General features: G+C 42.0%; 1 long non-coding RNA gene, 2 other non-coding genes and 1 pseudogene across 3 annotated transcripts; 1 reads left to right on the forward strand and 3 right to left on the reverse strand.

Moving 5' to 3' along the window:
• Nucleotides 1-1,157: 1,157 nt before the first annotated feature.
• Nucleotides 1,158-5,939, forward strand: LOC121262260. Its single transcript, XR_005940075.1, has 3 exons — nucleotides 1,158-1,171; nucleotides 2,922-2,923; nucleotides 5,872-5,939. It is a non-coding gene; the product is annotated as an uncharacterized LOC121262260 (long non-coding RNA).
• An 11,358-nt stretch (nucleotides 5,940-17,297) lies between these two features.
• LOC121263898 lies at nucleotides 17,298-21,449 on the reverse strand (annotated as a pseudogene).
• Nucleotides 21,450-21,672: 223 nt separating this feature from the next.
• Nucleotides 21,673-21,828, reverse strand: LOC121263918. The gene has a single exon (XR_005940400.1). It is a non-coding gene; the product is annotated as a 5.8S ribosomal RNA (ribosomal RNA).
• Nucleotides 21,829-41,639: 19,811 nt separating this feature from the next.
• On the reverse strand, nucleotides 41,640-41,795 carry LOC121263907. The gene has a single exon (XR_005940390.1). It is a non-coding gene; the product is annotated as a 5.8S ribosomal RNA (ribosomal RNA).
• Between the last annotated feature and the right edge of the window lie 30,294 nt (nucleotides 41,796-72,089).

Below are 72,089 nucleotides of genomic sequence, written 5' to 3' on the forward strand. Positions count from 1 at the left end.
TTCCATCTTCCACTGGAGTGTATCTGGCCTTGCCTTCTCTCTTCTTTCTCAACTTTGCCAACCTTCTGTGGCCTTTTCCTTCCCTCTTGTAGCTTATGAGAGGTGGACACCATCTTGCCTCCTTGCTTACGATGCCTCACTTGTTCTTGCCCCTTGCTTACGGGGGTCGACCTCCATGAGCATGTGAACAAGAGCTTGCATCCCACAGGTTCTGGATGGTGCTCGATCAAGATAGTGGCGCGACACCTGCGGCTGAGGAGGGCAGGAACAGACAATCGAGGGGGGTAATTACATCATAGTTGTTGCTTACCCATCGATCTTCTGTTACCCGAGATGCTGTCGCCTCCTGGCTCAACCTTGAATCCCAGTTCGCCACTTGGAGACTCTTTGTATGCCTTGATAGGCTCTGTGCTTGTGCATCAAACTAGTAGGCATGCTCCTCCTCATTTTTGCTCCTCGTGTGAATAGCTTGTTGGGCTACTGAGGGGTTCCTGTGTTGCATTCCTACAAAGATGGAATTTGTTCCTCTCGTTGCCCCTTGTCCTTACCAGTGCTCATCTTTGGGCGCTAGTTGGACTCTAAAGTTGTCCACGTGTTACCATGCAAGCCTTCGAGTTTACATTGGTTGTCATGGACCATGTGGGAATTCTCGTGCTCTTGGATAAAGAACATGTGTTGGTGTGGGGGGTCTTCGGCCTCTTAATCCCAAACGAAGTGTTCTTGTTTGACACGAACTATTGTCGTCCCTTCTACCGGTGATGCTCTCCTGGCCTTAACTGGCTGGTTCATGCTTTCGGTGCTGTTACTTTGAAGAGATTAGAGTGCTCAAAGTAAGCCTATGCTCTGTATACATTAGCATGGGAAAACATCATAGGATTTTGGTCATATTGTGTTGGCCTTCGGGATCAGAGTAATGATTAACAGGAACAGTCGGGGGCATTTGTATTTCATAGTCAGAGGTGAAATTCTTGGATTTATAAAAGATGAACAACTGCGAAAGCATTTGCCAAGTATGTTTTCATTAATCAAGAACGAAAGTTGGGAGCTCGAAAATGATCAGATACAGTCCTAGTCTCAACCATAAACGATGTCGACTAGGGATCAACAAATGTTGCTTTAAGGACTCCATTGGCACTTTATGAGAAATCAAAGTCTTTGGGTTCCAGGGGGAGTATGGTCGCAAGGCTGAAACTTAAAGGAATTGATGGAAGGGCACCACCAGGAGTGGAGCCTGCGGCTTAATTTGACATAACACGAGGAAACTTACCAGGTCCAAACGTAGTAAGGATTGACAGACTGAGAGCTCTTTCTTTCTATGGGTGGTGGTGCACGACCGTTCTTAGTTGGTGGAGCGATTTGTCTGGTTAATTCCGTTAACGAACGAGACCTCATCCTGCTAACTAGCTATGCAGAGGTGACCTTCTACGGCCAGCTTCGTAGAGGGACTACCGCCGCTTAGGCCAAGGAAGTTTAAGGTAATTACAGGTCTGTGATGCCCTTAGATGTTCTGGGCCGCACGCGTGCTACACTAATGTATTCAATGAGTTTATAAGCTTGGCCGATAGGCCCATAATCTTTAAAATTTCAACGTGATGGGGATAAATCATTGCAATTGTTGGTCTTCAACGAGGAATTCCTAGTAAGCGTGAGTCATCTGCTCACATTAACTACGTCTCTGCCTTTTGTATACACCGCCCATTGCTCCTAACGATTGAATGGTCCGATTGCTCCTACCGATTGTGGACAGTTCGCTATCGACAACGTCGCGAGAAGTCCATTGAACCATTTCATTTAGAGGAAGGAGAAGTAGTAACAAGGTTTCCGCAGGTGAACCTGTGGAAGGATCATTGTCGATACCTGCCTAGCAGAACGACTTGTGAACATGTAATAACCTTCTGGGTGGCGGTGTAATGCCCCCTCCCAAAAACGGTTGGGAGGGCACATTGAAATTTGCCCACTGCTCCTCGTGTGTGGTTGGTCAATCTTCTCATTCCCTTCCTAATAGAACAATCAACCTAGGCACGATCTGTGCCAAGGAACTTAAACAAGGAGTAACCACAGGCGCCCCATAAACGTTGTGCTTGTTGTTGGTGACATATTTACCATGATACATAACAACTCTTAGAAATGAATATCTCGGCTCTGGCATCGATGAAGAATGTAGCAAAATACGTTACTTGGTGTGAATGCAAGTTGCGCCCGAAGCTATTCGGCAGAGGGCACGTCTGCCTGGGTGTCACACATCTTTGGGTGCCACGACATTGGCCTCCCGTATGCTTTTGCTCGCAGTTAGCCTAAAAGTGAGTCCTACGCGACAAGTGCCACAATAATCGGTGGTTGAGAAACCCTCATGACCCATCGTGTGTTGCTCGTTGCTGTGAAGGTGTGCTCCTCAACCCCAGGTTAGGCGGGATTACGCGCTAAATTTAAGCATATCAATAAGCGAACGAAAAGAAACTTGCAAGGATTCCTCTAGTAATGACGAGTGAACCGGGACGAGCCCAGCTTGAGAATCTAGTGTCACTCAGCATTCGAATTGAAGTTTGAAGAAGCGTCCTCAGTGGCGGATCGGGCCCAAGTCCTATGGGCCTTGTTGTGCCCGAACCCTTTTGCACCACGAGGCGCTGTCGGCGAGTCGGGTTGTTTGGGAATGCATCCCCAATTGGGCGGTAAATTCTGTCAAAGGCTAAATATGGGCGAGAGACCGATAGCAAACAAGTACCGTGAGGCAAAGATGAAAGGGATTTTTAAAAGAGAGTCTAAGAGTGCTTGAAATTTTCGGGAGGGAAGCGGATGTGTGCCAGCAATGCTCCCCGGTCGGATGTGGAATGGTGTATGTCAGTCTGCCGATCGACTCAGGGTGTGGACTGATGCGAATTGCTACGACGGCCCAAGCCCGGGTTGTAGTCATGCCCGTGGAGACGTAGTTGCAGCAATCATAGCAGGCATGTTAGGGACACCGGTCTTGTCCCTAACACTAAGGACCACGAGCTTGCCTTGTTAAGGGTGATGACCAAGTGACCTTGCCAACTTGTTTGGCCTTCCAGAAAGGGTTGGGTGTTTGGGTGATGGAATGATGAAGATGATGATGAACTTGGATAGGCTAAGTGTTTTAGGAGGGCAAATCAATGTGGGTGGCTTGAGACTTGTCCTTGAGGGTGGCGCCAAGGTGATGGGCTAGAATTGGATGAGTGAGGTGAGGTTAAGGTTTTGGATGATCTAAGTGATGATTATGAGTGTTTGAGGCAATGTGGACAGCTTGAAGGGTGCCCTTGATGTTTGGGCCACTTGGATGGTAATTAGGGTTGGTATTGTGAAGTGTAGCTAGTGTTTTGTGGGGTGGCTAGGATTGATTTCGAGATTGGGAAGAGTTGGCTTAGGGTTGGAGTTTATGATGATGCTAGGGTTTGGGAATGAGGTGGAAGAGCGGAAAATTAGGGTTTTGGGTGTAAGGCAACTAGGGTTGCAAAAATGGGTATGGTAGGATTAGGGTTAACTTGGTCTTTGGAAGGTTAGCTGGATTTGGATGATTTGGAAATGGATATGGAAGGTTTACAAGATGGAGGGAATCTTTGAGGGAAGAAGGGAATTCAAATTTGGACTAGGATGGTAAGTCAAAAGTTGACCATAGAGATTTTAGGAAGAGTGATTTAAAGGACTGAATGTGATTGTCAATTCCTTAAATTAAGGAATTTGAAATGAGATTTGAATTTGAATGTTAGGAAGTCAAGACTCCTAAAATGAATGAGTTACCTTATAGGGCTTGAGGTGGGTGGCTAGGGTTTTATGGAGGGAAGGCTTATGATGTGGCCGAATATGGTAAGTGTTTGTATGGGAAGATGAAGGCAATTAGGGTGTAGGCTAGGTCAATGGATTTAATGGATGAAGGCTTTGTGGTAGCCGAATATGGAAGGTAAAGGTTATGGGCTATATGGATTGATATGGAGGTAATTAGGGTTCCTAAAGTTGAGGAACACTAATATGGTATGAGTGAGCGGCGGCTAGGGCAAGTTGTATGAAGGAATCAATTTATGGATGGTGGACAAACTTATGGAAAGAATGACAAACAATATGGTGGTCGAGTATATGGTATGGAATGGATCAAATGAGCAATGGAAGAATGAACACCAAGAATAAAATGATGAACACTCAAGAACAAAGTAAAATACTTAAGAACTTGAATGAACAAAAGGTAACAAATCAACTAATGATTCACGGATTGCACAATAGTTGAAATAAACCTCATGAATTGATAACTTGGTAAAAACAAGGATAACAACAACTTGGATTCACGAATCGCACCAAGTTGTAAGAATAAGATAAATGAATCATACCTATTCACGAATTGCAAGGTGTGATCCTCTCTTTGGGATGCACGAATTGCACCCGAAAAGCCCAAGTGCCTAGCATCGATTATTGATCTCCTAAACAAAATAATCCTATAGGGAATTTGCCAAAAGATGTAAATGCAAAGACTAAGGGCCTATTTATAAGGATTACAACTTGGAAACCCCCAAAAGGTCCATTAGAAAATAAATAATTAAATTAAAATAAACAATAGGCAATAACATAGTAGGCATGGGCCAAGTTAACCCATGGCATGCATGAGCCCATGGGTGGGCTAGGCTGGCCCATGGTATGGGCCATGGGCATGGCTGACATTGCTGGCATGGCTACTGGCATATGACTGACATGGCTAGTGGCTTGCCATGGGCCACAAAACATGGGGTCCTACCAAGGCAGTAGATGTTGCAAGGCGTGCTTCGGCATCTGCGTGCTTCTGGCATCGGCCTATGGGCACCCCATTCAGCTCATCTTGAAACACAGACCAAGGAGTTTGACATGTGTGCGAGTCAACGGGCTAGTAAACCCATAAGGCGCTAGGAAGCTGATTGGTGGGATCCCCTTGTGGGTTGCACCGCTGACCGACCTTGATCTTCTAAGAAGGGTTTGAGTGAGAGCATACCTTTTGGGACCCAAATGATGGTGAACTATGCCTGAGTGGGGCGAAGCCAAAGGAAACTCTGGTGGAGGCCTGCAACAATACTGACGTGCAAATCGCTTGTCTGACTTGGGTATAGGGGCGAAAGACTAATCAAATCGCCTACTATCTGGTTCCCTCCAAAGTTTCCCTCGACCTATTCTGAAACTTTAAGTAGGTAGGACGGCACAACTGCTTTGTTGAGACGTGCCAAGGAATCGAGACCTCCGAGTGGGCCATTTTTTGTAAGCAGAATTGGCAATTCGGGATGAACCGGAAGCTGGGTCACGGTACCCAACTGCGAGCTAACCTAGAACCCACAAAGGGTGTTGGTCGATTAAGAAGTAGGACGATGATCATGGAAGTCGAAATCCGCTAAGGAGTGCGTAACAACTCACTTGCCAAATCAACTAGCCCCTAAAATGGATGGCGCTGAAGCGCGCGACCTTTACCCAACCGTCGAAGCAAGTGCCAAGCCTCGATGAGTAGGAGGGTGCGAGCGGCCGTCGGTGCAGATCTTGGTGGTAGTAGCAAATATTTAAATAAGAACTTTGAAGGCCGAAGAGGGGAAAGGTTCCATGTTAATGGAACTTGCACATGGGTTAGTCGATCTTAAGAGATAGGGGAAGCCTGTCTGATTGCGTGCTGCACGCGTGCTTCGAAAGGGAATCGGGTTAAAATTTCTAAACCGGGACGTGGCGACTGGCGGCAACGTTAGGGAATCTGGAGACGTCAGCAGGGGCCTCTGGAAGAGTTATCTTTTCTTTTTAATAGCCTACCCAGCCTGGAAACAGCTCAGCCGGAGGTAGGGTCCAGCGGCTGGAAGAGCACCGCATTTCGTGTGGTGTTCGGTGCGCCTCCGACGGCCCTTGAAAATCTGGAGGACCGAGTGTCTCTAGTTGATGGAACAATATAGGCAAGGGAAGTCGGCAAAATGGATCTGTAACCTCGGGAAAAAGGATTGGCTTTGAGGGTTGGGCAAGGGGGTCCCAGTCCCGAACCCGTCGACTATCAGTGGACTGCTTGGGTTGCTCCCATGGTGAAAGTAGGTCACCGCGCACTACCCCGGGGACTAACTCGGAACGATCGCTTCGGCGGTCTTCCCCGAGCGTCAAACAATCGACTCAAATTCAGTACAGACAAGGGGAATCTAACTGTTTAATTAAAACAAAGCATTATTCTTCACCGTTACTTTGTTCAATTCCCTATAGTCAGTGCACATCCTCAATGATCCATCCTTCTTCTTAACAAATAGAACTGGCGCTCCCCAAGGTGATGAATTAGGTCAAATGAAGCCCTTCTCTAGTAGCTATTCTATTTGCTCTTTCAGCTCCTTCAGCTCTAGAAGAGTCATACGGTATGGGGTTTTATGGACAGGGTTTGTTGATGTAAGTTCTAGTTCTATGGTGAACTCGATTTCTCTATCGAGGGGTAGTCCGAGTAGATCGTCAGTGAAAACCTCAGGGTATTCCTCAACTACAGGTATCCCTCGTATCTCCTTATCATCACCATAACTCTCCGTTATGAGAGCTAAGTAAGCCGTGGCACCATTAACAATGCACTTCCTTGCTTGCAAAGCTGAAATTAGAGAGGGGATAGCCTTCACCATCCCTCATGCATGATGAATATGTCTACCCTCGGGCAAATCGAAGATTATCTCCTTATTTCGACAATCTCTCCTAGCGCAGTGTTTAGACAGCCAGTCCATCCCTAGTATAACATTGAACCCTAGTTGATCAAAGACGATCAGATCAGTTTCCATCAATCTTCCTTTTAGGGTCAGAGGACATTTCTTCAACACACGGGTGCAGGTGATCGTGCTTCCGTTTGGAATCGACACTACTATAGCTTGAGGTAGTGTCTGAGTCAGCTGGTTACATGTACACACAAACGTCGCGGATACAAACGATTTCTTGGCGCCAGAGTCAAATAAAGCGCAAGCCGTGTATTCGTATAACATGATTTTTCCTAAGGTGTAATCAACTACTGAGTTCTAAGCAACTATTTAAAAAGCTAATTTCTAAAGAGGGGGGTATTGAAGGAAAATACCAGTGATAACATTTGTTTCCTTGTCCAAGGGGATTTCCTTGTGAATATCACCAGGGGTGATGGCATAAACGCTGGCTTGAGCAGGTGGGCTCTGATTGGGCCGTTTGTTAGGAATATTCTTTCCTCCTTGAACATTCTATGGGCATTCCCGGATCATATGCCACGACTGTCCGCATCGGTAGCACACTCCTAGGCCCACACGGCATTCACCACTGTGGTTCTTTCCACATTTCTTGCAGGTGACTGGTGGAGCTATTATAACATATTTTCCCTTGTTAGATCCTTGAATAATCCTCTTGTTAGCATTATTCTAGCTAGAAGTGAAGGTAGAAGCTCTCTTTCTCTCGAGGTTGATCTGAGCTATCACACTTCGTTGTTCCGCCTCCGCTATTGCACATTAACCAACTCTTGGAAGTTGTGGATGCAGAAACCAGCCACATAACTACAAATTCTAGGATTCAACCCTACTTGAAATTTCTGGGCTTGCATTTTCTCAGTAGCAATCAAGTGTGGAGTAAACATTCCCAGCTCCATAAACTTCGCAGCATACTGCTCAACAGTGAGATTGCCTTGTACCAATGTGGCAAACTCCTGGGCCTTCTGGGTCTTCATTGATTTTGGGAAGAAACGATTGTCAAATTCTTCGTTAAAACCTCTCCCTTGGTAGGTTGCCACCAGGCCTCTGGCCCGTAGAAGGAGAGACATGTGTTGTTGAATCTATGGGGCATCCGTCTTTCCAGTGCCACCGTTTTACCTTTGTAGTAGCTTCGTAGTAGCCCCCCCCCCCCTTTTTTCCTTCTTCTTTTTTTTTTTTTTACCCCAATTGATGTAAAATTTTCCTTATTGCTCTGTTTGTAACCTTGTTCGAGATATAAAGGATTTTGTCTACCTTCTTTTCTATGGGATTTTTGTACTGCATTTCACTCTCATTTTTACTCTAAGGATAGCTGTTAGCATGTCAGAGCTTGTGGCTCGGCTCCTGTGCTTTATACTTTTCGAATTGGCACTTATAGGTTGGCAGAGCCAGAGGGCCCTGCTCCCTCACCAACGCGTTCCTTTCATTCTTTATGCACGAAGCTTGGCAACTCATTTACTCTGGGTTGAGAATAGCTGTTAGCATGTCAGAGCTTGTGGCTCGGCTCCTGTGCTTTATACTTTTCGAATTGGCACTTATAGGTTGGCAGAGCCAGAGGGCCCTGCTCCCTCACCAACGCGTTCCTTTCATTCTTTATGCACGAAGCTTGGCAACTCATTTACTCTGTGTTGAGAATAGCTGTTAGCAGGTCAGAGCTCATGGCACGGTTCCTGTGCTTTATACTTCGTGGATTGGCACTTATAGGTTGGCAGAGCCCGAGGGCCCTGCTCCCTCACCAACTCGTTCCTTTCTTTCTCTTTGCACAAAACTCGGCAAGTCATTTATACTGCGTTGAGAGTAGTTGTTAGCAGGTCCGAGCTCATAGCTCGGTTCTTGTGCTTTATACTTCGTGGATTGGCACTTATAGGTTGGCAGAGCCCGAGGGCCTTGCTCTCTCACCAACTCGTTCCTTTCTCTCTCTTTGCACAAAGCTTGACAAGTCATTTAGATTGCGTTATGAATAGCTATTAGCATGTCAGAGCTCATGGCTCGGTTCCTATGCTTTATACTTCGTGGATTGGCACTTACAGGTTGGCAGAGCCCGAGGGCCCTACTCCCTCACCAACGCGTTCCTTTCATTCTTTTTGCACGAAGCTCGACAAGTCATTTAGACTGCGTTGAGAATAGCTGTTAGCAGGTCAGAGCTCTTGGCTTAGTTCCTGTGCTTTATACTTCGTGGCTAGTCTCGAGATCGGGCTTATATGACTTAGGCTATTTCAAGGAGACATAGTAATACAACATTTCGAAATTAGTTCATAAAACTTTAACCAGCAATAGTCTTACATTCATTCGAGCTCAGCTCAGATTTTTTTTTTATACAAAATACTTTCTTAAGTGCTCCGCTTTCCATGGGTGCGATAGCTTGTTCCCTTCATGGTCCTTTGACCGGTATGAGCCAGGCCTTCCGGGCAGCCGTTACCAGGTACGGCCCTTCCCACTTGGGACCCAGTTTGCCTTCATCCTGAGTTGTAACTCCTGTTTGCTTTAGGACCATATCACCTACTTTGAAGTTACGAGGTTGGACTCATTTGTTAAAGTACAGTTCAACTCTCCGTTTGTTGGCTGCCATTTGGCTTACAACTTCCTCCCTTCTTTCTTCCAGGAAGTCTAGACTCTCTCTCAATCGCTCGTTGTTTCGATCCGGGTCATATTGTTGCACCCTATACGTGGGTATGGCAAACTCTACAGGTATCACGGCTTCAATTCCATAGACCAGAGAGAAAGGAGTTTCCCCAGTTGGGGTTCTTACTGATGTTCAATATGCCCACAACGTGCTTTGAAGTTCTTCAGCCCATTCCCCTTTCTGCGCTCCCAATTTCTTCTTTAAGGAGTACTTAGCCTTGATCCTGAGCTCTGAGCACTACTCTCGATAGTGAGAACAATCCAATTGTCTGCCATTATCTGAGATGAGGCTTTGGGGAATACCGAAACGGCAAATTATGGATTTCCAGAGGAAATTTGTTATTGCCCGAGCTGTGATTGTTGCTAAAGCTTCTGCCTCTACCCATTTGGTAAAATAGTCTATTGCTACCACGACAAACTTTACCCCTCCTTTGCCCGCTGGGAGGGACCGATGAGATCCAACCCCCATTGGGCGAAGGGCCACCGGGCAATGATAGAAGTAAGTTTTTCGAGAGGACAATGAGGTATAAGGGCGTTTTCCTGGCATTTAAGACATTTTCGGGCAAACTCGTCGGCATCCTTGTGAGCATTAGGCCAATAGTATCCTGCCCGAGCAGTTCATAATGCTAATGCCCTCCCACTCGAGTGATTCCCACAAACTCCTTCATGGATTTCAGCCAACACGTACTAAGCCTACTCATAAGAGATGCCCCTTAACAGAGGCTCGGCATAGCCTCTTTTATACAGAATTCCCTCCACCAATGTGAATCTTGCCGCTCGGTTCCTGATCTTTCGGGCTTCTTCCCAATCGTCCAGAAGGATTCCCTCTTGAAGAAATTTCAAAATATCCGTGGCCCATTCCGAGGGCTATAGGACCTCGATAGCTGACACCTGAATTTCCACTGCAGCCATATCAATGGTTCGAACAATCACATGGTCCGGGAGTGGGACCTCTTCTTGCCCTGAGGCTACCTTGGCTAGCCGATCCGCTTCTTGGTTCTCTCCTTTAGGAATCTGATGGATGGTAGAATACTGGAAGAGATCCCACTCTTCTCCAACTCGTTGAAGATATTTTTTAAGATTTTCTCCCTTCGTGAAGAACTGTTCGGTTACCTGTCCCACCACTATCTGTGATTCAGCTTTCACTTCAACTTCAATTGCACCAAGGGACCTGGCAATCGTTAGTCCTTGCAAGAGCGCCTCATACTCTGCTTCGTTGTTGGTGACTTTGAATCCAAGTTTGAGCTCGTAGTCAAATCTTTCACCTGAGTTCGTCACTATGTGCACTCTCGCTCCACCCCCTGCCCGACAGGACGAGCCGTCGACATAGATCTATCACGACTTGCCTTGGGGTGTGACGACCACTTCTTCCGAGAAGTTTGAGAACTCAACTACAAAGTTTGCTAGTACCTATCTTTTTATCGATGTCTGTGGAAGATATTCGACCTTGAACTTGCTTAGCTAGATCGCCCAGTTGGTCATCTGATCCGAAGTATCAGGTTTCTGCAATTTTTTCCTCAGAGGAACATCGGTTTGGACCTTTATTGGGTGGGCTTGAAAGTAAGGCCTCAACCGACTGGCTATGATCACTAACGCAAAAGCGAGCATTTTCGTTCGGGGATACCTGGCTTCTGCGCCTCGAAAGGCTCTGCTAACATAATAAACCGGGCGTTGAACTCCCACCTCCGTTCATGTTAACACAGAGGACACCGCATTGGGTGACACCGCCAGGTACACAGTCAGGTTCTCTCCAGGCATGGTTTGGCTGAGCAGCGGTGGGTGAGCCAAGTACTCCTTCAGCTCGTCAAAAGCTCTACTACAGTCTCCATCCCATTCTCGTGCTCTTTGGAGGACACTAAAGAAAGGAAGGCACCGGTCGGTTGACCTAGTGATGAAGCAGCCCAGGGCGACTATCCTTCCTGTCAGCTTCTGAACTTCGTTGATATTCCTAGGCAGAGGCATGTCCATGATGGCCTTGATCTTTTCGGGATTGGCCTCGATTCTTCATTCATAAACTTATGAAGCCCAGGAACTTCCCCGATTCCACCCCAAAGGCGCATTTATGCGGGTTGAGCTTCATTTTATACTTTCTCAGCACCGCGAAGGTTTCACGGAGGTCGTCAAGATGTTGCTCAGCATTCTTACTCCTAACCAGCAGATCGTCTATGTAGACTTCCATGTTCCTCCAGATCTGGTTCTTGAACATTCTGTTAACCAGGCGTTGGTATGTCGCTCTCGCATTCTTGAGACCGAACGACATTTCTGTATAGCAATAAAGTCCTCGATCGGTGATAAACGCCGTTTTCTCTTCATCATCGGGACTCATTCTGATCTGATTATAGCCAGAGTATGCATCCATGAAGCTGAGTAAGGGATGCCCAACCGTCGAATCCACTATCAAGTCAATCCTTGGAAGAGGAAAACTATCATTTGGGCAAGCTTTGTTCAAGTCGGTGAAATCGACACACATCCTCCACTTCCCACTCGCCTTCTTGGCCAGCACAACATTAGAGAGCCATTCGGGATTGTAAACTTCTCGAATGAAACCCACAGCGAGGAGGCATTCCACTTCCTTAGCAATAGTTGCGTACTTCTCCGCACTGAAACTGTGGCGTTTTTGCTTGACCCTTTTGGCCTCAGGATTTACACCGAGTTGGTGCTCTATCACCGATCCATCGATACCCGACATTTCTTCATGGCACCAAGCAAAGACATCACGATGCTCCAGAAGTAGTTGTTTCATGGACTGGCTCAGATCATTGGACATTTTGGATCCCATTCATACAGTTCGCTCTAGGTCTCCAGGATCCATCGGTACCAAGAGTAGGGGTTTGTCGGGCTCTGCTTGCCTCAGCGCTTCTTCATCCCTCACTTCACGATCTAGCTCGAACACTGCCGTAGGTGGAAGCAGGGCTGCCCCTTTGAGTCTCGTCTGTCTTAGTGCCCTTTCGTTTCCCACCTCATGCTCTTGTTCGGTCTGAGCAGGAGGTGTCGGTTCAGCAGCCTGCTCGTGGTTCCATTCTAGAGTCTGTATGATTATCGCCTTTGACTTCATCTCCCAGGTGTAGCAGTCTCTCGCGGTTTGCTATTCACCCGCATCTCCCCCACCTCGAATGCGGTTGGGAATTTTACTTTTAGGTGGTATGTGGAAGTCACAGTCTTCATTTGGTTCAAAGACGGTCGCCCGAGTATCACATTGTACAAGGGAGGAGCCTTGACCACCAGGAAGTCTATCATGAGGGATGTGGTTCTGGGAGCCATGCCTACTAGTACGAGCAGAGCAATCGCACCGACTGGTTGGATGGTATCCCCTGTGAAGCCTTTAAGGGGTGTTGGCGCTTGCTGTAATCTGTCGAGAGTAATCCTCATTCTACTGAAAGCTTCCCAAAAAAGGATGTCCGTGGAATTGACGTTGCCAATCAATACCCTCCTAGTCCGGTAGTTGGCTATTCGGGCTGTTACTACCAGTGCCTTGTCATGAGGTCGTAACAATCCCTCCCCATTTTCTTCACTAAACGTCACCAGATGTTCCCTGGCAGGGTCTCTGTGGTATGGTTGTTGGGTGGAGAATACTTCTTCATACCTGGCCTTCCTTGCATGGGCCTTTCAAGTTGAGGAAGTTGCTCCCCCTGCATATGGTATTGATTTCCCCTATGGGGGGTTCTTCCCTTCTCGAGTTTCCTTGATGCAGGTCCTCTTTACGAGGGTTTGTAGTTCTTCTTCTTTCGGGACTTGCATTATTCCTCCGAGCATAGCCCTTGCCTTTACGAACTGGGCTATAGCTCTTGCGGACTGGATCCCGACTTCCTCGAATGGGACTTCAGTCCCGGCTTCTCCGAACGGGGCTCCGGTCTCAGTTTCTTCTGATGGGGCTCTGGTCTTGGTTTCTCCAGGAGTAAGGGCGGTATTCTCGTCGTGACTCACTTCTTTCATTATTGCGTCGGTCGGTTCAGGTCTCCAGATCGTCAGATCTTCCCCATTTCGTATAACAATCTTGGGTGTTGTGCCCATTACTCCTGTGAAAGGAACAATATTTGGGTCGCGATGGACCCTGTCTCCACTCTCCTTGTCGACTCAGGTCTTCTTCCACTTCTATTGCCAAGCTAGAGTGCAAGCATGGGCCATGCTTCCCCTTGCCTTTGACTTCATAAGCCCCTTTTTGGGGGGCTCCTCAGTCTGGCCCTTGATGTCGTTCTGTCACTTTCTTGTCTGCCATTTCCAAGTCACGCTTCCTAGGTGCTGTTAATGCCTAGAGTGTGTCCTCCTTGTTTATGTAACCATCTACCTGGTCCATAAACTCCCTCAAAGTTGATGGTGTGTTACAGGCGCGATTTTTGTCATAAAGGGACTGCGAGGTCAGACTCCTGCTAATAGTGCCACCAATGTTATCTTTTCGTCTTGGTCGTTTGTTGTCATCCATTCCCTGTTAAAGTGAGAGAGATATGACTTAAGGCTCTCGTCATCCCTCTGCTTAACAGTTAGAAGATAGGCGGCCGGCCTTCTCCTCGTCTAGCTAGCCATGAATAGCGTCAAGAATCGACGTCCCAGTTCGTTCAAGCTATCTACAGTTCCAGGTCGACCGTGGAGAGTCATGTGGGCTTTGAAGGTCTCCACATGCTCCAACTGGTCCTTGGTCCCGTCGTACACTTCCATCTGAGGGACTTTAAACTTTGGAGGTATTGGTACCGCTAGAATCCCAATGTTGTACAGTAGTTCAGCGTTAGTGAGTAGCTGATCCACCATGGTGGGTTGACCTATCTGCTTTGCTACCCCCATCTGGATTTGCAGGTTTATTTTACATCGTTCTTCCTTCGCAATGACTGTGTTAGGTTGGGGGTGGTCCCCAAAATGATGGCTTTGTTGATCCGCTTCGGTTTCTTCGACATTCCTTCGAAACACAATATCTGCCATGAGCTTCTGTATTGCCTCGTTTTACTGGTTAAACCTTGCTTCGACTGCTTTGGACTGCATCCTTTCACGTTGTGAATGCTAGGAGCGGGTTGTTGCCGGCATACAAAGGACACGCTAGTTATGGGACAACAAAGATCCCACAGACGGAGCCACTGTTGAGGTCGTGCTTCGCGGGCTTGGGCAACTTCACACCCCTGGTATCCAAGTGCTAGCCTGCATAGTTACAATGGGAGGGACCTCGGGGATCCACCGTTGATCCTCTGATGCTTAAGTCAGTATATTGAAGAAGATAATAAACGGAAGCAAAAACGATAATGTGTATGGAGGATGATTATTTCTACTAGTTGCATACTAGGATGCATTGCATATTAACTATCATGAACAGGGGTATGTAACCTTGTATTGCATGTTCCTACGCTTTAAGTCTCCGTTCTACCCCAAGCGGGGATTGGAGGCACTACAGTGGTGGTATCAGAGTAGCTCGTCTCTGGGTAAACCCACATGTCCTTAGGAACCTTATGCCAGAATATAGGTTTGAATCATTAGTCTTGCATAGGCTTGAATCCTGCAGTTTGAGCTCGGTCTGATATGCATATATCACAGGAGTCGAAAGGATTGAGATGAGATGGCACGTGGTAGATGAGAGAGGAGCATTGATGGATCTAATATCCATAGAGATCAGGATTGTTGTTTCGATAGAGGACGTGATTTGGCAGACGCGATTCGTCAAATGATGGAGACCATGAAGCAGCAATAGGAAGTAATCCTGAGGTAGAACCAGCAATGCCCGCTGATTGAGAATCGAGGGTGTTCCTACGAGAAGTTCCTAATATAAAGATACCCCAATTTCATGGGAACTGTGGGACCCATGAAAGCATACAAGTGGCTATTAGATCTCGACAAGACCTTCGAGATCAGTGGTTGTACTGAGGAACAGAAGGTACAGTATGCATGGCACCTGCTGCAGGGTGAAGCTGGAATTTGGTGGGACACCAAGAGGCAACTTCTAATTAGAGAATTGGGAAATATCACCATTTTGACCTTGTCACCACTTACACTCCGTTACGTACTCCAGACCGCAACATCAAACAAATTGAACCACACCCCGACCAAGCACAAGGCTAGCTGAGCGTGTGGAAGCATTGTGTGGTGTCGAGCCTGCCCCGCTAGTCATGGGAAATAAGAGAAGAGAAAATAATAACAATATATTGTTGAGGTCGAGCCAAGCCAAACCAGCAAATAACCCATCGTTGGTAGAGAGCATGCGTAGGAGTCTAGTGCAAAGAAGCACCAAACACCATGCCACAATCACACCTTAAGGATTCATGCATGAGGATCAACCCCCACGAAGATCAATGCATCAAGAAGGAAACCGTATCAAGGTTCAATCCCATGGAAACAAGGCCATCAAGGTCTAGAAACCACCTCAATGAAGCAAGTGCGTAACACTGGGTGTCATAACACCATCCGCCATGCACAGGTACGCCAAAGAGGAAGCAAACAAACACACAGGCCCAGCCACCATGAGGCCAACCAAATGTAAAATGAAAAATGGAGATGCCTGTCCATGGAAGCAAGGCCAACATCATCTGAATAGCCCCAAGAGCAACAATGTGCGTAGCACTGGGTGCCATAACACCATTTGCCACACACAAGCATGTTCACAAGGAAGCAACCAAACAATTAGGCCCAACAACCGTGGGGTAGACTAGAGCACCCGATGGCTAGACAACATGAGAAAGCCCCTAGCATGAACGACTGGCCCATCAACAAGCCCATGCGTGGCACTAGGTGCCACCAAATCCATCCCTAAAGCAAAAGCTTGTTCTTAGAAAGTAAACAATAATGTAGGAATCACCCCTATGAAAGTGAGCCCAGAAAAGGTCGTCGGGACATCGTCGGTCTGCGGCGGCTGTAGCCACAACCCCCGGCAATGGCGGTGGAGACGATACCCCCATATGGTGGCAAGGGGGCATGGCACATGCCCTTTCCATGGGCGCCAGGGGCATGCCCATGTGAGGGGGACGACATGGACAACCCTACTGGCTGCCCATGTTGGGGCCTTGCATTCTCTCCCTAAAGAGCATTTAGAGCCAAATCCCAACTGGCAGGAGGAAATATCAATTTTCCAAGGAAACATAAAGGCTTTCTTCATTGAAATACTTTGAATTTGGATGAGATTTTTTGCAGGCATGCTTAGATAGATCATATCTTGAAGTAGGAACAAGCCTCACAGTTTTTTTACATCGGGATTTCTTTATTTAATTTTTTTGATTTAATAAAACTGAAAAATCATGAAAATTCGATAATAGTCCAATAATGGTAGGTGGTGCTTGGAACACATCCAAGATGTATTGGAATGAATTTAGGAAACCAATTTGGGTGGTTTCAATTGTCCAAAAGCACGAGACAAGTGTTCGCCCTTGTGCATGCATGTCGGGTGGCAACATTGGGGGGGGCATGCTGTGAGTGTTGCATTGCAACTTTTTGAGGCAACAAGAAACATTGCATTGGTAGAGTTCGTGTGATCAATGGTGTTCTTCATCGGACCTTTGTGTGCTTGTCATGGTGGGCAAAGCACCACAGGACTGTCAAGGCATGTCAGGGGTAGTGTCGAGGCATGTCAAGGGTAGTGTCAAGGCATGTCAGCGGGGCCGTCAAGGCATGGCCCGAGGGCACCATACTAACCTCGATGTGCATGCCATGCCAATCATGTGGCATGCACGTCGTGCATGCCTTATGCCTCCCATGGGGCATGCAAGGGGCAATGTTGAGGCATGTTAGCTGTGCTATCAAGGCAAGTCAGGGGCAGTATCTAGGCATGTCAGCGGGGCTGTCAAGGCATGTCAGGGGCAGTGTCAAGGCATGTCAGCAGGGCTGTCAAGGCATGTCAGGCGTAGTTTCAAGGCATGTCAGTGGGGTTGTCAAGGCATGGCCTGTGGGCATCGTACTAACCTCGTCGTGCTTGCTTGGTAGAGGGTGGGCAAAGGGGGCACCAAGGTAGCAACGGGGAGCACGTCATGCACCGATTTTGGACAAGTCCTTGTTGCTAACCATGCCTAGGAAATCGTGGAAAGTGATGTAGTTTTAGAGGGAGGGATGAATCGAAGCGACACAGGGCTGAATCTCAGTAGATCGTGGCAGCAAGGCCACTCTGCCACTTACAATACCCCCTCGGGTATTTAAGTCATCTGCAAAGGATTCTACCTGTCGCTTGGTGAGAATTGTACTTCAAGGTGACCCGCACGGCTCATCCGCCACGAGGGCTTCATCAATAATGTGTGCCTCTGGGGCCCTAACGCCCCTACTGCGGGTCGACAATTGGGCGACGGGCGCACGCGTTGCTTCTAGCCCGGATTTTGACTTAGAGGCGTTCAGTCATAATCTAGCGCATGGTAGCTTCGTGCCACTGGCTTTTCAACCAAGCGCGATGACCAATTGTGTGAATCAACTGTTCTTTTCGTACTAGGTTGAATTACTATGGCGACACTGTCATCCGTAGGGAAAAAACTAAACTAACTCACGACGGTCTGAACCCAGCTCACGTTCCCTATTGGTGGGTGAACAATCCAACACTTGGTGAATTCTGCTTCACAATGATAGGAAGAGCCGACATCGAAGGATCAAAAAGCAACTTCGTTATGAACGCTTGGTTGCCACAAGCAAGTTATCCCTATGATAACTTTTCTGACACCTCTGGATTCAAATTCTGAAGGTCCAAAGGATCGATAGGCCACGCTTTCAGGCTTCATATTCGTACTAGAAATTAGAATCAAATGAGCTTTTACCCTTTTGTTTCACACAAGATTTATGTTCTCATTGAGCTCATCTCAGGTGGGGAGTTTGTTCCACAGAATCAAACTCCCCACCTGACAATGTCTTCTACCTGGATCGGCCCACCGAAATGAGCCTTGGGTCCAAAATGAGGGGCAATGCCTTGCCTCTGATTCGCTGAATAAGTAAAATAACGTTAAAAGTAGTGGTATTTTACTTCTACCTTTTGGCTCCCACTTATCCTATGCCTCTAAAGTCATTTCACAAAGTCGGACTAGAGTCAAGCTCAATAGGATCTTCTTTCCCCGCTGATTCTGCGAAGCCCGTTCCCTTGGTTGTGGTTTCGTTGGATAGGAGATAGGGATAGTGGGAATCTCATTAATCCATTCATGCACATCACTAATTAGATGACGAGGCATTTGGCTACCTTAAGAGAGTCATAATTACTCCCGCCGTTTACCCACGCTTGGATGAATTTCTTCACTTTGACATTCAGAGCACAGGGCAGAAGTCACATTGCGTGAGCATCCGTAGAGACCATTGCAATGCTTTGTTAAAAATTAAACAGTCAGATTCCCCTTGTTCGTACTAGTTCTGAGTCAACTATTCTGCGCCCGGGGAAGACCGCTAAAGCACTCATTCCCAGTTCATCCCCCGGCAGGCACGTGACGACCCGTTCTCTCCGCGGGAGCAGCTCAAGCAGTCCACTGACAGCTGACGGCTTCAGGACTGGGACCCCCTTGCCCAGCCCTTAGAGTCAATCTTTTTGCCGAGGTTATGGATCCATTTTGTTAACTTCCCTTACCTACATTGTTCCATCGACCTGATGAAGTTATGAGTACGACCTGGCATGGATGGCACTCGATCCTCCAGATTTTCATGGGCCGCCGGGGGTGCATCGGACACCATGTGCAGTGTGGTGCTCTTCTAGCCACTGGACCCTACCTCCGGCTGAGCCGTTTCTAGGGTGGGCAAGCTATTAAAAAGAGAAGATAACTCTTCCTGGGGCCCCTGCCGACGTCTCTGGACTCCTTTTAACCCGATTCCCATTCGAAGCTTATGTCCAACATGCTATCAGACAAGCTTCCCTCGTCTCTTAGGATCAACTAACCCATGTGCACGTGCCGTTCACATGGAACCTTTCCTGATGGGAACCAAGGTGGGTCTACTCTTGAAGATCATTTGCAAGTTCCAGATGAGCTAATTACAAGATTAAGGGCCAAGAAGATCAAGGAAGCAATGCACAGATTGGTGCAATCCACTTGGGACGAAGCTAGCAAGAGCCCAACACTCAAGATGGGCTTGAAAGATGGAGAACCAGCTTTGATCCACTTGATTCAAGATGTGGAGGACATGACTTAGAGATAGGGCCTATTGTTATTAGAAGCTTCCAATTAGGTTAAATGATTTATTTTTTTAGCTTAGAATAAATGGGCTTGAAGATGCTTGGCCCACACATCTTATTTTTAATGAACTAGGGTTTTCTGGAAGGCCTTGTATTTTGGGCAATGGCTTATTTGGAAAGTTACTTTTTAGGAACTAGGGTTTCAAGAGGTTACTGTAGCATTACTATAGTCATACTGTAGCTGCGACAATGTTCATCAGGGGCATTTTGGGTAAAGGGGGCTTTATTTTGGCTAGGGTTTTAATTAGGTTTAGTTTAAATACTCCTTGTAGCCTCATTTGAAGCTTAGACAATATTAAATTTTATTTGTGATTCGAGTTTTCTCCTCTTGTTCTTGATTGAACTCTTGAACTTATCAAAGGTAAATCACAACCTTTGTGGCGTTCTTCCTTTGTAATCTAGGTTCTTGAGATGGGTTCTTCAACGGGTCTAGATTTTAATATAATCTAGGTTCTTGAAATGAGTTCTCATCGGGTCTAGGTTCTCCATCCGTTGACTTGATTTTGGCTTTCTAGGAGTGTTTTCAAATTAATTGTGGGTTCAAGGGATTTCAATCCCGCGGGTTCTTATCATTTCCCCTCTTCAACCTTCAAAGTTCTTACTTGAATATTTGCTACTACCAACAAGATCTGCACTGACAGCCACTCCGCCTGGGCTAGCGCCCTAGGTTTAGCAGCCAACGCTATGCCCTCCAACTCATCGGGGCCTGGCACTTGCCTCAACGGCTAGGTATAGGTCGCGCGCTTCAGCTCCATCCATTTTCGAGGCTAGTTGATTCAGCAGATGAGTTGTTACACACTCCTTAATGTATTTCGACTTCCCTGACCACTATGTTGTTGTCTTAATCGACCAACACCCTTTGTGGGTTCTAGGTTAGCGCACAGTTGAGCACCGTAATCCGGCTTCGGGTTCATCCCACATCGCCAGTTTTGCTTACCAAAAATGGCCCACTCGGAGTTCTTGCTTCCTTGGCACGACTTAACAAAGCAGCCGTGCCATCCTACCTATTTAAAGTTTGAGAATAGGTCGAGGGCGTTGCTCCCTTGATGCCTCTAATCATTGGCTTTACCCGATAGAACTCGCCCGTGGGCTCCAGCTATCTTGAGGGAAACTTCGGATGGAGCCAGCTACTATACTAGACGGTTTGATTAGTCTTTTGCCCCTATACCCAAGTCAGACGAACGATTTGCACGTCAGTATCGCTACGGGCCTTCACTAGAGTTTCCTCTAGCTTCGCCCTGCTCAGGCATAGTTCACCATCTTTTGGGTCCCGACAAGTATGCTCTCACTCGAACCCTTCTCAGAAGATCAAGGTCGGTCGGCAGTGCAACCCACAAGGGGATCCCACCAATAAGCTTCCTTGTGTTACAAGTTTACTAGCCATTCGACTCGCACACATGTCAGACTCCTTGGTCCATGTTTCAAGCTGGCCGAATGGACCCAAGGGTCGATGCCAAGAGCACGCATATGCTGAAGAACACCTTGTGGCATGTGTTGCCCGCGGAGCGGCAACGACGTCTCCATGGGCATGAGTTCAACCCGGGCTTAGGCCGCCGTTGCAATTTGCATCTGTCCACACCCTGAGATGATCGACAGACCGGCATACTCCATTCCACATCCTACCGGGGAGCATCACCGGCCCCCATCCGCTTCCCTCCTAACAATTTCATGCACTCTTTGACTCTCTTTTCAAAGTCATTTTCATTTTTCCCTCGCTGTACTTGTTTACTATCGTTCTCTTGCCCACATATTTAGCCTTGGACAAAATTTACCGCCTAATTGGGGTTGCATTCCCAAACAACCAGACTCGCCGACAGCACCTCGTGCTGTGGTAGGGTCGGGGAACAACGGGGCTCTCACACTCTCTGGCGCACCCTTCCAGGGGACTCGGGCCCGGTCTGCCGCTGAGGACGCTTCTCCAGACTATAGTTTGAATGCCGAGTGGCACCCAATTCTCAAGCTGGGCTCTTCCCAATTTGCTCGCCGTTACTAGGGGAATCATTGTAAGTTTCTTTTCCTCCGCTTATTGATATGCTTAAATTCAGCGGGTAATCCCGCCTGACCTGGGGTCGCAATGGTAGAGTCGCAAGAACGACACAATAGGGTCGAGGAGCACCTTCACAGTGAGGAGCAACACACGACGGGTCACGAGGGTTTCTCAACCACTTATTGTCATGGCGCTCGTTGCCTAGGACTCACTTTTAGGCTAACCGCGAGCAAAAGCACGCGGGAGGCCAATGTCTGCCCCTCACCCCACACAGCATAAGAAGTGTTTGGGGTTAGGGCAACGATGTGTGACACCCAGGTAGACGTGCCCTCGGTTGAATGGCTTTGGGTGCAACTTGTGTTCAAAGACTCAATGATTCGCGAGATTCTGCAATTCACACAAAGTATCGCATTTCACTACGTTCTTCATTGATGCGAGAGCCGAGATATCCGTTGTTGAGAGTCGTTATGTATCATGGTAAAGATGTCACCAACAACACGCACACCATTTTTGGGGCGCCCATGGTTACTCTTTGTTTAAGTTCCTTGGCGACCGCGCTGGGGTTCATTGCTCAATTGGGATAAGAACGAGAAGATTGACCAACCACACAAGAGGAGAGTAGTGGGCAAATTTCAACTTGCCCTCCCAACAGTTTTTGGGAGGGGGAATTACACCCCCAGCCAGAAGGTTATTACATGTTCATAGGTCGGTCTGCAGGGCAGGTATTGACAATGATCCTTCTGCAGGTTCACTGACAATGATCTTGCTGTAGGGTCACCTGCAGAAACCTTGTTACGACTTCTCCTTCCTCTAAATCATTAGGTTTAGTGGACTTCTCACGATGTTGCTGGCAGCGAACCTGTCATAGCCCCTCTCAAAGTTGCCTTTAGCCATGCTGCACATGTCTTAGCCATGTCGGGGACATGCCCCTTGACTAGCCTGCATGCAAGGGCCCAAGCCTTGACACATACGCAGCACCCAGCGAGGCTGCTGGCCATGAGCATGCCAGTGCGCAGGCAAGCAGGCGCATGACGTGCCGCATGCTCAGAGAGGTTAGTGACTGCGTGCAGCCCAGCGCGCGGCCCATCAACATGCGCAGGCCCATGCGCCGCACAGTGCTGCCAATGCCCAAGCCCCCAACCTGGGCCATGCCGATCAATACATGGCTCCAGCCAGTGCCATGCAGCCTTGTCAGTATGGTTAGTGGCGTGCCCTCTAGGCATGCCATCCAGTGCATGGCTCCAGCTCATGCCTTGCAACACCAACACCCAGGCCACCTGCCTGGGCCATGCAGCAACCAATGCTCCAGCCACCTACCTGGGCCATGCAGCAGCCATGCACGACACTGTGACGTGCCATTCCGCAAGCCTATGCGTGGCACCCTGCCATGCCCATCAACTAGCCATGCACGGCCTCATGCCGTGCCCACTAGCAAGCCATGAGGTCCCAGCCTCAGTCTCATCTTTTTTCTCTCTCATTTTTCTCTCCCTCTTCTTTTCGGCCTCACTATTTCTTTTTTTCTCAATCTCACCTTCACTCTTTAGCTCAATCTCAGTTTCACGCTTGCTTTTTAGCTCAATCTCTTTTTCACCTTTTTATGGGCACCAACAAGGACCTAGTCTTGAAAATCTTTTGCAAGTTCCAAATAGGCCAATTACAAGGTCTAGAGCCAAGAAGATCAAGGAGGCAATGTAAGGATTGATGCAATCCACTTGAGATGAGTTTAGCAAGAGCCCAACATTCAAGACGGGCTTGAAGGATGAAGATCCAGTTTTGATTCATTTGTGATTGGATTGTGAACTTGAAATTGAAGTTTGGGGGTTGACGAGGAGGTCGGAGTAGTGTTACTTGAAGGGGTCGGCCACCCTTGAAGATGGAGGACCCATGGTTAGACCTTTAAGCTTGTGCAAGAGGGGTTGCCCACCCACAAAGGTGGACAACTCAAGGTTGGACTTTTGAGGCCTATTCTACAATCCAAGTTGCTGTCCAAGCTTCACCAAACAGAAAGGTTCAGTTTGCAAGCCAATTTGCAAGTTGTTCATGTTGTTAGTTTGCAAGCGTCATGTCCGGGAGCTATCTAGAAGCCGAAGGGAACAAGAGTTCCAACCGGGAATGCATTGAGATGCTCAAGGGGCATACTTTCAAAGTCATGGACATTCTTGGTGAGGTCAACACTACAATGGCCGAACTAAGAATGGTCTTGAATGCCACTACCCGAGTGAGTGAGGAAAATATGAGAGCCATGGATACCATGAGGAGGGAAACACACGAGAGCATAGAGAGATTAGAGAGGAGACTTGTTGAGGACCAAGGGCCATACCAAGAGACAAATGGACAAAGGCACGATGCTTTTGTTGATGGTGAAGAGACAAGTGTAACTGATTCTATGCAAGAGTCACTAAGAGTTGAAATGAGAAGAGGCAATCGTATTGAGAATGACCATGTTGTGGTGGAAAGGTGGATCCAAGATGGTAATCACCATAGAAGTCGGAGTATAAGAGAGAGACATCAAGATGTGAGATATGAAGTTCCAAGACAAGAAGATGGCCAAGAGGCCGAGTATGATTATGAGGAGGAGAGGCCTTGGGGCCATGACAACCGATTTGAGAGAAGACACAATCACTATGAGAGAGATCGAGGCTATCATGGGAGACGTTATGATGATAATTATCGTGAAGATAGAAGAGGAAACTAGGCATATGACGGGGGACCAAAGAGGCCAAAGGTGGATTTTCCCAAATTTGATAGGGGAGATCCATATGAGTGGCTAGATAAAGTTGATCATAAGAGACCAATATGGGAAAGAGTTCTTGTTACAATTTGTCCTGTCACCCACTACTAATCATCATGGGCAACTTGCTAAGTTGAAACAAGAAGGCAAGGTTCACCATTACATTGAGGAGTTTCGGCAACTCCAAACATTAGTGAGAGGATGGTCAGAAGAAGCACTTGTAGGCACTTTCATAGATGGTTTAAAGCCTTGGTTAGCCAAGGAGATCAAGTTAAAGCAACCATCACAAATCCAAGAGGTCATGAGGATGGCCGAAATTCTAGAAGATAGCAACACCATGGAAAGAAAATATTCCAAGGAGGTGGGGAGCAAATTTTCAAAACCTTTGCAAACCAAAGCTCCCTGGAAGAGTAAAGTTGATGTGGAGGTTTCTAAGCCGAGGCCTTATGAGGTTAAGAAACTTTCTAGAGAAGAGGTGTAAGAAAGAATCAAGAAAGTTTTATGCTTCTAATGTGGGGACAAATGGAGTAAAGAGCACACATGCAAGTCAGATAAGGCTTTTGTTATGATATGGGAGGATGATCATGATGAATCCTCAAGCCATGAGTCTGAACATGAAGAGGCCGAATCTAGTGAAGAGGATGAGGATGTCGAATTGTCACTCAATGCCATGTCAGGAGTACAAAAGCCCACTTCAATGAGGCTTATGGCATGGATTGGGAAATTTGAAGTAACTTTATTGGTTGATAGCGGCTCAACTCATAATTTTATGAACTCCAACATTGTCACCAAGGTTGGATTGAAACCAAGTGTTATTGAGACATTTGAAGTTAAGGTTGCCAAAGGGGACAAGCTTAGATGTGAGGGGCTTGTAAAAGAGGTCAAGATGAACATCCAAGGGGTTAGAATAGTTGTTGATTTGCGTATCCTATCTCTTTTGGGACTTGATGTTGTGTTGGGCAATGCTTGGCTTCTGGGTATCAGGAAAGTTGTGCATGATTATGACAAGATGACCATGGAGTTTAGGCTTGGGTCTAAGAAGAGGATTTGGACAGCTTTGACATCAAAGGAAGTGAAGTCTTGTGAGGCAATTATGTTCGAAAGATTATGCAAGGCTTCGCCATTATTCTTGCCAAACAAGAGTTGGTTTTTGAAGTTGAAAAGATTGAAGATGGGGGCAAGAAGGATGACTTATCCTTGCTGCCCATTGAGGTTCAAGAGGTCTTGAAGGACCATCAGGGGGTCCTAGAGGTGCCCACTACCTTATCACCTACTAGGCCCTTTGACCATCGCATTATCTTAGTTGATGAGAGCAAACCGGTGAATGTTCCTCCATATCAGTATGCTCATTTTCAAAATGAAGAGATCGAAAGACAAGTAGATGAAGTGTTGAGAGGCAGATTGATAAGGCCTATTACTAGTCCTTTCTCCTCACTAGTGTTGTTGGTGAGAAAGAAGGATGGCACTTTACGGTTTTAAATGGATTACCAGGCCTTGAACGAAGCTACAATCAAATATAGATTCCCTATTCCTACCGTGGATGAGATGCTAGATGAACTACATGGGGCAAGGGTATTTTCAAAGCTTGATTTGAGAGTCAGTTACCACCAAATCCACATGAGAGAAGATGATGTTCACAAAACGGCCTTTAGGACTCATTCCGGTCACTTTGAGTACCTACTCATGTGGTTTGGGTTATGCAACGCTCCTTTTATATTTCAAGCCACCCTGAATACAATTTTCAAGCCACTTTTGAGAAGGTTTGTGTTAGTATTTTTTGATGACATCTTGGTCTACTCCAAGTCTGTTGAAGAACACAAGCAACATTTGAAGATTGTGATGAAGATCATAGAAGTGCATCACTTTTTCATAAAGGCTTCTAAATGTGCCTTTATGGAATTGAACTTGAGTATCTTTGGCACTTTATATCAGGTGAGGGAGTGAATGTTGATCAAAGAAAGATAAAGGCTATGGTGGATTGGCCATTGCCCAAGGATGTTTCGGCCTTAAGAGGTTTTTTGGGCTTAACCCGTAACTATCGAAGATTTTTCAAGAATTATGGGCTTATTGCTAAGCCACTTACTTCCTTGCTCAAGAAAGACAATTTTGAGTGGACATAATAGGCTAGAGATGCCTTTGAGAATTTGAAGAGGGTGATGACCGCTACTCCCTTGGTTGCTTTGCCCAATTTTGAGAAGCCATTTGAGTTGTACGTGAATGCAAGTGGGGATGGAATTGGTGTTGTTTTAGTGCAAGAAAAGGGACTCTTGGCCTTTATTTCCAAGGCACTCGGGCCAATGAAGAAAGCATGGACACCTACACGGTTAAAGTTTGGCGGCCTTATCTATTGGGCCTCAGGTTTGTTATTGTGACCGACCAACAAGCTTTGAGGCACCTTTTGCAACAAAAAATTGAGACCCTGGAAAAACAAAAGTTTCTTGTGAAACTTCTTGGCTTTGAATTATCTATCAATCGGGAAAAGAGAACAAGGTAGAGGATGCCTTGAGTAGACATGAGGGGAGATCTCTATTGTGGGAAGTATATGATGGACATGATTTTGATTTGTTGGCCTTGAGTGGGGACGAGTGGAGGATATGGGACAAGGTTTGTGAAGCTACCAAGCTAGATGCAAGAGACATTGAGATTGCTGAGCTTTTAAAAGCTCAAGGGAATGGAGTTATCGGCTTCAAGGTTAGAGATAACTTTATTTATTACAAAGAATATGTCTATGTTCCCAATGTGCTGAATTTGAGGAAGGAGATTGATGGGAACCAAGGTGGGCCTCGTCTTAAAGATCCTTTGCAAGTTCCAGATGGGCCAATTACAAGATCAATAGCTAAGAAGATCAAGGAAGCAATGCAAGGATTGGTGTAATCCACTTGGGACGAGTCTAGGAAGAGTTGAATATTCAAGATAGGCTTGAGAGAAAGAGATCCAGTGATCATCCACGTGATACAAGCTATGGAAGAGTGCAGCATAAATTAGAGCCTATTATTATTATGATTATGAGATTGAAGACCTTGGACCTATTTATTTTATTAATGTAGCTTATTTTATTAGTTATAGCAATTAGGCTAGAATAATTGGGCTTGAGGACGCTGCCCACATATGTCTTATTTCTTATGAACTAGGGTTTTTGGGACAACCTTCTATTTTGGCCATGGGCTAATTTGGAAAGTTACATTTTTGGAATTAGGGTTTCAAGAGGTTATTGTAGCATTACTATAGCAATGTTACTGTAGCCGCGACAATGTTCATCTAGGGGCATTTTTAGTAAAATGGGCTTTATTTTAGTTAGGGTTTTAATTTGGTTTTGGTTTGAATACTCTTTGTAGCCTCATTTTAAGAAGTTTATGAAATTTGATGAATTTATTCATTGTGAGTTGAGTTTTACCCCTCTTATTCTTAATTGAACTTTTGAACTTATCAAAGGTAAATCACAACCTTTATGGCGTTCCTCCTTGTAATCTTGGTTATTGAGACGAGTTCTTGAACGGGTCTAGATTTTAATGTAATCTAGGTTCTTGAAACAAGTTCTTATCGTGTTTAGATTCTCCATCCATTGACTAGATTTTGGCTTTCTTGGGTGAGTTTTCAAATTGATTGTGGGTACAAGGAATTCCATTCCCGCGGGTTCACATCATTTGGTATTCAGAGCAAGGTTTCTAATCAGGTCTGATTCTATCTGTTATTTCTTGCATATTTTATTATAGGGCTTCATTGTTCTAGGATTGATTACAAAAAAAGAAAAAAAAAATAGAGGTGGCTGCCGAATTTCTTCACTATTTTTAGGGCTGCTGAATTCCATTGTTCTAGGGTTTGTGTTGGTTGACATCTCTTGTTCTAGGGGCTGCTGTATATCACTTGTCCTAGGGTTTTGAGTTATTGTTAGGGTTTTCTCAATTGCTTATTCTTTTGATTGTGATCAAATTAGTTGGTGAGAAGACAAGAAAATAAAAGATAAAAAATCGTCCAGAAAAAAATAAGAAAAAAAATCGTCAAAAAAAAAAATCCAAAATTTTTTCTTCAGCCAAATCATCGAATGGACTACATACATTATTCTAGTTGGTATCTTGTCTTATAGTTAATGATTCATTCGTAGAATTTTCTTGATTCACATGTCATTTTTATTCCTTCCATGTTTTTTTTGTTCTTATTTCTTAGACCTAATTACTAGTTAGGATAAAAAAAGGTTGCATTGTCTTGATTGAGTTCAATTTGTTCTTAAAGAACTTGAGTGGGAAAAATCTTGAGGTAAAAGGCAAGAGAGTGTGAGAATATTATCAGAAAAAAGCCACAATTAAAAGTGAAACACGAGTGGAGTGTCATTATTCTAGTGTAAACAAGTAAGGGAGTGTGTGAGTTTTTCTACTAACATTCATTTTGTGCAGCACATTATGATGTCTCATAGGAGTAACTCATCACCAAAGGGGATGACAGATAACTCATCCTTTGTGTTGCAATCCATGCAGCAACAGTTTGAGCCGTTGAACTTGGTGTTGGGTGAAGTGAGGGATAGGATGGATCATCAAGATGTGGTAATTAGAAATCTACAGGGCAAGAAAGATAGGAGGCGACGTGAGTCTAGAGTTGAAAATGGGTATGAGAAAGAAGAGTATGATGATTCTCTTGTTATTGAGTATGCAATCAATACACAAATTAAGATGGATGATACAAAGCAATAGAGCGAGAACCTTTTTCATACTAGATGCCACATCAACAACAAGGTATGTAGTATGATCATTGATTCGAGGAGTTGTATTAATTTGGCCAGCACTACTTTAGTGGAGATATTAAATTTACATACCTTCAAATACCCAAGACCATACAAGTTGTAGTGAGAGTGATTGTGGGGAGGTTAGGGTAAATAAGTAAGTGCTGGTTTCTTTTCCAATTGGGAAATACCAGGATATAGTCCTTTGTAATGTAGTGTCTACGCATGCTAGCCATATTTTGTTGGAGAAACCATGGCAGAATGATAGGAAGGTGATCCATGATGGGTTAAGAAACATGTACAGTTTTGAAAAGGATGGCAAAACAATCAAACTTGCTCCTTTAACTCCAACACACAGGTCCATGGGGACCAATTGAAACTGAAAAGTGAGATTGCTCAAAAAAGAAAGAGTGAAAATGAGAGTGATAAAAAAAGAAAGTGTGATAGTGAGAGTGATCAAAAAAGAAAAAGTGAAAGTGAGATTGAGCTAAAAAGCAAGAGTGAAAGTAAGATTGAGATAAAAAGCAAGAGAGAATGTGAGATTGAGAAAAAAGAAAATAGTGAGGTTGAAAGAGAGAGAGAGAAAAAAAAGATGAAGGTGAGACTGAAACCACAAGAAAAAGAGAGAACGAGTTGAAAAATAATTGTGATTTCGAGAGTTCAACAAAAGAAGAGAGTGAAAGAAAAAAAGAGAGTGAAAAGGAAAAAATGAGTGAGAGAAAAAAAGAGAATGAGGGCAAAACATCAAGAAAAAGGGAGAGTGAAAAAGAAAATAGAAAGTTGACTGAGAGTCAAGAAAAAAGAAAAAAGAGTTGAGCCACGAGAGGAAAAAGAAAGAGAGATTGCAAAGAGAAATAGAAAAACAAAAGTGAGTTTTTATGCTAAAGCAAACTTTTATACTAACGAATTTAACAACTCTTTGTCTAATATTGTTGTTTCTTTATTGCAGGGATATGAGGTTAAGATTCCTAGCTGGGTGTTCAGTGGATTGCCACCTATTAGAGAGATAGAGCATTACATTGATTTTGTGCTTGGTGTGACAATCCCTACCCAACCTTTCTTTGGAGAACATGAGTCCCTGACGCACTTGAAGGGACAAGGTAAGTTGAATAGAATGCATGCCAAGTGGGTGCAATTCATTGAGAAATTTCCTCATGTAATCGAGTACACATAAGATAAGGAAAATTTTGTGGTTGATACTTTAGCAAGAAGGTATGTTGTTGTCATCATTTTAGATGCAAAGTTATTGAAACTTGAATATGATAAGAAATTGTTTGTTAATGATGATGGCTTGGCTAGTGTGAATGGAGTACGTGAGAATGCATCATTTGGTCAGTTCTATAGACTAGATTGGTATTTGTTTAAAGAGAATTGACTTTGTGAGCCTACTAGTCTCATGCGTGAGTTGCTTGTACATGGATTTGGTTTGATGAATCATATTGGTGTAAATAAGATTTTAGATGTGTTACATGAACATTTGTGAGAGTATCATTTACCATTCATTAACGTGTTGCATGAACGTTTGTGGAAGTATCATTTGTCATTCATTAACGTGTTGCATGAACGTTTTGGGAGTATTGCTTGCCATTCATTGAGTGTGCATATAATTGGAGTGGTCATTTTGGTGTAAGGAAAACTTTAGGTGTGTTTCATGAACATTTTTGGGAGTATCATTTGCGTTTCATTGAGTTTGCATATAATTAAAGTGGTCATTTTGGTGTAAGGAAGACTTTAGATGTGCTTCATGAACATTTGTGGGAGTATTGTTTGCCATTCATTGAGTTTACATATAATTGAAATGTTCATGCTACTACTCAATTTTCACATTTTCAAATTATTTATACACTTAATCCATTTACTCATTTAGATTTAATATCTTTACCAGTCGATAACAGAAGTAGCTTGAATGGACTATTCCCAATTAATAATAATGCATATCAAGTGGATCTTCTAGGTAAGTATCATGTTTCTGCTATTTTCAAAGTTACTAACCTTTTTCCCTTTGATCTAGGTGAAGATTCGAGGTTGAATCCTTTTAAGGAGAGGGGGAATGATGGGAACCAAGCTGGGCCTCGTCTTAAAGATCATTTGCAAATTCTAGATGGGCCAATTACAAGATCAATACCTAAGAAGATCAAGGAAGCAATGCAAGAATTGGTGCAATCCACTTGGGACGAGTCTAGCAAGAGCTGAATATTCAAAATGGGCTTGAGACAAGGAGATCCAGTGATCATTCACGTGATACAAGCTATGGAAAAGGGCAACATAAATTAAAACCTATTATTATTATGATTATGAGGTTGAAGGCCATGGACTTGTTTATTTTATTAATGTGTTTTATTTTATTAGTTATTGCAATTAGGCTAGAATAATTGGGTTTGAGGATGCTGGCCCACATATGTTTTATTTCTTATGAACTAGGATTTTTGGGAAGGCCTTGTATTTTGGCCATGGGCTAATTTGGATAGTTACATTTTAGGAATTAGGGTTTCAAGAGGTTACTGTAGCATTACAATAGCAGTGTTACTGTAGCCGTGACACTGTTCATCCAAGGGCATTTTGGGTAAAAGTGGCTTTATTTTAGTTAGGGTTTTAATTTGGTTTTGGTTTAAATACTCTTTGTAGTCTCATTTTAAGAAGTTTATAAAATTTGATGAATTTATTCATTATGAGTTGAGTTTTACTCCTCTTGTTCTTAATTGAACTTTTGAACTTATCAAAGGTAAATCTCAACCTTTGTGACGTTCCTCCTTTGTAATCTGGGTTCTTGAGACGGGTTCTTCAACAGGTCTAGATTTTAATATAATCTAGGTTATTGAAACGAGTTATCATCAAGTCTAGATTCTCCATCAATTAACTTGATTGTGGCCTTCTTGGGCGAGTTTTCAAATTGATTGTGGGTTAAAGGGATTTCATTCCCGCGGGTTCATATCAGAGATTCTTGATCACTTTCATAATAGCAAAGAAGGTGGACACTCGAGATTCTTGAGAAGCATTTTTTCTATTGGGAAGGAATCAAGTAGGCCGTGAAGAAGCTAGTTGATGGTGTGATGTTTGTCAAAAATCCAAGTACGAGACACGGCCTCCATCCGGGCTTCTACAACCACTCCCGATTCTGAACTTGATTTGGGAGGATTTGAGCTTGGACTCTGTGGAGGGACTTCCTATTAGTAGTCGCTATGAGGTGATATTTATTGTGGTAGATCGCCTGAGCAAGTATGGCCATTTCATTCCACCTACTCATCCTTACACTGCCAAGAGTGTGGCCAAAGCATTTGTGGATAATGTTGTGAAGCTCCACAGGTTACCGAAGAGCATTGTGACCAATAGAGATTGTTCATGACCACCTTTTGGAAAGAATTGTTTGAGCTCCAATGGAGTAAATTGAAGGCAAGTTCATCCTATCACCCCCAAACCAATGGGCAAACCAAAGTTGTTAATAGAACACTTGAGCAATATTTGAGGTGTTTTTGCCATGAAGAACAAAGAAGGTGGGTGATTATTTGACTTGGGCAAAGGGAGTATTGGTATAATACTACAACCTTTCATGCTCCATCAAACGAAACCCTTTTGAAGTTGTTTATGGAAGACCACCACCAATCTTGGTGAACTATGAAAGATTCAAGACCAAGAGTGATGAGGCAGAGAAAGAGTTGCTTACTAGGGATGAGATCTTGGTGAAGGTAAAAAAATAGCTCAAGAGAGGTTAAAAAAGAATGAAAAAATATTATGATGAGGGAAGGCGAGTAGTTGCCTTCGAAGTTGGGGACTATGTGTACCTAAAGCTACAAACCTTTGGCCAAGTGACATTGAGAAATAAGCTAAATTTAAAGCTGTCCAAGAAGTATTATAGGCCATTTAAAGTGACTGAGAGGTTGGGAGATGTAGTATATAGGTTGGAACTTCCTCCAACATCCAAACTACACCTGGTGTTTCATGTGACTGTGCTCAAGAAGAGAGTTGGTGACACGAGGCTCATTGTGGAAGAGTTACTAAAGTTTGATGAAGAAGGGCGTATGCTCTTGCAAACAAAGGAAGCTCTTGATTATAGGGTTATCACAAGTGGAAGGAAAAGGAACAAGGTGTGGCAAGTTTTAATCCAATGGGGTGGAGTGCCAAGAGAAGAGACCACTTGGGAGGATTATGAAGATATGAGGGTGAGATTTCCCGAATTTATCCTTAAGGGAAGGATATACTTGAAGATAGGGGGATTGTCAGAGCACCTGGCAAAGTTGCCTCTAGCCATGCCGCACATGTCATAGCCATGTCGGGGACATGCCCCTTGACTAGCCTGCATGCATGTCAGGGACCAAGCCTTGACACACATGCAGCGCCCAGCGAGGTTGCTGGCCATGCGCATGCCAGTGTGCAGGTCAGCTGGCGCATGCCTTGTCGCATGCACTACGAGGTTAGTGACCGTGCGCAGCCCAGTGCGCGGCCCATCAGCATGCTCATGCCCCCACACGCATCCCTGCACCGTAGGACCATCCTGCGCATGCCCCTGTGCCGCACAACCCTACCAACACCCAGGTCCCCAGCCTGGGCCATGCCGCTCAACGCACAGCTCCAACTCGTGCCTTGCAGCCCTGTCAGCAAGGTTTGTGACATGCCCTCCAAGCACTGAGCAGGGATAGTGGGAATCTTGTTAATCCATTCATGTGAGGGGGGCGGCAAGGACAACCCTCTTGGCTGCCCATGTTGGGACCTTGCATCCCACTCTAAAGGGCATTTAGAGCCAAATCCACTCTGGCAGGAGGAAACATCAATTTGTCGAAGAAACATAAAGGCTTTTCTTATTGAAATACTTTGAATTTGGACGAGATTTTTTGCAAGCATGCTTAGATAGATCATATTTTGAAGTAGGACAAGCCTCACAATTTTTTGACATTAGTATTTTTTTATTTAATTTTTTTGATTTAATAAAACCGAAAAATCAATAAAATTCAAAAATAGGCCAATAATGGTAGGTGATGCGTTTAACACATCCAAGATGTATTGAAATGAATTTAGGAAACCACTTTGGGTGGTTTCAATCATCCAAAAGCATGAGACAAGTGTTTGCCCTCGTGCATGCATGTCGGCGACAACATTGGGGGGTCATTGTAACACCCCGCTTAATTAACTCTTGATTAACCCTTAAGTACTCTAGATTAGGCTTCTATTTTTGCGTTAATCACTTTCATTAAGGTTGATAATGGGATTAGCATTAAAGTTGATACTTAGTGTTAATAACCTAAGGATTAGAGAGGCAAGCCCATTAGTAATTTTGTTTAGGTTTTTTAAGACCCAAGTATAAGAAGGCATAAGGCTTTTGGGGTAGATTTGGACCCTTAGCCCTTTTTATGCTCATATGGCCCAAGCCATGTTTGGACTGATTTTACCATTCAAAGACCAAAGGCCCAATACATCATGCCATTGGTTTCCTTAAACCCAAATCACACTCAAAGTACCCAAATTAAGTTTTGAAAATTGGCTAAGGCCATTAACCATCATACTTGAGGTTAGTGCACTTTAAGTTATGCTTTGAAGCTTAATCATGCTTAATCTTGTCTTAAACTTTTTAATTCAAATTTTTTTGAATTAATACTCCCTTAAACCATGATTAGACGATGTTAATACCCTAGCTAAACCATTCCACATGTCATTAAGAAAAATGACATAACAAGCCCAAACCACGCTTCAATCGGTTTTGTGCATTGCCCTTTGTAATGCTTGGACTGTTTTGCCCTTGGGCCCAACATTTTGGTGGTTTATCCTCAAGGGTAATTTGATCCTTAAACACCTCATGAGACCCTCCCAAACTCAGTTTGAGCCTTGGAAAAAATTGGTTGCATCAACCAACTCAAAGAACCAAACCGGGTGCACCTTGGTCTAGTTTGTGTAGGAACCATTTGTTTGAATTTTAACCAGCCTCCTGCCATGGTTTGCACCACCACCCCATGCCACCTCCTTCTCCACCCAATCAACAAGAAGTCCCATGACCATCATGAAGGATTTTGACTCATTTTTTCTGCCCAAATGTATCCAAAACCGAACTGATTTTCTGCCACCACAAAACCACCTTCATCCACCTGTTTTCAATGGTGGTTTGAGGGATCTTCTGTCATCCAAATGATGCCCCACAACCTGAAGTCATCTAAAGGACCCTTTCAGCTACTGTGGAGAGGAAATGATGGTGGTTTAGGTCACTATTTCATTCTGCACAAGTGACATAAGCTCATGCAAGCAAATCAGGAAATTTTCCAGATTTGAGCACCTCTCACTTCACCCAATCACCAAGCACCCAAGCCAACGTCCCTCACCCCTTGGCCACCTATAAATACTTCCCTCTCATTCACTCACCTTCTCATTTCTTCCACACCACAGCTCCAACCATCATCATGAGCCTTGAGAGCATTTCCCCCTCTTAGAGATCAAAAGAGTGCAAACCGAGTGAGTTTTGGTGAGTTTTTTAGTGTTCTTGTGGAAGGCAGTCTAGAGTGCTTGGAAGGCCACGAAATTTGTAAGTTTTATTCCTTTTGATCATAGCTAGCATGTCAATCTTTTTTTCCAAGTGTTGGTACGAAATTTGGTTGAGTTTTGAGAAGGTTATGATGCTTAATGCAAAACCGGGTCAATTAAAGGAAGGTTTGAATGATTGAATGTTTTTAATTGGAAATTTAGCTATGGCATGTACTAAGCCTGATTTTATATGATCTATCATTGTCCTAACATGATTATGGAAGGTTAAATTTTTTATTAGAATCATGTCATGATAGGTTTTAAATCTATCTTGTTTTGATCATCAAGTATGAATCGGTTTTAAGCATATTGGTGATTAAGTATTTCTTAGCTTTGATTAAGTGTTAGGATGAACTTCATTACTCAAGTATTAGACTTCATAGGGATCAATAATGATTAAATAAATCTCATATGCATGCATTCATAGGGATCAATAGTTGAAATACACAAAGGCATCAACTAGGATGCATGTCATGGATTGGGACTAATTGCACAAGTTTCACTTTGAATTTTGAAAATCTAAGGGCATGAATTGTTTTCTAATGCCAAAAATATTAATTCCATGAATATTGGTTAAATTTGGAGTTCGTTTGCAATTAGTGAAAGTTTAGGGCCTAAATGGTAATTTTTGAAAGTCTAGGGGTATTTTTGTAAATATCCATTTTTTTTAAGCCTTTGATTTTGAACCTATCCATAAGAATATTAACTCTAACTTAGTATACACACAATTTACGTAGCTATGACGCTAATTTTGATTTTTTCAGGAAGTTTGTAAGTTGGCCTCTAACTTACAGCTTGATAATTTTCTTATGAATTATTAATAAATGCTTCATTTATTCATCAATTATCATTTTGGGCATAATTTATCATGTTATATGACACATTGAGTGCATACTTATATAACATATCACATTTTCATCATTTTTGCATATTACATTTATAAAAGTCTTTTTTTTTTTTTTTGCATGAAATTTACTACATTTGCATATGTCATGAAAAATATTTTTCAAAACATTGTATGAAAATCATTTTTATCACGACTCCAAAGGGTAGGATGAGGAATTATCCTAGTAGAACTTCTCTGTCCACTCTGGAGTGTTTAATATTGGAGTGGTAACCCCTGTGTTGATGAAGAACAGTCAACAGGCTTCAAATGGGTTCTCTTTAAAGAACATCGGAGCGAAGTCAATATGTTATGACACCTAACGCTGGTGGGTGTGCACGTTATGATTTTTATGATATTATGTTATTTACCAATATATTGAGAACGAGTCTATAGACAACGTAGTTTCAACGTAAGTTATACTATGGTCACCGGCAGGTACTCACAGTGCATTTAGGGAACTGTGACATTACCACACGTTATGTTATTAATTAAGATAATGATGTAAGTATATGATGATGAAATTTTTATAAAGAAGTTATGTCTTTTAAAAAAAATGATGACAAAATTACTTAATGAGTAAAAATCCATGTCTTCATTTTTTTTTTAAAGATGTTGAGGAATCTGGATGGGAGACATGTATACTAATTTTCTGCATCTCATGCATTGCATATTTATCATTTTCATGATTGATTTATCTTTGTGTCAGTTAGTTGTTTAACTTACTGAGATTTCGAGTAAATCTCACCCTTTTATGGGACCACTATCATTCCGAGTTCATTCCACTCGAAATGATAGAAGTTATGTTAGGAATTGACCAGGACGAGATTGATGGAGCACTGGATTCGCATGATTGGGGAGGAGTCGGATTTGGAGAGGAAGCAGGATTTTATTTTGATGTTCATAGCCCAAGTCCTTTCTGCTTTAGATCGCATTAAGAGCATGATATGACTTTGTATATAAGTCTGCTAGTTTAGTATTTCAAACATGATAATTATCTAATGAAGTTAGGATGTTTTAGTTATTCTGGCATATTTTTCACCTTAACCTTTTATTTCCGCTGCGATTATTGCATACTACTTGTTGCATACTAGGATGCATTGCATATTAACTGTCATGAACGAGGGTATGTAACCTTGTATTGCATATCCCGACGCTCTAAGTCTCCGTTCCATCCCAAACGGGGATTGGGGGCATCACAGTCATGTTGTGGAGTGTTGCACTGCAACGTTTTGAGACAACAAGGAAAATTGCATTAGTAGAGTTCATGTGATAGATGGTGTTCTTCGTCACACCTTTGTGTGCTTGTTATGGCGGGCAAAGCACCAAGGGCAGTTGAGGCATGTCAGAGGCAGTGTCGAGGCAAGTAAAATAACATTAAAAGTAGTGGTATTTCACTACTGCCTTTCGGCTCCCACTTATTCTACACCTCTCAAGTCATTTCACAAAGTCAGACTAGAGTCAAGCTCAGCAGGGTCTTCTTTCCCCGTTCATTCTACCAAACCCATTCCCTTGGCTGTGGTTTTGTAACCCCCGCTACTTTCTTCTTACGTAAGCTTATCTCTTTCTTATATAAGGCTCCTCCTTTCTGACGTAAGCAAATTTCAATGACGAAATTATGCAACAATCTGTCATTCTTTCTGGCGACTGCGAGCATCGTTATGTGTGCCAAACCATGACGACGTGTCTCTCGAGATATTAGGTGACTTCTAAGGCATGCCCAGTGTTTTAAATGTACTGGAAATATTTATATGAGGTATTTCCAGTATCGTTGAGTTAAACTTGTTTTTAAATGAGACAATTATAATATTTTGAAGAGCTCCAAAATATTATAATTGTCAGACATTATTTTAATATTAATTATTAAAATGATTCCATTTATTTGAAATATTATGGGATTTAAATTATGTTGAAAGCTTTAATTAATTTAATGGTTTTATCCTTTTAAATATATTAAATAAGATTCATCATTTATTAATGATGAAGAAATATTATTTTATAAACTAAAGTTAGTTTAAAATAATATTTACCTTAATTTCTCTAAGTGCTTTTAATTAAGTTAACGTTTACGCATTTTGAAATCAGTATTTTAATATCTCAATGTTAAATCATTTTGAGGACCCCAAGATGAAGGGACTGGATTATAAACCCAGACCCTCTCTCTTTCTCCCTCACTTTTCCCCAGCCCTCTCTCTCTCCTCCCTCTCCCCAGCATACGCGATACGAAGCTCCAACCACGCCGAAGCCTCCATGCCTCAGCCCGGCGCCGCCGTGTGTCTGCAGCCCTCACCACCAGTACCACCAGCTCCACCTCACTCCGGCAAGCTCCCCCATCCCGGTATCTCTCCCTCACGCTCTCCCTTTCTTCCTTTCAGAAGCGTAATGCCCTAATGGGCATGATGCCCATTCAACCGCCATGTGCCACCTACCGGCGCCACCACCGCCACCAACAGGCTCCCCTCTCACCGGAGAACCCCCCCCCCCCCCCCCATGGAACCCAAGCCACGGGAACCCACCCTTTCCCCTCCATCGCACGCACACACGAAACCCATTTATAGGTTTCGCACAGCTTCAAGCTACCGACGCCCCTAGTGCCGCCGTGCAAGACTCCCGCAACCACCAGGCACCACCATGAGCCTCCCCTTACCTCCCCCTTCCTCCTCCCTTGGACCCAAGGCCCATGGCCCCTCCTCCATGCACGGACGTTCCTCCTCACACGTACGGGTTGCACGCCGTGCAATGCCACCCACGGTGGGTAACCACCGTCATCAGCCTCCTCAGGCCACCACCAAGTCAACCCAACCAACCACGGCCCCGATCTGTCACCCATGCACGTACACTTTCTCTCACTCTCCCACGACCTCTCACCCACTGTGCGGCCAGATCCACCGCCGTGAGCCACCGTGGCGCCACCTCGACGCCACCACGAGATCCACCGCATTTCCCTTAGCCAAGCCCTAGGTCCAGACCACCACTTTACGTGGTGGGTAATCACTGCACGTGATGGACAGTCACTGTATGTGACTGACTGCCACTGTACACGGTTAGGTATGCTGGGTACCGCCCTTCATAGCCACCATCACGAGGCCTTCACGAGCCCTTCCAAGACCACACTTAGCTATCCAAACGCCCAAACAGTCAACGTACGCGGGTTAGCTGCCACGTACGACCTCTCCAACGTCATCGGCTGTGACGATTAGCGAGCAATGCACGGATTATCCCGTCGATGGTATAACTCTCTATCCCTCGTTAATTATGTTAGATATTGATTAGTGGACTAGGTTGTGGACTATGCTGTTAGTATTAGGGGAATGACTATGTAGTATTGAGATGCGCTGTGTAGTGCGCTGTGAAGTGTTGGGCATATCGGTGGTGTGGTGACGTGTAGTGCTGTGTATGTGAAGTGTTGGGCATATTGTGTAGTGCGCTGTGAAGTGTTGTGGACTGTGCTGTGTAATGCAGTTGTGGAGTTTGTGTTGTAATGATGGCATGGTTGTGCTGTGCAGTGTAGTTGTGGAGCATGTGCCGTATGGATGGCGTGACGTTGTGTGGAGTGGGAACTATACACGCTGAGTGTACTTTGTGTGTGGCGTAGTGTGACATAAAGAGAGTGTATGTAGAAATATACTCTCCTGGCGTATTGTGGATTGGGAAGAGTACACGTAAAGTGTACTCTATATGGCGTGGTGTGTGAATGTAGTACATGTGAAGTGTACTCCATATGGTGGAGTAATGCACCATGTGGCGGATATGCCATAATGGTGATGTGGCGTGATGTGTATGAAGGGAGTACATGTGGAATGTAGAGTCTTGCACCCTGGGAAGAAGCAAAAAGTTTTAAATCAGACGGTAATTCCCGTCGTCCTTTCTCAAAATATTTTGATAAAAAAGATCCACCACAAGGACGGGCATTACAGGTTTCACTGGATAGCAGACCGGGATAGTGGGAATCTCGTTAATCCATTCATACACATCACTAATTAGAAGACAAGGCATTTGGCTACCTTAAGAGAGTCATAGTTACTCCTGCCGTTTACCCGCGCATGGTTGAATTTCTTCACTTTGATATTTAGAGCACTAGGCAGAAATCACATTGCATGAGCATCCGCAGGGTCCATCGCAATGCTTTGTTTTAATTAAACAATCAGATTCCCCTTGTCCATACCAGTTCTGAGTTGACTGTTCGACACCCAGGGAAGACTGCCAAAGCGATCGTTCCCAGTTCCTCCCCCGGCCGGCATGCAGCAACCCGCTCTCGCCGCAGGAGCATCTCGAGCAGTCCATCGACAACCGACGGGTTCGAGACGAGGACCCCCATGCCCAGCCCTCAGAGCCAATCCTTTTCCCGAGGTTGTAGATCCATTTTGCTGACTTCCCTTGCCTACATTGTTGCATCTACCAGAGGTTGTTCACCTTGGAGACCTGATGCAGTTATGAGTACAACCAGGCGTGGATGGCACTCGGTCCTTTAAATTTTCAAGGGCCGCAGGGGCACACTGGACACCACGATAAGTGCGATGCTCTTCCAGCCATTGGACCGAACCTTCGGCTGAGCTGTTTCCAGGGTGGGCAGGCTGTTAAACAGAAAAGATAACTCTTCTCGAGGCCCATGCCGACGTCTCTGGACTCCCTAATGTTGCCGTCAGTGGCCACGCAGGAGCACGCAAATGCCGAAGCGCACCTTGCGCCGCGTGCTGCCTCCCATGATTGCAGCAACGACGTCTCCACGGGCATGACTACAACCCGGACTTGGCCCACTGCAGTAATCCGCATCAATCCACACCCCAAGTCGATTGGCAGACCGGCATGCACCGTTCCACATCCGACCGGGGCCCATCGCCGGCCCCCATCCACTTCCCTCTCAATAATTTCAACCACTCTTTGAATCTCTTTTCAATGTTCATTTCATCTTTCCCACACGGTAGGTCTCTCGCCCATATTTAGCTTCGGACGGAATTTTCTGCTCAATTGGGGTTGCATTCCCAAACAACCTGACTCATCGACAATGCCTCATGGAGCAACAGGGTCTGAGCACAATAGGGCTCTCATCCTCTCCAGCGTCCCTTTCCAGTGGACTTGGGCCCGGTCCGCCGCTAAGAACGCTTCTCTAGACTACAATTCAAATGCCTAGTGGCACCCAATTCTCAAGCTGGGCTCTTCCTGGTTCGCTCGCCATTACTAGAGGAATCCTTGTAAGTTTTGTTTCCTCTGCTTATTGATATGCGATGGTAGAGTCGCAAGAATGACATAATAGGGTCGAGGAACACCTTCGCAGCGACGAACAACACACGATGGGTCACGAGGGTTTCTCAACCATCGATTGTTGTGGTGCTCGTCGCCTAAGAGTCACTTTCAGACTAATCGTGAGCAAAAGCACATGGGAGGCCAATGTCTGCCTCACACCCCACACATCGTAAGAAGTGTTTGGGGTTGGGACAACGATGCATGACACCCAGGTAGACGTGCCCTCAGCCAAATGGCTTTGGGCACAACTTGCGTTCAAAGACTCGATGATTCGTGACATTCTACAATTCACACTAAGTGTCGCATTCCGCTACGTTCTTCATCGATGCGAGAGCTGAGATATCCGTTGCCGAGAGTCGTTATGTATTGTAACACCCCTTTCCCGTGGGCTAGGAGTGTCATGTGTTTTAAGTATCACTAAATCTGTCTAGGAACAACATGTACTAATATCATACTTAATTAAATTCATAATCTAGAAGATAGTCAAATAGATCTTTTGTTTAACACCATAAAATCAATGAATTCTTATATCTTAAATTATTTAATTACTACTAACATATTTTAATTTAGTAGGAAATCATATTGTATTTAAATGTATTAGATACTAATGAAAACTGGTTTCATAATAAGACTCATTATATAATTAAACCATTTAGTATTTACTACTGAAATCTAGTAAAAATTTAATATTTAATAATATAAATTATTTCTAATATTTTCTATAATATATAAATTAATGGGTTAACATACTTCTTTAATTAAACTAAGCCTAATTTAAAATATGAAGTCCAGTCCAATTTAAAAACAACTTGTTAATCTTTGTAACAAAATAAGACTTAAGCACGTAGATAAGAGCCCATGTAAAAATAGTTAGTCCAAAAACAATTTAGTCATTTCTTAAACACTAAGGGGTGTATATGTAATACTCTCACTATAGGAGAGCTACAAGTATAAAGGGTCCTTTACGGAAGTACCTTACCAACTAGACTTTATGGAAGTAAGAATAAAAACAACCTACTAGACTTTACCAACTAGAAAGTAAAAGAAATAAGAAAAAGTGAGAGCTGTGCGGGAGTTTCAGAACTCACCAAAAGAGACAGAAATGCTTGATCGCGTGATGGTGGATCTGGGGTGATGGAAAGAAATCGGCTGAAACTTCTATGCGAGGTGATGGGTCCTGAGAGATTTTTTGTTATTAGTAGTGGACAGAGAGATCGGGCATGGCTTACCCATAGAACAATGAAGTGCAATGGTAGTGGCTAGCAGGTGAAGGACTGAGGAAGGCCTCTGTTGAGGAGTGTAAAACAGGGTTGAGATGTGGGGGAAGGTTTGTTGAGTGAGTTTTCCTTCTCTGTGTTGTGTTTACTAAGAGGTTTTGTGGGTTTTATGTTAGGATTTTTGGTTTCCCATTAGGATTTGGATTTATCAGTTTGGGGATAAGAATGAGTATGAGGTTAGGATTATAAAATCAAGAGATGAGGTTTACGGGTGGAGATAGGAAGAAATAAGATTTAAGTTCAAAACAAAACTCTAGTGGCTATTGCAAAATTGGGTCATAGTAAAATACCAATAACAAAATGATAATAATACTATTAAAATTAATGACTGTAAAATCTAATAAAATAATAATAATAATAAAATATTTATAATTATATGAAAAATATATAAAACCTATCTTATGACCTAATTTTAAGATCGGGTTGTTACATGTATCATGGTAAAGATGTCACCAACAACACGCACACTGTTTCCGAGACGCCCGTGGTTACTCATTGTTTAAGTTCCTTGGTTCGATTGGGAAGGGAACGAGAAGATTGACCAACCACACACGAGGAGCAGTGGGCAAATTTCAACGTGCCCTCCCAACCCTTTTTGGGAGGGGGATTACACCCCCACCCAGAAGGTTATTACATGTTCATAGCTCATTCTGCTAGGCAGGTATCGACAATGATCCTTCCGCAGGTTCACCTATAGAAACCATGTTACGACTTCACCTTCCTCTCAATAATAAGGTTCATTGGACTTCTCGCGACGTTTCCAGCAGCAAACTGCCCACATCCCCTCGATCTAAACACTTCACCAGACCAATCAATTGGTAGGAGCGACGGGTAGTGTGTACAAAGGGCAGCGACATAGTCAATGCAAGTTGATGACTCGCGCTTACTAGGGATTCCACGTTGAAGACCAACAAATGATAAAGTTATGAGGTTGGAGTATTTAGCCTGCGGGCTTCCTAGGGTCCAACTATGGGCCAATCGGAGCACCTTTTTATATTTTCCACTTTCCTCTAACTTAGTAGAAAACCAATTGAGGGCAAAGTTATGAGGTTAGAGTTTTTCATTCGCGGGATTCCTATGGTATGTATGCCCCAGCCTTGGGCCAATCAAAGAACCTCTTATTTTTACGACTTTGCCTTAGATTAGTTAAAAACTAATTGAGGGCAAAGTGGCAAAGTTATGAGGTTGGAGTTTTTTGCTCGCGGCATTCTTATGGTACTACCATGACCTTGTGCATGCTCCAACCCAGGCTGAATCGGTGCACCTCTTATTTTTTCCACTTTGCCGTTGCTTAATAGAGAACCAATTCAGGTAAAAGTGGCAAAGCTAAGAGGTTGGATTTTTTTGCTTGCATCCTTCCTATGGTATTACCATGACCTAGTGGTATGTATGCCCCAACCTTGGGTGAATCGATGCACCTCTTATTTTTACCACTTTGCTCTTGCTTAATAGAAAACCAATTGAGGTTAAAGTGGCAAAGTTACGAGGTTAGAGTTTTTTTCTCGTGGGCTTTTTAATGTACTACCATGACCTTTGGGTATGTATGCCCCAACCAGGGGCCAATTAGAGCACCTTTTATTTTTACCACTTTGCCCCTGCTTAGTAGAAAACAATTTGAGCCTAAAGTGACAAAGTTATAAGGTTGGAGTTTTTTGCTCACGGGCTTCCAATGGTACAACGTAGGGTATGTATGCCCCAACCCGGGGCCAATCAGAGCACCTCTTATTTTTACCACTCTACCCTTGCTTAGTAGAAAACCAATTGAGGGCAAAGTGGCAAAGTTTTGAGGTTGGAAGTTTTTGCATAGTGCCTTCGTACTGTACTTCCATGACCTTGTGGTATGTATGCCCCGACCCAGGGTTAATCAGAGCACCTCTTATTTTTACCACCTTAACCATGCTTAGTGGAAAACCAATTGAGGGTGAATTGGCAAAGTTATGATATTGGAGTTTTTTACTCGCAGGCTTCATACGATACTACAATAACCTTGTTGTACGAATGCCCCAAACCCTAGAAATATGAAACACCTCTTATTTTTACCACTTCGCCCTTATTTACTAGAAAACCGATTGAGGGTAAAGTGGCAAAGTTATGAGGTTGGAGTTTCTTGCTCGCGGGATTCCTATGGTACTACCATGACCTTGTGGTATGTAAGCCCCAACCCGGGGCGAATCGGAGCACCTCTTATTTTTACCACTTTGAGCTTGCTTTCTGGAAAACCAATTGAGGGCTGACTGCCAAAGTAGCTGGAGTTTTTTGCTCGCGGGCTTCCTATGGTATAAGCAAGACCTTGTTATATGTATCTCCAACCCGGGGTGAAACAGAACACCTCTTATTTTTACCACTTTCTCCTTACTTAGTAGAAAACCAATAGAGGCCAAAGTGGCAAAGTTATGATATTTGCGTTTTTTTCCCGTGGCCTTCATATGTTACTTCGATGACCTTTGGGCATGTATGCCCCAACCCGGGGCCAATTGAAGTACTTGTTATTTTTACCACTTTGCCCTTACTTAGTAAAATACCTATTGAGGGCAAATGACAAAGTTATAAGGTTGGAGTATTTTGCTCGCAGGCTTCCTAGGATCCAATCCCGGGCCAATCGGAGCACCTCTTATTTTTTCCACTCTCCTCTTGCTTAGTAGTAAATGAATTGTGCACAAAGTGGCAAAGTTATGAGGTTAGAGTTTTTCATTCGCGGGATTCCTATGGTATTAACATGATCGTAAGGTATGTATGCCCCAGCCTTGGGCCAATCAAAGAACCTCTTATTTTTACGACTTTACCTTTGCTTAGTTAAGAACCAATTCAGGCCAGAGTGGCAAAGTTATGAGGTTGGAGTTTTTTGCTCACGACGTTCTTATGGTACTACCATGACCTTGTAGTACGTATGCGCCAACCCGGGGCGAATCGGTGCACCTCTTATTTTTTCCACTTTGCCCTCGCTTAATAGAAAACCAATTGAGGTAAAAGTGGCAAAGTTATGAGGTTGTAGTTTTTTTCTTGCGGGCTTCTTAATGTACTACCACGACCTTTGGGTATGTATGCCCCAACCAGGGGTAATCAGAGCACCTATTGTTTTATCCACTTTTCCCCTACTTAGTAGAAAACCAATTGAGGCCAAAGTGGCAAAGTTATGGCATTGGAGTTTTTTGCTCGCAGGCTTCCTATTATACTAGTATGACCTTGTTGTACATATGCCCCAACCCAGGAAATGCGAAACATCTCTTATTTTTACCACTTTGCCCTTACTTACTAGAAAACCAATTGAGGGCAAAGTGGCAAATAACGAGGTTGGAAATTTTTGCTCGCGGTGTTCCGATGGTATTACCATTACTTTGTCGTATGTAAGCCCCAACCTAGGTCGAATTGGAGCACTTCTTATTTTTTCCACTTTGAGCTTGCATTCTGGAAAACCAATTGAGGGCTAAGTTCCAAAGTAATGAGGTCGGAATTTTTTGCTCGCGGGCTTCCTATGGTATAAGCAAGACCTTGTTGTATGTATCTCCAACCTAGGGCGAATCGGAGCACCTCTTATTTTTACCACTTTTTCCTTGCTTAGTAGAAAACTATTAGAGGCCAAAGTCGCAAAGTTATGATATTTGCATTTTTTGCTCGCGGCCTTCCTATGTTACTACCCTGACCTTTGGGCATGTATTCCTTAACCCGGGGCCAATCAAAGTACTTGTTATTTTTACCACTTTGCCCTTGCTTAGTAAAATACCTATTGAGGGCAAATGACAAAATTATGAGGTTGGAGTATTTGCTCGTAGGCTTCCTAGGATCCAACCCTGGGCCAATCCGAGCACCTCTTATTTTTTCCACTTTCCTCTTGCTTGGTAGAAAACGAATTGAGGGCAAAGTGGCAAGTTATGAGGTTAGAGTTTTTCATTAGTGGGATTCCTATAGTACTACCATGACCGTATGGTATGTATGCCCCAGCCCTGGGCCAATCAAAGAACCTCTTATTTTTACGACTTTGCCTTTGCTTAATTAAAAACCTATTGAGGGCAAAGTGGTAAAGTTATGAGGTTGGAGTTTTTTGCTCGTAGCATTCTTAGGGTACTACCATGACCTTGTGGTATTTATGCCCCAACCCAGGGCGAATCGGTGCAACTCTAATTTTTTCCACTTAACCCCTGCTTAGTAGAAAACTAATTGAGGCCAAAGTGGCAAACTTATGGTATTGGAGTTTTTTACTCGCGGGCTTCCTATGATACTACCATGACCTTCTTGTATGTATGCCTCAACCCCGGGAAATAAGAAGCACCTCTTATTTTTACCACTTTGCCCTTACTTACTAGAAAACCAATTGAGGGCAAAGTGGCAAAATTATAAGGTTGGAGTTTTTTGCTCGCGGTGTTCTTGTGGTACTACCATGACCTTGTGGTATGTAAGCCCCAACCAGGGGCGAATTGGAGTACCACTTATTTTTACCACTTTGAGCTTGCTTTCTAGAAAACCAATTGAGGGCTAAGTGCAAAAGTAATAAGGTTGGAGTTGTTTGCTCACGGGCTTCCTATGGTATAAGCAAGACCTTGCTGTATGTATCTCCAACTCCGGGCGAATCGGAGCATCTCTTATTTTACCACTATGTCCTTACTTAGTAGAAAACCAATAGAGGCCAAAGTGACAAAGTTATGAAATTTGCGTTTTTTGCTCACAACCTTACTATGTTACTACCATGACCTTTGGGCATGTATGCCCCACCCCGGGGCCAATCGAAGTACTTGTTATTTTTACCACTCTGCACTTGGTTAGTAAAATAGCAATTGTGGGCAAATGGCAAAGCTATGAGGTTAGAGTATTTTGCTCGTGGGCTTCCTATGATTCAACCGTGACCTTTACATGCCCCAACCCCGAGCCAGTTGGAGCACCTCTTATTTTTTCCACTTTCTTCCTGCTTAATAGAAAATCAATTGAGGTCAAAGTGGCAAAGTTACGAGGTTGGAGTTTTTTTCTCACGGGCTTCTTAATGTGCTATCATGACCTTTGGATATGTATGCCCCCAACCAGGGGCTACTCAGAGCACCTTTTATTTTTACCACTTTACCCCTGCTTAGTAGAAAACCAATTGAGGCTACAGTGACAAACTTATAAGGTTGAAGTTTTTTGCTCGCGGGCTTCCTATGGTACTACCATGAACTTAGAGTTTAAAGCAAAACCAAATCAAACCCTAGTCAAAATAAATCTCTATCTTCCAAAACTGCCCCTAAGTGAATAGTGTCGCGGCTACAGTACTAGTACTACAGTACCTCTTTAAACCCTAGTTCCTAAAAAGTAACTTTCCAAATACGCCCTTGGCCAAAATACAAGGCCTTCCCAAAAACCCTAGTTAATAAGAAATAAGACATATGTGAGCCAAGCATTCTCAAACTCAATTATTGTAGACTAATTCCTATAACTAATAAAATAAGCACCTTTAATGAAATGAATAAGTCCTTCCCAAAAACCCTAGTTCATAAGAAATAAGACATATGTGGGTCAAGCATCCTCAAACCCAATTATTGTAGACTAATTCCTATTACTAATAAAATAAACCCCTTTAATGAAATAAATAAGTCCATGGCCTTGAATCACATAATCATAATAATAGGCCCTAATTTATGTTGCAATATTCCATAGCTTGTATCACGGGGAAGATTACTAGATCTTCTCTCAAGCCCATGTTGAATATTTGGCTCTTGCTAGACTCGTCCCAAGTGGATTGCAGCAATCCTTGCATTGTTTCCTTGATCTGCTTACCTCTTGATCTTCTAATTGGCCTATCTGGAACTTGCAAAGGATCTTTACGTCTAGGCCCACTTTGGTTCCCATCATTCCCCCAATGCTCAAAAGGATTTGACCTCAAATCTCCACCTGGATTAAAAGGAAAAAGGGTAGTAACATTGAAAATAGCAGAAACATGATACTTACCTGGAATATCCGTTTTATATGCATTTTGTTTAATTTTCTCAAGAATTTGAAAAGGTTCATCCAAGCTATTCTTGTCATCAACATGCAAAATCTTCAAATCTAAAAGAATAAGTGGATTAAAACCATAAACAATATCAAACAGAGAATAAGAAATAGTAGTATGCAAGGTTTTATTAAATGCACATTCTAATAAGGGAAAATGATACTCCCGTAAACGTCTATGTAACAATTCAATGAATGGCAAATGATAGAAGCACAAATGTTCATGAAACACACCTAAAGCTTTCGTTACCCCAAAATGACCACTCCAGTTATATGCAAATGCAATAATGGCAAGCAATACTCGCACAAACATTCATGCAACACGTTAATGAATGACCAATGATATTTCCACAAACGTTCATGCAACATGTCAATAAATAGCAAATAATACTCCTACAAACATTCATGTAACACATCCAAAATCTTCTTTACACCAAAATGATTCATCAAACTAAATCCATGGAGAAGCAATTCATGCATAAGACTAGTAGGCTCACAAAGTTTATTCTTTTTAAACAAGTACCAATCTAGTCTATAGAGCTGACCAAATGATGCATTCTCACATAATACTCCATACACACTAGCCAAAGCATCATCATTAACCTACAATTTCTTATCATATTCAAGTCTCAATAACTTTGCATCTAAAATGATGACAAGGACATACCTTCTTGCTAAAGCATCAACCACAAAATTTTCCTTACCTTGTGTGTATTTGATTACATGAGGAAAAGTCTCAATACAATCCTCCCACTTAGCATGCATTCTAGTCAACAACTTACCTTGTCTCTTCAAGTGTATCAAGGACTAATGTTCTTCAAAGAAAGGTCGATTAGGAATTGTCGCACTTGGCACAAAATAAATGTAGTGCTCTATCTCCCTAATAGGTGGCAATCCACTAAACACACTGCTAGGAAACACGACCTCATATCCCTGTAACAAATAGACAACAATACTAGGCAAAGATACGTCAAGTTCGTTAGTATTAAGACTCGCCTTAACATAAAAATTCACTTTTGTCTTTGTTTTTCTCTCACTTTTTTCACTCTCTCTTTTCTTTCCACTCACTTTTTCTGTTTCACTCATTTTTTCTGTTTCACTCATTTTTTTTCTATCACTCTCTTTTTCTTCATCCTTTTTCTCTCTCATTTTTCTCCCTCTCTCCTTTTTGGCCTCACTATTTCTTTTTTTCTCTCTCTCACCTTTACTCTTGCTTTTTAGATCAATCTCACTTTCACTCTTGCTTTTTAGATCAATCTCTTTTTCACTTTTTCTTTTTTGATCACTCTCACTTTCACTCTTTCTTTTTTGATCACTCTTATTTTCACTATTTTTTTTTTGAGCAACCTCACTTTTGAGTTTCAATTGGTCCCCATGGACTTGTGTTGGAGTTAAAGGAGCAAGTTTGATTGTTTTTCCATCCTTTTCAAAATTGTACATGTTCCTTAACCCGTCATAGATCACCTTCCTATCATACTGCCACAGTTTTCCCAACAAAATATGGGCAGCATGCATAGGCACTACATCACAAAGGACCATATCTTGGTATTTTTCAATTGAAAAAGAAACTAGCACTTGCTTATTTACCCTAACCTCCTCACAATCACTCAATCACTGCAACATGTATGGTCTAGGGTGTTTCAAGATAGATAAATTCAATTTCTCAACTAAAGTAGTGCTAGCGAAATTAATATAACTCCTCAAATCAATGATCATACTACATACCTTGTTGTTGATGTGGTATCTAGTATGAAAAATGTTCTCATTCTGCTGCTTTGTATCATCCATTTTAATTTGTGTATTGAGTGCACTCCTAGTAATAAGAGAATCACCATACTCTTCTTTCTGATACCCATTTTCAACACTAGACTCACATCGCCTCCTATCTCTCTTGCCCTGTAGATTTCTAATTTCCATATCTTGATGATCCATCCTATCCCTCACTTCACCCAACACTAAGTTCAAACGCTCAAACTGTTATTGCATGGCTTACAACACAAAAGATGAGTTATCTGCCATCCCCCTTTAGTGATGAGTCACTCTTATGACACATCGTAATGTGCTACACAAAAAGAATGTTAGTGGAAAACCTCACACACTCCCTTATGTGTTTACATTCGAATAATGGCACTTCACTTGTGTTTCACTCTTAATTGACTTTTTCCCGATAATAGTCTCACACTCTCTTGCCTTTTACCTCAAAAGTTTTCTCGCTCAAGTTCTTTAAGAACTAGTTGAACTAAATCAAGACAATACAACCTTGTATTATTCAAACCAGTAATATAGATCCAAGAATAAGAAACAAGGAAGAAATAAAATGACATGAGACTTAAGGAATTTATGAGAGGGAAAGAGTAATTATAAAATAAGATACCAACTAGAAAGATGTATTTAGCTTATTTGATGATAAAGTTTAATCAACAAACGTTTTTCTTTCTCTTTATTGTAATTATGTAGCAAGTTTTGAATATGCTAAATTTTTCTTTTCTTCTACTTCTTCTCATTTTTCTTTTTCAAATTTTCTTTTCTTTTCCTTTTTATTCTCTAATTCAATCATAAACAGCAATATTCAATTGTGAAAATCAAGCAATTGAATTTAAGCACGCAAGAATTGACAATGAGAAACAATGAAATGGCACTCCAAGCAATTGACAATTTTAGAGATACAAGAAATCCTAGAATTCTGAAACCCTAAGTGATGCAAATTTCAGCCAAACCCAAAACCCTAAGAATTTTGGCAGCCTACTCTTTGTTTCTGCATTTTTTTTTTTTTTTTTTGCAACACGAGAAGATTGAAGCCCTAGAATTAAAGTTGAGGATGCAAGAAATTAAAAGATAGAATCAGACCTGACTGGAAACCTGGCTCTGATATCAAATGATATGAACTCGCGGAAATGGAATCCCTTGAACCCACAATCAATTTGAAAGCTCCCCAAGAAAGCTAAAATCAAGTCAATGGACGGAGAACATAGACTAGATGAGAACTCGTTTCAAGAACCTAGATTATATTAAAATCAAGACTCATTGAAGAACCTGTCTCAAGAACCCAGAATACAGAGAGGAATGCCACAAAGGTTGTGATTTACCTTTGATAAGTTCAAAAGTTCAATCAAGAACAAGAGGAATAAAACTCAACTCACAATGAATATATTCATCAAATTTCATAAACTTCTTAACATGAGGCAACAAAGAATATTTAAAGCGAAAACTAATCAAACCCTAGTCAAAATAAATCCCCATCTTCCAAAACTTCGCCTCAGTGAATAGTACCGCGGCTACAGTACTGATACTATAGTAACTCGCTACAGTACCTCTTCAAACCCTAGTTCCTAAATAGTAACTTTCCAAATACGTTCTTGGCCAAAATACAAGGCTTTCCCAAAAATCCTAGTTCATAAGAAATAAGACATAAGTGGGCCAAGCATCCTTAAACCAATTTATTGTAGACTTATTCCTATAACTAATAAAATAAGCCCCTTTAATGAAATAAATAAGTCCTTCCCAAAAACCCTAGTTCATATGAAATAAGTCATGTGGGCCAAGCATCCTGAAACCCAATTATTGTAGACTAATTCCTATAACTAATAAAATAAGTCTCTTTAATGAAATAAACATATCCATGGTCTTCAATCACATAATCATAATAATAGACCCTAATTTATGTTGCACTATTTCATACCTTGTATCACGTGGATGATCACTGGATCTTCTCCTCTTAAGCCCATGTTGAATATTCAGCTCTTGCTACACTCGTCCCAAGTAGATTGTAGCAATCCTTGCATTGCTTCCCTTATCTTCTTACCTCTTGATCTTCTAATTGGTCTATCTGGAACTTGCAAAGAATCTTTAAGTTTAGGCCCACTTTGGTTCCCATCAATGGTACTACCATGACTTTGTGGTATGTAAGCCCCAACTCGGGTCGAATCGGTGCACCTCTTATTTTTACCACTTTGAGCTTACTTTCTGGAAAACCAATTGAGGGCTAAGTGCCAAAGTAATGAGTTTAGAGTTTTTTTGCTCGCGGGCTTCCTATGGTATAAGCAAGACCTTGTTGTATCTATCGCCAACCCGGGACAAATCGGAGCACCTCTTATTTTTACCACTTTGTCCTTGCGTAGTAGAAAACCAATAGAGGCCAAAGTCGCAAAGTTATGATATTTGTATTTTTTGCTCACGAACTTCCTATGTTAATACCATGACCATTGGGCATGTATTCCTTAACCTGCGGCCAATCGAAGTACATGTAATTTTTACCACTTTGCCCTTGCTTAGGAAAATACCTATCGAGGGCAAATGACAAAGTTATGAGGTTGGAGTATTTTGCTCGCGGCCTTCCTATGTTACTACCATGACTTTTGGGCATGTATGCCCCAACCTGAGGCCAATCGAAGTACCTCTTATTTTTATCACTTTGCCCTTGCTTAGTAAAATACCAATTGAGGGCAAATGGCAAAGTTATGAGAATGAAGTATTTTGCTCACAGGCTTCCTCTGATTCAACCATGACCTTGGGGCATGTATGCCCCAAGCCCGGGTCAATCGAAACAACTCTTATTTCTTCCACTTTCCTCTTGCTTAGTAGAAAACCAATTGAGGGCAAAGTGACAAAGTTATGTGGTTAGAGTTTTTCATTCGAGGGCTTCCTTCAGTACTACCATGACCTTATGGTACGTATGCCCCACCCTTGGGCAAATCAAAGAACCTATTATTTTTATGACTTTGCCATTGAGTAGTTAGAAACCAATTGAGGGCAAAATGACAAAGTTATTAGGTTGGAGTTTTTTTGCTTGCGGAGTTCTTATGGTACTAGCATGACCTTGTTGGATGTATGCCCCTACTCGGGGCGAATCGGTGCACCTCTTATTTTTTCCACTTTGCCCTTGCTTAAAAGGCAACCAATTGAGGGCAAAGTGACAAAGTTATGAGGTTGGAGTTTTTTTCTCGCGGGCTCCTTAATGTTCTACCTTGACCTTTGGGTATGCATGCCCCAACTAGGGGCAATCAGAGCACGACCTATTTTTACCAATTTGCCCCTGCTAAGTAGAAAACCAATTAAGGCGAAATTGGCAAAGTTATGAAGTTGGAGTTTTTTGCTCGCATCCTTCCTATTACCATGACCTTGTGGTATGTATACCACAACCCTGGGCGAATCGGTGCCCCTCTTATCTTTACCACTTTGTCCCTGCTTAATTGGAAACCAATTGAGGTCAAAGTGGCAAAGTTATGAGGTTGGAGTTCTTTTATCGCGGGCTTCTTAATGTACTACCATGACCTTTGGGAATGTATGCCCCAACCAGGGGCCAATTAGAGCAACTCTTATTTTTACTACTTTACCCCTGCTTAGTATAAAACCAATTGAGGCTAAAGTGACAAAGTTTTGAGCTTGAAGTTTTTTGCTAGTGGGCTTCCTACGGTACTACCATGACTTTAGGGTATGTATGCCCCAACCCGGGGCCAAATGGAGCACCTCTTATTTTTACTACTTTGCCCTTGCTTAATAGAAAACCAATTGAGGGCAAAGTGGCAACGTTATGAGATCGTAGTTTTTTGCTCACATGCCTCCTATAGTACTACCATGACCTTATGGTATGTATGCCCCAGCCCGGGGTCAATCGAAGAACCTCTTATTTTTACGACTTTGCCTTTGCTTAGTTAAAAACCAATTAAGAGCAAGGTGGCAAGGTTTTGAGGTTGGAGTTCTTTTATTCGCGGCCTTCCTATGGTACTACCATGACTTTGTGGTATGTATGCCCCAACCTCGGGCCAGTCGCAGCACCTCTTGTCCTTACCACTTTGTCCTTGTTTAGTAGAAAACCAATAGAGGCCAATGTGGCAAAGTTTTGATATTGGCGTTTTCTGCTCGTGGCCTTCCTATGTTATTACCATGACTTTTGGGCATGTATGCCCCCAACCCGTGGCCAATCGAAGTATCTCTTATTTTTATCACTTTGCCCTTACTTAGTAAAATATCAATTGAGGGCAAATGGTAAAGTTAAGAGGTTGGAGTGTTTTGCTCGCGGGCTTCCTATGATTCAACCAAGACCTTAGGGCATGTATGCCCTAACCCCGGGCTAATCGGAGCACCTCTTATTTTTTCCACTTTCCTCTTGCTTAGTAGAAAATCAATTGAGGGCAAAGTGGCAAAGTTATAAGGTTAGAGTTTTTCATTCGTAGGCTTCCTATAGTACTACTATGACCATATGGTATGTATGCCCCAGCATTGGGCAAATCAAAGAACCTCTTATTTTTACGACTTTGCCTTTGCTTAGTAGAAAACCAATTGAGGCCAAAGTTTCAACGTTTTGAGGTTGAAGTTTTCTTCTCGCAGGCTTCTTGATGTACTACCAAGACCTTTGGGTATGTATGCCCCAACAAGGGGCCAATGAGAGCATGATATGAACCCGCAGGAATGAAATCCCTTGAACCTACAATCAATTTGAAAACTCTCCAAGAAAACCAAAATCAAGTTCATGGATGTAGAATCTAGACCTGATGAGAACTTGTTTCAAGAACCTAGATTATATTAAAATCTAGACCCGTTGAAGAACTCGTCTCAAGATCCCAGATTACAAAGGAGGAAGGCCACAAAAGTTGTAATTTACCTTTTTGATAAGTTCAAAAGTTCAATTAAGAACAAGAAGAGTAAAAACTCAACTCATAATGAATAAATTCATCAAATTTCACAAACTTCTTAAAATGAGGCAACAAAGAGTATTTAAACCAAAACCTAATTAAAACCCTAGCCAAAATAAAGCCCCAACTTCAAAATATACCCCTGAGTGAATAGTGTTGCGGCTACAGCAAGACGTTACAGTACTTTTGAAACCCTAGTTCGCTACAGTACTTATTAAAACCACAGTTCAACAAAAATAATAAATTTTCCAACATGCCCTTGAATGGACCCCCCCTTAAGTCCTTCTTGTAGTTAAACCCAATAATTCTAAACTAATAAAATAAGTCATTTAAAATAATTAAACAAGTTGAAACCCTTCAAGAGCCTAAAGCCTTTAAGTCTTGTCGTTGCCCTCTTCCATAGCTTATCAAATGAATCAAAACTGGATCTTCATCCTTCAAGCCCATCTTGAATGTTGGGCTCTTGCTAAACTTGTCCCAAGTGGATTGCATCAATCCTTGCATTGCCTCTTTGATCTTCTTGGCTCTTGACCTTGTAATTGGCCCATCTCAAAGTTGCAAAGGATCTTTAAGACTAGGCCGACCTTGGTTTCCACCATTCCCCCTCTCCTCAAAAGGATTCGACGTCGAATCTCCACCTGGATCAAAGGGAAAATGGTTAGTAATATTGAAAATAGCAAAAAGGGGATACTTACTTGGAAGATCCATTAGACATTCATTTTCATTAATTTGTTCAAGAATTTGTAAACGTCCATCCAAGCTACTCCTATCATCAACAGGTAAATGTGTTAAATCTAAAAGAGTAAATGGATTAAGTCTATAAATAATTTCAAAAGGTGAAAATTTAGTAGCTTGAACACTCCAATTATATGTAAACTCAATGAATGACAAACAATACTCCCACAAATATTCATGAAACATATCTAAAGCTTCCTCACACCAAAATGACTACTCCAATTGTATGCAAACTCAATGAAACGCAAATGATACTCCCGCAAATATTCATGCAACATGTCAATGTATGGCAAAAGATACTCACACAAACGTTCATGAAACACACCTAAAGCTTTCCTTATACCAAAATGACCACTCCAATTATATGAAAACTCAATGAATGGATAGCAATACTCCAACAAACGTTCATGCAACATGTTAATCAATGACAAATGATACTTCTACAAACGTTCATGCAACACTTCAATGAATGACAAATGATACTTCCAAAAACGTTCATTTAACGTGTCATTGATTGGCAAATGATATTCTAACAAACGTTCATGCAACACAACAAAAGTCTTCCTTACACCAAGGTTACCCAACAAACCACCATGTCTATCACACACAAGCAACTTACATATAAAACTAGTAGACATACACAATCTATTCTCTCTAAACAAGTACCAATCTAGTTTATAGAACTTACTAAACGATGCTTTCTCACATTTTCCTTACACACTAGCAAAGTCATCATCATTAGCATGCAATTCCTTATCATATTCCAGTCTCAACAATTTTGCATCTAAGATGAAAACAAGGACATACCATCTTACTAAAGCATCAACTACAAAATTTTCCATACCTTGCGTGTATTTGACTACATAAGGAAAAGTATCAATACAGTCCTCCTGCCTAGCATGCATTCTAGTCAACAACTTACATTGTCCTTTCAAGTGTGTCAAGGACTCATGTTCTTCAAAGAAAGATCGGTTAGGAATTGTCATACCTGACACAAAATCAATGTAATGCTCTATCTCCCTAATAGGTGGCAATCCTGATATGAACCCATGGGAATGAAATCCCTTGAACCTACAATCAATTTGAGAACTCCCCAAGAAAGCCAAAATCAAGTCAATGGATGGAGAACCTAGACTTGATGAGAATTCGTTTCAAAAACCTAGATTATATTAAAATCTAGACCCGTTGAAGAACCCGTCTCAAGAACCCAGATTACAAAGGAGGAACACCACAAGTGTTGTGATTTACCTTTGATAAGTTCAGAGTTCAATAAAAAACAAGAGGAGTAAAACTCAACTCACAATGAATAAATTCATCAAATTTCATAAACTTTTCAAAATCAGGCAACAAATAGTATTTAAACGAAAACCTAGTTAAAACCCTAGCCAAAATAAAGCACCAACTTCCAAAAATACCCCTGAGTGAATAGTGTCGCAGCTACAGTATGGTGCTACAGTAACTCGGCTACAATGCTTTTGAAACCCTAGTTCCCTACAGCAACCTCTAGAAACCCTAGTTCGATGAAATAATAACTTTCCCAACATGCCTTGAATAGAACCCCCTTAAGTCCGTCTCGTAATTAAACCCAATAATTCTAAACTAATAAAATAAGTCATATAAATGAATTAAATAAGTTGAAACCCTTCAAGAGTTCAAAGCCTTGAAGTCTTGTCATTGCCCTCTTCCATAGCTTATCAAATGAGCTAAAACAGGATCTTCATCCTTCAAGCCCATCTTGAATGTTGGGCTCTTGCTAAACTCGTCTCGAGTGGATTGCATCAATCCTTGTATTGCCTCCTTGATCTTCTTGGCTCTTAACTTTGTAATTGGTCTATCTGAAACTTGCAAAGGATCTTTAACTTTAGGCCCAATTTGGTTCCTATCATTCCCCCTCTCCTCAAAAGGATTCGACCTCGAATCTCCTCCTGGATCAAAGGGAAATAGGTTAGTAACATTGAAAATAGCATAAACATGATACTTACTTGGAAGATCCACTTTATATGCATTTTCTTTAATTTTCTCTAGTATTTGAAATGGTTCATCCAAGCTATTCCTATCATGAACGAGCAAAACGTTCAAATCTAAAAGAGTAAGTGGATTAAAACCATAAACAATGTCAAACAAAGAATAAGAAAAAGTAGTATGCAAGGTTTTATTATATGCACACTCTATTAAGGGCAAATGATGCTCCAACAAACATCCACATAACAGTTCAATGAATGACAAATGATACTTCCACAAATATTCATGAAAGACACCAGAAGCTTTCGCTAGCCCAAAATGACAACTCCAGTTATATGCAAACTCAAGAATGGCAAGCAATAATCCCACAAACATTCATGCAACATCTTAATCAATGACAAATGATGCTTCCACAAATGTTCATGCAACACGTCAATGAATGGCAAATGATGCTCCCACAAACGTTCATACAACACGTCAATAAATGACAAAGGATACTTCCACAAACGTTCATGCAACACATCATTGAATGGCAAATAATATTCCCACAAACTAGTATGCAACACAACAAAAGTCTTCCCTACACCAAGGTTACCCAACAAACCACCATATCTATCGCACACAAGCAACTTATGCATAAAACTAGTACGCATACAAAATCTATTCTCTCTAAACAAGTACCAATCTAGTTTATAAAACTTACCAAATGATGCTTTCTCACATGTTCCATACACAGTTGCTAAGTCATCATCATTAGCATACAATTCTTTATCATATTCAAGTCTCAACAATTTTGCATCTAAAATGAAGACAAGGACATACCTTCTTGCTAAAGCATTAACCACAAAATTTTCCATACCTTGTGTGTATTTGAATACATAAGGAAATGTCTCAATAAATTGCATCCACTTGGCATGCATTCTATTCAGCTTACCTTGTTCCTTCAAGTGTGTCAAGAACTCATGTTCTTCAAAGAAAGGTTGGTTAAGAATTGTCGCACCTGGCACAAAATCAATGTAATGCTCTATCTTCCTAATAGGTGGCAATCCACTAAACACACCTCTAGGAAACATGACCTCATATTCCTGCAACAAAAAGACAACAATACTAGGTAAAGATACGTCAAGTTTGTTAGTACTAAGACTCGCCTTAGCATAAAAGCTCACTTTTCTCTTTGTTTTTTTCTCACATTCTTCACTCTCTCTTTTCTTTCCACTCACTTTTTCTGTTTCACTCACTTTTTCTATTTCACTCACTTTTTTTCTATTACTCTTTTTCTTCATCTTTTTTTGCACTCTTGACCTCACAATGGTTTTTCAACTCATTCTCTCTTTATCTTAAGATATCTACCTCACTGTCATCTTTTTTTCTCTCTCATTTTTCTCTCTCTCTCCCCTTTTCGGCCTCACTATTTCTTTTTTTCTCAATCTCACCTACACTCTTGCTTCTTAGCTCAATCTCACTTTCACTCTTGTTTTTTAGCTCAATCTCTTTCTCACTTTTTCTTTTTTGATCACTCTCACTTTCACTCTTTCTTTTTTGTTCACTCTCATTTTCACTCTTTCTTTTTTGAGCAACCTTACATTTCAGTTTCAATTGGTCCCCATGGACTTGTGTTGGAATTAAAGGAGCAAGTTTGATTGTTTTCATCCTTTTCAAAACTGTACATGTTCCTTAACACATCATGGATCACCTTCCTATCAAACTGTCACTGTTTCCCCAACAAAATATGGCTAGCATGCATAGGCACTACATCACAAAGGACCATATCTTGGTATTTCTCAATTGAAAAGGATACTAGCACTTGCTTATTTACCCTAACCTCCCCACAATCACTCAATCACTGCAACTTGTATGGTCTAGGCTTTTTCAAGCTAGGTAAATTCAATTTCTCAACTAAAGTAGTGCTAGCCAAATTAATACAACTCCTCAAATCAATGATCATACTACATACCTTATTGTAAATGTGGCATCTAGTATGAAAAATGTTCTCGCTCCGCTGCTCTGTATCATCCATCTTAATTTGTGTATTGAGTGCAGGCCTAGTAACAAGAGAATCACCATACTCTTCTTTTTCATACCCATTTTCAACACTAGACTCACGTTGGCTCCTATCTCTTCTGCATTACAGATTTCTAATCACTGCTTCTTGATAATCCATACTATCCCTCACTTCACCCAACACCAAGTTCAACCGCTCAAACTGTTGTTGCTTGGCTTGCAACACAAAGGATGAGTTATCTGCCATCCCCTTTGGTGAAGAGCCACTCCAGTGGGACATTGTAAAGTGTTGCTCAAAAGAATCTTAGTGGAAAACCTCACACACTCCCTTATGTGTTTACACTCAAATAATGGCACTCCACTCGTGTTTCACTCTTAATTGGCTTTTTCCCGATAATAGTCTCACACTCTCTTGCCTTTTACCTCAATAGTTTTCCCGCTCACGTTCTTTAAGAATTAGTTGAACTAAATCAAAATAATACAACCTTGTATTATTCCAACCAGTAATAGGTTCAAAAAACAAGAACAAGAAACAAGGAAGGAATAAAATAACACGAGACTGAATGAATTTATACAAAGGAAACAGTAATTATAAAACAAGATACCAACTAGAAAGATGTATTCAGTCCCTTTAATGATAAAGCTCAATCAACAAATGTATTTTTTTCTCTTTGTTGGAACTATGTAGCAACCTTTGAATATGCTACCTTTTCTTTCCTTTTTTTTTTTGATTTTTCTTTTTTTTTTTTTCCTTTCTTTCTCTTTTCTTTTCTTTTCTTTTCCTTTCTTTTCTTTTCTCTTTTCTCTAATTCGATCACAAACAGTAGTATTCAATTGTGAAAATCAAGCAATTGAATTCAAGCAAACAAGAATGGACAACGAAATAGAAGAGAATCGATGGAACGACACTCCAAGCAATTGACAAACTTAGAGATGCATTAAACCCTAGAATTTTGAAACCCTAGGCGATGCAAATTTCAGTCAAACCCAAAACCCTAAAGATTAGTTATCTACCATCCCCTTTGGTGAAGAACCACTCCGGTCAGACATTGTAAAGTCAATGGATGGAGAACCTAGACCCGATGAGAACTCATTTCAAGAACCTAGATTATATTAAAATCTAGACCCGTTGAAGAACCCATCTCAAGAACCCAGATTACAAAGGAGGAACGCCACAAAGGTTGTAATTTACCTTTGATAAGTTCAGAAGTTCAATTAAGAACAAGAGGAGATAAACTCAACTCACAATGAATAAATTCATCAAATTTCATAAAACTACTTAAAATGAGGCTACAAAGAGTATTTAAACCTAAACCTAATTAAAACCCTAGCCAAAATAAAGCCCATTGTTCCAAAACTACCCCTGGATGAATAGTGTCACGGCTACAGTACCGTAGCTACAATAACTTGCTACAATACCTCATTAAACCCTAGTTTCTAAAAAGTAACTTTCCAAATAAGCCCTTAGCCAAAATACAAGGCCTTTACAAAGACCCTAGTTCATAAGAAATAAGACATATATGTGGGCCAAGCATCCTCAAGCCCAATTATTTTAGACTAATTCCTATAACTAATCAAATAAGCCCCTTTAATAAAATAAACAAGTCCATGGCCTTCAATCACATAATCATAATAATAGGCCCTAAGTTATGTTGCATTATTCCATAGCTTGTATCATATGAATGATCACTGGATCCCCTTCTCTCAAGCCCATATTGAATATTCAGCTCTTGCTAGACTCGGCCCAAGTGGATTGCACCAATCCCTGCATTGCTTCCTTGATTTTCTTAACTCTTGATCTTGTAATTGGCCTATTTGAAACTTGCAAAGGATCTTTAAGTCCATGCCCACTTTGGTTCCCATCAAGTAATATAGATCCAAAAAATAAGAAAATAGGAAGGAATAAAATGACACGAGACTCAAGGAATTTATATGAGGGGAAGAGTAATTATAAAACAAAATACCAAGTAGAAATATGTATTCAGCCCCTTTGATGATATAAAACTCAATCAACAAATGTATTTGTTGTAACTATGTAGCAACCTTTGAATATGCTACATTTTCTTTTCTTCTTCTTCTTTTTCTTTTTTTTTTTTTTTTTTGTTTATTTTTTTCTTTTCCTTTCTTTTCTTTTCTTTCCTTTCCTTGGCTTTCTTTTCTTTTATTTTCCTTTTTCTTCTCTAATTCAATCACAAACAACAATACTCAACTGTGAAATTCAAGCAATTGAATTCAGCACACAAGAGTTGACAACGAAATAGAAGAGAATCAATGGAACGACACTCCAAGCAATTGACAAACTTAGAGATGCATTAAACCCTAGAATTTTGAAACCCTAGGTGATGCGAATTTCAGCCAAACCCAAAACCCTAAGAATTTCGGCAGCCTACTTTTCGTTTATGCAATTTTTGTTTTTGGCAACCCTAGAACAATGTAGCTCTAGAATTAAATTTAAGGATGCAAGAAATTAAAAAATAGAATCAGACCTGATTGGAAACCTTGCTCTGAATACCAAATGATATGAACCCGCAAGAATGAAATCCCTTGAACCCACAATCAATTTAAAAACTCCTCAACAAAACCAAAATCAAGTCAATGGATGGAGAACCTAGACCTGATGAGAACTCGTTTCAAGAACCTAGATTATATTAAAATCTAGACCCGTTGAAGAACTCGTCTCAAGAACCCAAATTACAAAGAGGAACACCACAAAAGTTGTGATTTACCTTCGAAAAGTTCAAAAGTTCAATTAAGAACAAGAGGAGTCAAAACTCAACTCACAATGAATAAATTCATCAAATTTCATAAACTTCTTAAAATGAGGCAACGAAGACTATTTAAACAAAAACCTAATTAAAACCCTAGCCAAAATAAAGCCCCAACTTCCAAATATACCCCTGAGTGAATAGTGTCGCAGCTACAATACATCGCTACATTAACTCAGCTACAGTACTTTTGAAACACTAGTTCGCTACAGTACTTCTTAAAACCCTAGTTCAACAAAGATAATAAATTCTCCAAAATGCCCTTATGTCCTTCTCATAATTAAACCCAATAATTCTAAACTAATAAAATAAGTTATTTAAATGAATTAAACAAGTTGAAACCCTTCAAGAGCCCAAAGCCTTTAAGTATTGTCGTTGCCCTTGTTCATAGCTTATCAAATGAATCAAAACTGGATCTTCATCCATCAAGTCCATCTTGAATGTGGGGCTCTTGCCGAACTCGTTCCAAGTGGATTGCATCAATGTTTGCATTGCCTCCTTGATCTTCTTAGCTCTTGACCTTGTAATTGGCCTATCTGGAAGTTGCAAAGGATCTTTAAGACTAGGCCCACCTTGGTTCCCATCAGAGCACCTCTTGTTTTTACCACTTTGCCCCTGCTTAGTAGAAAACCAATCCAGGCCAAATTGGCAATGTTATGAGGTTGAAGTTTTTTGCTCGCATCCTTCCTATGGTATTACTACGATGAACTTTGGGTATGTATGCACCTCTTATTTTTACTACTTTGCCCTTACTTAGTAAAAAACCAATTGAGGGCAAGGTGGCAAAGTTATGAGATCGGAGTTCTTTGCTCGCGAGCTTCCCAAAGTGGCGAAGTTATATGGTTAGAGTTTTTTTCTCGCGGGCTCCTTAATGTACTACCAAGACCTTTGGGTATGTATACCCCAACCCGGGCAAATCATAACACCTTTTATTTTTACCACTTTTCCCTTGTTTAGTAGAAAACCAATTGGGGGCAAAGTGGCAAAGTGATATGAAACCACGGGAATGAAATCCCTTGAACCCACAATCAATTTGAAAACTCCCTAAGAAAGCCAAATTCAAGTCAATGGATGGAGAACCTAGACCCGATGATAACTCATTTCAAGAACCAAAATTATATCAAAATCTAGACCCGTTGAAGAACCCGTCTCAAGAACCTAGATTACAAAGGAGGAATGCCACAAAGGTTGTGATTTACCTTTGATAAGTTTAAGAGTTCAATCAAGAACAAGAGGAGATAACTCAACTCACAAATAAAATTCAATATTGTCTAAGCTTCAAATGAGGCTAAAAGGAGTATTTAAACTAAACCTAATTAAAACCCTAGTCAAAATAAAGCCGCTTTTACCCAAAATGCCTTGATGAACAGTGTTGTGGCTACAGTAATGCTACTGTAACCTCTTAAAACCCTAGTTCCTAAAAAGTGACTTTCCAAATAAGCCATTGGCCAAAATACAAGACCTTCCCGAAAATCCTAGTTCATTAAAAATAAGACGTGTGGGCCAAGCATCTTCAAGCCCACTTATTCTAAACTAATAAAATAAATCATTTAACCAAATTGGAAGCCTCCAATAACAATAGGCCCTATCTGTAAGTCATGTCTTCCATAGCTTGAATCGAGTGGATCAAAGCTGGTTCTCCTTCTTTCAAGCCCATCTTGAGTGTTAGGCTCTTGCTAGCTTCATCCCAAGTGCATTGCACCAATCCATGCATTGCTTCCTTGATTTTCTTGGCCCTTGATCTTGTAATTGGTCCATCTGGAACTTGCAAATGATCTTTAAGAGTAGGCCCACCTTGGTTCCCATTATTCCCCCTCTCCTCAAAAGGATTCGACCTTGAATCTTCACCTACATCAAAAGGAGAAGATCAGGAACATTGAAAGTGGCAGAAACATTATACTCACCTGGAAGATCCACTTTATATGCATTGTCATTAATTTTTTCAAGAATTTGAAAAGGTCCATCTCCTCGAGGATGCAACTTCGTCCTTCTTTGGGCTGGGAATCTTTCTTTGCGCATGTGAACCCAAACCTAATCTCTCGGTTCAAAGATGACATGCCTTCGCCCTTTATTGGCTTGGGAAGCAACCCTTTCATTCTTTTGGGCAATTTGAAGTCATTCCTCTCATGAAGTGACTTCACCAACACCGCCTTCTTTTGTCCATCCAAGCTACTCCTGCCATCAATAGGTAAAGGCATCAAATCCAATGGAGTAAGTGGATTAAATCTGTAAACAATTTCAAAAGGAGAATATGAAGTAGTAGTATGCATGATCCTATTATATGCAAACTCTATAAATGGTAAACAATCCTGCCAAGTTTTTAAATTCTTCTGAACAACAGTGCGTAAAAGCTAGTTAAAGTCCTATTAACTACTCCAGTCTGACCATCAGTCTGTGGATGACAAGTAGTGGAAAATAAGAGCTTAGTACCCAATTTCCCCAACAATACCTTCCAAAAGTAGCTAAGGAATTTAACATCCCTATCAGAAACAATACTCCTAGGTACACCATGGAGTTGCACTATCTCTGTAAAAAACAAGTCAGCTGTGTTTGTGGCATCATCTGTTTTATGGCATGGAATGAAATGTGCCATCTTACTTAATCTATCCACAACCACAAAAATAGAATCTCTACCCTTTTTGTCCTAGGTAGCCCCAAAACAAAGTCCATAGATATGTCTACCCATGGCTCACTAGGAATGGGTAAGGGTGTATACAACCCATGTGGCAAAACCTTAGATTTGGCCTTTCTACATGTAATGCACCTTCCACAAATACGATTAACATCTCTCTTCATCTTAGGCCAAAAGAAATGTTCAAGCAAAATGTCTAAAGTTTTCTTGACACCAAAGTGTCCCATTAATCCCCCACTATGTGCCTCACGTACCAATAACTCACGCATAGAACAACTTGGCACACAAAGTTTGCTTTCCTTAAACAAATAACTATCATGCTTGTAAAACTTACCAAATGCCGCCTTATCACATGCCATATACACATCAGAAAAGTCAGCGTCATCAGCATACATTTCTTTCACATATTTAAACCCAAGCATTTTAGCACTCATAGAAGTAAGAAGTACATACCTACCTCCGGGATAGAGCATCAGCAACAATGTTCTCCTTACCTTGCTTGTAACGGATGACATAGGGAAATGTCTCAATGTATTCCATCCATCTAGCATGCCTTTTATTCAACTTACCTTGACCCTTAAGATGCTTCAATGATTCATGATCGGTGTGGATCACAAATTCCCTTGGCCATAGGTAGTGCTGCCAAGTTTATAATGCATGAACAAGAGCATAAAGCTCTTTGTCATAAGTAGGGTACTTCAGGGATGCTCCACTTAGCTTTTCACTGAAGAAGGCTATGGGCCGCCTATCCTGCATCAAAATGGCTCCAATCCCTATTCCTGAGGCATCACATTCAATCTCAAAAGCTTTATTAAAATCAGGTAATGCTAACACAGGTGTAGAGCACAACCTTTCTTTAATAGTGGCAAAAGCATTCTCTTGATTAGCCCCCCAATGAAACCCAACATTCTTTTTAATTACCTCAGTGAGTGGTGCAGCAATAGCGCTAAAGTCTTTAACAAAATGCTGATAAAAGCTAGCTAAGCCATGAAAGCTTCTTACCTCCGTGATGCTTTTTGGTGTTGGCCACTGCTTGATGGCCTTGACTTTCTCTCCATCCACCTCAATACCTTTTGTACTAACAACATAACCAAGAAAAACAACTTTTTCCATGCAAAAGACACATTTCTTGAAATTAGCATACAACTTCTCACATCTCAACACATCAAACACATATCTCAAATGCTCAATATGTTCATTTAAGTCCTTGTTGTACACTAAGATATCATCAAAGTACACAACTACAAACTTGCCTATGAATGCACGTAGGACATGGTTCATTAATCTCATGAAAGAACTGGGCGCATTTGTAAGTCCAAATGGCATAACCAACCATTCATAAAGCCCATACTTAGTCTTAAAAGCTATTTTCCATTCATCACCCTCTTTCATTCTAATTTGATGGTACTCACTTTTAAGATCAATTTTACTGAAAATACATGAGCCATGCAATTCATCAAGCATATCATCCAATCTATGAATGGGATGGTGATACTTTACCGTGATACTTTACTGCCCTACAATCAACGCACATCCTCCACGTCCCTTCCTTCTTTGGCACTAGTAGCACTGGTACTGCACAAGGGCTCATGCTTTCCCTCACGTACCCCTTGCTCATCAAATCCTTAACTTGCCTCGGAAGCTCCTTTGTCTCCTCTCGATTAGTCCTATAGGCTGGTCGGTTTGGAATAGCAGTCCTGGGCACAAAATCAATCTGGTGCTCAATGCCTCTAATGGGTGGCAACTCACTTGGCATCTCCTCTGGGAATACATCCTCAAACTCCTGCAATAAAGAAACAGTCAAATTAGGAAGAGACTGGTTAGTTTCATCAAGAGTAAGATAAGACTCTTTATAGATAAGAAAAATCATAGGGCGATCTGCGAAGAAAGCCCTCTTAACCTCACTCACTCTTGCATAGAAACTCACTTTTGCCTTTCCTTTTCTCTCTACGGACTCTTTTTCTTTTTTCTCTCGTGGCTCCACTCTTTTTTCTTTACTCTCAGCCACCTCTCTACTTTCTTTTTCACTCTTTCTTTTATGCTCATTTTCACTCTCACTCTTTCTTTTTTACTCAATCACTTTTTCACTCTTTCTTTTTTTATCACTTTCATTTTCACTCTTTCTCTTTTGATCACCCTCATTTTCACTCTTTCTTTTTTGAGCAACCTCACTTTTCAATTTCAGTTGGTCCTCATAGACCTGGCTTGGAGTTAAAGGAGCAAGTTTGATTGTTTTGCCCTCCTTTTCAAAGTTGTACATGTTCTTGAACCCATCATGTGTCACCCTCCTATCATACTGCCATAGCCTCCCCAACAAAATATGGCCAGCATGCATAGGCACAACATCACAAAGCACCTCATCCTGATATTTCCTAATAGAAAAAGTTACTAACACTTGTTTGTCCACCCTAACCTCCCCACAATCATTCAACCACTGCAATTTGTATGGTCTAAAGTGTTTTAAGGTTGGTAAATTCATTTTCTCAACCAAAGTAGTGCTAGCCACACTAGTACAACTCCCCCATCAATGATCATACTACATACCTTATTGTTGACATGGCATGTAGTATGGAAAATGTTCTCTCTCTGTTGCTTTGCACCATCCACCTTAATGTGTGCATTGAGAGCACGCCTGGCAACAAGAGACTCACCTGTCACGGGGTATACCACTCTATCATCATCACTAGCATCAACCAACTTGAGCACCTCATCACTATCATCCTCACTCTCAGTCATCACCTCCCCATTGTCACACATAATTATCACCCTCCTATTTGGACATTGAGAAGCAATGTGCCCGGAACCCAAACACTTAAAACATTTAATATCTCTATTCTGTGAAGGTTGGGGTTCTACCTTGGGTTTGTTGCTAGTTCCCTCCTTTTTTCCCTTAGGTGGTTCGGTCTTTCTCTTTGCTTCAGCTTGATCATTCCTATCCCACTTTGATTTCCAAGTAGTGCTAGAAACCGAAGTGTACCTTGCTGTCCCTTTTCTCTTTAACTGCCTCTCCACCTTAATAGCCATGTGCACCATGTCCTCAATCTCGATATAATGCTGCAATTCAATTACATTGGCTATGTCCTTATTCAAACCACTCAAAAACTAGCCATGGTGGCCTCCTGGTCCTCATCTACATTAGCCCGAATCATCGCCACCTCCATGTCCTTATGGTAATCCTCCACACTCCTAGACCCCTTGTGTAAGATTTTGTAATTTTTGGTAAAAGTCTCTATAGTAATGGCTAGGTACAAATCTCCGCCTCATGAGAGCTTTCAACTCTCTCCATGTCTCTACAGGCCTCTCATAATTCCTCCTCCTATTGGTCACTAATTGATCCCACCAAATAATAGCATAATCAGTGAACTCAATTATTGCCAACTTCACTTCCTTCTCCTCAGAGTAATTATGGCAATCAAACACCAACTCTATTTTTTTCTCCCACTCTAGATAAACCTCAGGGTCAGGTCTATCTTAGAAAGATGGTATTTTCATTTTGATGCTCCCAAGGTCTCTGTCTACACCATCCCTACCCCTGAGATTCCCCTCCAGTCGTTTTTCACGCCTAACTCTTCCATGTCTACCCAACCCAACTTCCTCACGCCTAACTCTTCCATGTCTCCCACCTTACAGATTTCTAATCGTTGCTTCTTGATGATCCATCCTATCTCTCACTTCACCCAACACAAAGTTCAAACGCTCAAACTGTTGTTGCATGGCTTGCAACACAAAGGATGAGTTATCTGCTCTCCCCCCTTGGTGTTGCACTACTCCGATGAGACATTATAAGGTGCTGCACAAAAGAATATTAGTGGCAAAAAAGAAAACCTCACACACTCCCTTACGTGTTTACACTCAAATAATGACACTCCACTCGTGTTTCACTCTTAATTGGCTTTTTCACGATAATAGTCTCACACTCTCTTGCCTTTTACCTCAAGAGTTTTCCCACTCAAGTTCTTTAAGAACTAATTTGAACTCAATCAAGACAAAGCAACCTTGTTCTATCCCAACTTGTAATTAGGTCCAAGACACAAGAATAAGAGAAACACGGAAGGAATGAAAAAAAAATGACACGTGAATCAAGAAAATTATATGAATGAAACAGTAACTATAAGACAAGATACCAACTAGAATAATGTATGCAGCCCCTTTGATGATAAGGCTCAAGAAACAATTTCGGATTTTTTTCTTTCTTTTTTTTGCGCGATTTTTTTTTTTTTGGATGATTTTTTTTTTTCTTTTCCTTTCTTTTCTTTTCTTTTCTTTTCACCAACTAATTTGATCACAATCAAGAATAAGCAATTGAGAAAACCCTAACAATAACACAAAAACCCTAACACAAGTGATATACAGCAGCCCATAGAAGAAGAAATTTTAGCCAACACAAACCCTAGAACAATGAGATTCACCAACCCTAACAATAGTGAAGAAATCCTGCAGCCACCTCTATTTTTTTTTTTGTAATCAATCCTAAACAATCAAACCCTAGAATTAAATATGCAAGAAATAAAAGATAGAATCAGACCTGATTGGAAACCTTGCTCTGATACCAAATGATATGAACCTGTGGGAATGAAATCCCTTAAACCCACAATCAATTTGAAAACTTCGAAGGAAGCCAAAATCAAGTCAAAGGATGGAGAACCTAGACCTAATGAGAACTAGTTTCAAGAACCCAGATTATATTAAAATCTAGACTCGTTAAAAAAAAGTCTCAAGAACCCAGATTACTTCAAGGAACGCCACAAAGGTAGTGATTTACCTTTGATAAGTTTAGAGTTCAATCAAGAACAAGAGGAGTAAACTCAACTCACAAATAAAATTCAATATTATCTAACCTTCAAATGAAGCTACAAGGAGTATTTAAACAAAACCTAATTAAAAATCCTAGCCAAAATAACGCCACTTTTATCCAAAATACTCCCGGATGAACAATGTCACGGCTACAGTAGGCGCAGCTACAGTTACCTCTTGAAACCCTAGTTCCTAGAAAGTAACTTTCCTAATAAGCCCTTGGCCAAAATACAAGGCCTGCTCAAAAATCCTAGTTCACTAAAAATAAGACGCGTGGGCCAAGCATCTTCAAGCCCACTTATTCTAAACTAATAAAATAAATCATTTAACCAAATTGGAAGCCTCGAATAACAATAGGTCCGATCTCTAAGTCATGTCTTCCACAGCTTGAATCAAGTGGATCAAAACTGGTTCTCCTTCTTTCAAGCCCATCTTGAGTGTTGGGCTCTTGCTAGTTTCATCCCAAGTGGATTGCACCAATCCGTGCATTGCTTCCTTGATGTTCTTGGCCCTTGATCTTGTAATTGGCCCATCTGGAACCTGCAAAGGATCTTTAAGAGTTGGCCCACCTTGGTTCCTATCACTGCAGCTCGTGCAAGAGTTTAGGCTGTGGGTCTCAATAGGAGAAATCAGAGGGAGGGCTAGGCTAGCCGTGGCTGGCAATGGGGGCTAAGGGAGGTATGGTGGAGTTTGTGGCGGCATTTTTTTGGGGGGGGGGGGGGGGGGGCATGGTGGCTGGAGGCAGCAAATCTAACTTGGGGAGCTTAGTGGCTCGGCTGAACATGGAGGTGGCTAGGGGAGGTCACAAGTGGGAGGAGAAGCCTTTGGTGGTGGTGTGGTGGCCGTGGGAGGTAGAGCTCAGCCTTGGGTATGGAGAACCCGTGTGTTGGAGGAGCTCCGTGGGGCTGAGGAAGGGGCTATTGGCTTCGAGTCAAGGGGAATTGGAAGGGGGAGGCTCAGGGGAGCTTGTAACGGTGGTCGACGGCCAGGGTGGCCACATACGGCGCTAGGTGTTTCGCACGGTGAAGCCATGCATGAGGAGATGCGTGCGTGAGTGGGAGAGGGTGCCTACGATGTGGAGGCTGGGTTCGATGGTGGGAGCTCGCTGATGTGGGAGGAAGCCGTTGGTGGTTGACGTGAGGCTGGGCGGCGGACTGCGGCGCCAGGTTGAGGGAGAATTGGGTGAGAGGGAGAGGGGCTTGCAACATACGCATGAGGGAGAGGAAGGAGAGAGAGAGAGGGAAGGGAAAAGTGTGGGAGAAAGAGAAGGGGTCTAGGTATTTAATCTAGGCCCTTCATCATGGGATCTACAAGATGATCTAACGGTGGGGAATTAAAACACAGATTTAAAATGCGTAAACATTAACTTAATTAAAAACACTGAGAATAATTAATATCGAATATTATTTAAACTAGACATTAGTTTGTAAAATAATATTCCTTCATCATTAATAAAATGATGAAGTCTTATTTAATATCCTTAAAAGAATAAAACCATTTAATTAATTAGAGTTTAACATAATTTAAATCTCATAATATTCTAAATAACTGAAATCATTTTAATAAAATGATATTAAAATGATCTCCTACAATTATAATATTTTTGGAGCTCTTCAAAAATATTATAATTGTCTTATTTAAAATCAAGCTTAGTTCCATAACAATGGAAATACCCCAAATAAATATTTTCAGTGTATTTAAAACACTAGGCGTACTTTAGAAATCACATAATACCTTTAGAAACACTCCATTGAGATTAGGCACGCATAATGAGGCTTGCAGCAGAATTTGCTTATGTCAGAAAGAATGAGCGGGGTGTTATAATTTTAGCACTTTGTCCTTGCATAATAGAAAACCAATTCAGGACAAAGTGGCAAAGTACTACCATGACCTTAGGGC

This window comes from Juglans microcarpa x Juglans regia, chromosome 4S, assembly GCF_004785595.1.
Source record: "Juglans microcarpa x Juglans regia isolate MS1-56 chromosome 4S, Jm3101_v1.0, whole genome shotgun sequence".
Lineage (NCBI taxonomy): Eukaryota > Viridiplantae > Streptophyta > Magnoliopsida > Fagales > Juglandaceae > Juglans > Juglans microcarpa x Juglans regia.